General features: G+C 33.8%; 4 protein-coding genes and 1 long non-coding RNA gene across 6 annotated transcripts; 2 read left to right on the top strand and 3 right to left on the bottom strand.

Annotated features, from left to right (window-relative positions):
- Positions 1 to 23,612: 23,612 nt before the first annotated feature.
- On the bottom strand, positions 23,613 to 24,127 carry LOC110714180 (probable serine/threonine-protein kinase PBL18). Its single transcript, XM_021892664.1, has 2 exons — positions 23,840 to 24,127; positions 23,613 to 23,762 (listed from the first exon to the last, which is right to left on the bottom strand). Exons 1-2 carry the CDS (start codon positions 24,125 to 24,127, stop codon positions 23,613 to 23,615), a joined length of 438 nt encoding a protein of 145 aa, XP_021748356.1.
- Positions 24,128 to 25,675: 1,548 nt separating this feature from the next.
- LOC110712158 (UDP-galactose/UDP-glucose transporter 3) lies at positions 25,676 to 30,370 on the top strand. Its single transcript, XM_021890602.1, has 7 exons — positions 25,676 to 25,908; positions 26,085 to 26,182; positions 26,294 to 26,424; positions 27,706 to 27,736; positions 28,804 to 28,907; positions 29,060 to 29,181; positions 29,516 to 30,370. Exons 1-7 carry the CDS (start codon positions 25,805 to 25,807, stop codon positions 29,922 to 29,924), a joined length of 999 nt encoding a protein of 332 aa, XP_021746294.1. The 5' UTR covers positions 25,676 to 25,804; the 3' UTR covers positions 29,925 to 30,370.
- Positions 30,371 to 30,772: 402 nt separating this feature from the next.
- On the top strand, positions 30,773 to 34,530 carry LOC110712178. Its single transcript, XR_002509516.1, has 3 exons — positions 30,773 to 31,088; positions 33,275 to 33,514; positions 34,429 to 34,530. It is a non-coding gene; the product is annotated as an uncharacterized LOC110712178 (long non-coding RNA).
- Positions 31,268 to 37,863, bottom strand: LOC110712167 (transcription factor MYB124-like). Of its 2 annotated transcripts, XM_021890620.1 has the most exons (13): positions 37,436 to 37,863; positions 36,929 to 37,139; positions 36,708 to 36,754; positions 36,477 to 36,533; positions 36,214 to 36,286; positions 35,894 to 35,949; positions 35,627 to 35,809; positions 35,366 to 35,535; positions 35,056 to 35,198; positions 34,827 to 34,969; positions 34,417 to 34,628; positions 34,156 to 34,235; positions 31,268 to 32,066 (listed from the first exon to the last, which is right to left on the bottom strand). In XM_021890620.1, exons 2-13 carry the CDS (start codon positions 37,037 to 37,039, stop codon positions 31,956 to 31,958), a joined length of 1,386 nt encoding a protein of 461 aa, XP_021746312.1. In that variant the 5' UTR covers positions 37,040 to 37,139; positions 37,436 to 37,863; the 3' UTR covers positions 31,268 to 31,955. The 2 variants fall into 2 exon arrangements, with proteins under 2 accessions (XP_021746312.1, XP_021746303.1); XM_021890611.1 differs by having other exon boundaries at positions 36,929 to 37,863.
- Positions 37,864 to 64,789: 26,926 nt separating this feature from the next.
- On the bottom strand, positions 64,790 to 65,802 carry LOC110712183. Its single transcript, XM_021890640.1, has one exon. It carries the CDS (start codon positions 65,516 to 65,518, stop codon positions 64,943 to 64,945), a length of 576 nt encoding a protein of 191 aa, XP_021746332.1. The 5' UTR covers positions 65,519 to 65,802; the 3' UTR covers positions 64,790 to 64,942.
- Between the last annotated feature and the right edge of the window lie 6,287 nt (positions 65,803 to 72,089).

A 72,089-nucleotide genomic window follows, 5' to 3' on the forward strand; every position in this document is an offset into this window, starting at 1 on the left:
GATGGCCGCCACATAGCAGCCAAAACAGCCGTCACCATAGCTGGTACCAGCCGGCCAGACGACAGTATCTTCTGGATCCGGCACAAACAGTAAATACTCCGGGCCCATTTTGTGGTTAGCAATAAAGCTCGCCACGTTGTCTCGCATGGTTGCGATCCGGCCCCGGGGCACCCTGCAGTAGTAGGGGGTGTTTTCCTCTCTGTAAGAGGCGGACGGCTCTGCCCAATTATCCCCCTTCTCCACTGCATGGGAACTTCTCGCCTCTTGTAGGCGGTTATGTTTTTCTTCTGAGTCAGAAGAACTATGCTCAGAAGAGCTGGAATCGGACTCGTCCCCTGACGAGTCCGAAGAGGACGACTCCTCCCCTCTCCTAGAGGGGCCCGCCTCCTCTCCCTTAGAAGGAGCAGAAGGTAAATTAGACATGTCCACGGTTAGATGAGAAGGGAACACCTTGGTCCCTCTCTCAGAACTGTCAGCTTGACAGTCGCCTCGTTCCACATCTGGCGCCTGGTCAGATGTTTCGCTAAGGAGTACCCTTTGGGAGGAGCCGTCTGAGTTTGATATTCTAGCAGTCTTTTTTGTTCTGGCCATCACGTTCTGCATAGACACAGATTCAGTCGGACTTTGTATAAAGGGCAAAGATGGGTCCAGAAAAGGGCAGGCGGCACTCCTAGTCCTAGATTCAGCCGTCCCCGGTGACCGGCTGATCACTAACTTAGGGCGTGTCGTGTGCTTCCATGGTGCCATTTCAAAAAATAAAAAGAAAATTAAGAGTAAGGGAACTGAGTTACCTGAACGGATGACAGTTGATGAAGTCCTGAAAGTTCGGGTCAGTCGGCTTGTCAGAACAGGCGGTAGGCAGAAAAAGTCCGAAAATGTCAGAGCAAGTTCAGGGGTCCGAATGTTCTCGCAAAAATTCTCAAATGTGAAAATGACCGAAGTCAGCACTTCCTTTTATAGGCAAAATGAGAAGGCGAAGGGTCGCTTCCGAATTCAAATTTGGGCGGGAGAGTCTCCCGGCCGTCTGCAAGGTGACGCCTGTAACGGGCCGTCGCCTGTCACCGTGCGACACCTGTCACAGGCGACACGTGACCAGTCGCGTGCCACCTGTGAGGGGCAAATGATTAGGGGATTTTTATCCACCAAGCGCCGTTTGACAAGTGGACCAACCAGGTTCCGCCACGCGTCCTCCACGGACCACTTAAGACACGCCACGTGTCCACCCATGCCAAATGGGACAACCGGCCATCAAGGCCCATTTCAGTCTAGAAGCCCGATCGGCCCTAGGTTTACCTTAAACCTAGAGAGTTGCACGCTTCCCAAGGCTATAAATACTCGATTAATCCTCATTAATCAGGGGACCGAATAATTTACAGAACACACTAATAACCGGCTGATCTCGCTAGCAAAGCAGATTACCTACATTAAATACTCTCACCTAGAGAGACCTTATTACTTTAATTTCTGTATTAATTACTCCTTAATCAGGTACTAACTTGACCGTTGGAGGCGGAGCTCTCAGGAGTCTCCGTTATTTTGCAGGTACAGGCGTCCGGTTCCAGTCTCGGAATTGTAACTCTCCCGCAGGACATCAGAAAACCCCGAAACAGTACTTGTAAGTATTAAACAAAGACTAGTTAAGAAAAACCGAAAGCTTGTGCTGATTGCTTTTTTTGGGTAGATGTTAACTGCCGATTATTCCCTTCATCTTATCTTGTTTGCCTCATTGAAAATTTAAGGGACAAATTTAAAAAGTAATAATAACAAAATTAAATTTTTATTAAATAATTTTTACTTGCGAAATAGGAATTGGGTATGGGAAACCCGAGAAAGTATAATATTTAAAGCTAACAAGTTACTTTTAAAAAATGTAATCATGTTAGACGAGTGAGAAATATGGTTAGTTGCTGTTGAAACATGCCTTGAATTGGGTTTAGGAGCAGCGAACTATAGCTCGTGAGGTAGCTCAATAGTTTCGAAAACATTTGAAGTTGCGACGAATTTGGAGCTATAACTCCTATGCGAGTGAGATATAGCTCACGAAGATAGTTTTGTTCGACTAGGCCGAGCGATAGCTCGCTTGGTAGCTCGCGAAGGTCGAAGGTACGCTAGGGGCCGAGCGATAGCTCGCTCGATCATGAGCGATAGCTCGGCTGGGGTCCGAGCGAGAGCTCGCTCGATTGTGAGCAAGAGCTCTCTATTTTCGCGCAGTGGAGCTCACACAACCCCTTAGGGTTGCGTGAGTCTTTTTTATGCGTTTATCTATCTTGTTTAGGGTAGCTATATATAAACCTAGTTAGGGTTTACTCATAGTTTAAGTCTGGTGATAATTGACATTATCAAATCTGTAATCTGGAATTCCTCAAGATCAATAAAGCTTTTTTCTCGCCTGCCCGTGGATGTAGCCAACACACTGTTTGTGAAGCACGTAAATCTGTGTGTTATTTATTAGTTTTGCATTCGTCAATTTGTTCTTTCTCACATCCGTTACAACAAATTAGTATCAAGAGCTTAGGTTAAGTCTGAGTGGGAAAGATGTTTGGGATGAATGTGAAAATTGATAAATTCACCGGGAAGAATAGTTTTAGTTCGTGGTAGATCAAGATGCGGGTGTTGCTGAAACAACAAGGGTTATGGGCACCATTGGCAAAGAAGTCATCGGTTTCGGATACCGTTGAGATGGCCATTCTGGAGGAGAAGGCACATTCAACGATCATGTTGTGTCTTGCAGACGATATCATTACCGAGGTCGCGGAGGAGGATATCGCATCGGGTCTGTGGTTGAAATTGGAGAGTTTGTACATGACGAAGTCTCTAACCAACAAGTTGCTATTGAAGCAACGTTTGTTTAGTCTGCGAATGAATGAAGGTACACCTCTTATAGATCACCTAGATCAATTAAATACGATTTTGCTAGAATTGTGTAATATTAATGTCAAGGTTGATGATGAGGATGCTGCTTTACTTTTGTTAGTTTCTTTGCCTCTGTCATATGAAAATTTTATGCAATCTTTCATTGTTGGTAAAGATATTGTGTCCCTAGAATAGGTTAGGTCATCTCTTCATACTAGGAAATTGCGCCATAAGGCATCTGGTAGTATAGGTACAGACAATCAAGCCTCTGGATTAATGGCCAGTGGTGGTAAGCTGGATATGGAATTCCGGGAAGAAGAAGGCTAAGAAGCCCGGAAATTCCACAGGGGATCCTAAGCAAACTGATGTGTGTAATTACTGTAAGGAGAATGGGCATTGGAAGAGAGAATGTCCCAAGAAGAAACAACATGATAAATCTGTTACTGCCGCTTTAGCAGAAAAGGATTCGAATTCTGAGTATGACATTGCTTTAGTTGCGGGTGAACATACATATCAAAATGATGTGTGGGTTCTTGATTCTAGGGCATCGTATCACATATATCCACATAGGGAGTGGTTTACTAACTATGAGCGGGTAGATGGAGGAAATATTTCAATAGCTAACAGTGCAGTGTACAAGGCAATTGGGATTGGCTCTATCAAGATCCAGACTTGAGTAGACAAATGAGCTAATAACTTCGCGTTATAATCCTGTTAGTATGAGAAGAGATATCATAAAACTGCACATTAAATATAGGAAATTTTGTCAAAAACCTCCTTATTAAAGCACTTTAAAAAAAAAAGAAAAAAAAACCTCCTGATAAATTTTTATTTTTTTTTTCGAAATCATACCTTAATCAATTTACCTTTATGCCAGAAAATGGGGTTTGACCCTATTTTCTGGCGTTGACTACCTCAATCCACCCACAAAACCGCTCCCCTCCCTAACCCCACCCACAAAACCACCCTTTCACGTCGTTGACCACCCTAAACCCTCTTCTACAGCCCTAGCCACCCCTCTCCCCTCGTACTGTCGGTGCCGGCACCCACAGCCGTGCCCCCCAAACTTTAAATTCACATTTAAACCACCCTAAAAATGGGGTTATTTTCTGGTATATATAAGGTATGACTGTGCAAAAAAAAAATTAAGGTATGACTTCACACAAAAAAAAAAAAAAAAAAAACCATCATAAGGTTTTTTTCCAAAAAAAAGTGTTGTTATAAGGAGGTTTTTGACAAATTTTCCTTAAATATATTTGGCTTGAATGAACATAGTAATATTTTGAAGTCGTCGATGAAAAAGTGTACATACCGCATCTAGCAAGATACTTGATGCATCCAAGTAACGATAAATGACTTGTGGTTGAGCATCATGAAGGAAACAGAGTCCTTTGGCAACACCTATAACCACCTTCCCATGACATCGACAGAGTGCCCTCAACTGATTTGAAGTATTTTCTAGTAAGCATATGTATATAATTTACGCGTACTTTTGTACAATGAAGTAAGTATAAATGTATAATGATCACTAGAATTAGGCTACTTACAACCGTACAAGTGATTTTCTAGGCATCCCTTGGGCAAATACTCGTATACCAAATACCTAAGTTGAGATTGTTCATCTTCAAGGCGATAGCTAATTAATTTCACCAGATTAGGATGATGTAGTTGGCCAACACGGTTTATTTTTGCCTGCATCGATCCAATAAGCAATAAGGAAACAGGCCATCAGCTAAGAATTCATCCGAATTAACAAGTTCAAGCTTCTTGGCAACGAATTGAAATGTACATTCCAATTGAAATTTTCTTTGTGGAGGCTGATGTGCCAAGCATGGTACATCCGGATTTTTGATAAAATGCGGATGAACATATAGTTGTTTTGTAAAGAACATATAGTTGTTTTTGTAAAGAAACTGTTTTACAAAGAACGTTAAGCTTTACGCGCGTTCTTTTTGTATATCTAAGAACATCTATAATATTAATAAAGAACATGATAATATTATGTAATGAACATTATTTATATTCACCCACCATAATCTAAAGACAAAATTTAAAGAACATTTCATAGTAAACAATGAATATTATGTCACAAATAAAAATACATTACACTAACAATCAAATAACACGGAGATAAAGAATATTATTTAACAGTGTATTCTTTATAAATTAAAATAATGTCATGTTCATTGTTATTAATAGCTTTATGTTCTTTTTTTATATCTCTTATGTTCTTTTATCACGTTCATTACATTTTAACAATATGTTTTTTTTTTCACTTTAGATATATGTTCTTTACAATTCTATACCGTGTTCTTTTCACTTTAACTATATGTTCTTTACATTTCTATACAATGTTCTTTCCGCTTCTTTTTTTTTTGAACGGATGTACCATGCACATGGTACATCCGCCTCCATGAATCACTGATTGCGTACCAACCACTTGTTATAAAGACTAGTCGGGACATCGAGTTCAAACTTCTTGACACCAACAACCATCCTAGATTCAGGTGTTGACGGAGAAAGTGTTTTCTCACTTATCCATCCCTTATAAGTTAAATAAGGACCACTGATAAAAAGGATGTTGTCACGATGAAATTTTCTGGTGGCAGTCTCAATGTCCTTCAAGGAGAAGGCCTTCAAACCTTTAGTAGGAAACGGTTGTTTTCTCTGCTCAACTCTTGTTCCTAACAAATATAGACTATTTATGAACAATTTCTACAACATAAGCTTCAAAGTTATTGTTTTATTTTTTTGTATTAGTATATTGTTAGATTTCAGGAAAACTCCTCAATCGGGAGTGTATACCATTGATCAATATATATAGAGTTTTACAAGACTAGTCCCAATCACGTTGGGAAACCTCGTATGATAAGGATACAAAACATATACAAATATTATCCTAATCTACGACAAATATTATCATAACTACAAGATTTATCATACCCCCGTAGTCAAAGCGGGAGGGAGGTCGTACGCTAAGACTGGATCTAAACTCCAAAATAAGTCTCGTGGAAAGCCTTTAGTGAAAATGTCAACGAACTGATATCTGGAAGGAACATGTAAAACCCGAACGTGACCCAATGCAATCTTTTCTCGAACAAAATGAATATCCATCTGCACATGTTTGGTGCGTTGTTGTTCTACCGGGTTGCTAGAAAGGTTGATAGCACTGACATTTTCACAATAAACAACAGTAGTCTGATGAAGAGGACAATGTAGCTCCAATAAAAGATTACGCAGTCAACAAGCCTCATAGACAACGTTTGCGACGCCTCAATATTCTGCTTCTGCACTCGATTTAGATAATGTAGGTTGATGCTTTGATGACCAGAAAACGAGGTTGTCCCCTAGAAAACAACAATAGCCCGACGTCGAATGACGATAGTCAGCGTCTATATAAGTGATCAATCGAGTAGGAGCAGACGGATATAAATATAAATCCATGATCAATGGTACCCTGAATATAATGCAGAATGCGTTTCAATGCATCATAATGCGACTCCCTGGGATCATGCATGAAAAGACATACTTGCTGTATCGCATAGGAAATATCAGGTCTAGTAAAATTAAGATACTGGAGAGCACCTGCTAAGCTGCGGTATAGAGTAGGATCCCGGAATTTTGGTCTCAAGTCTGCACTAAGTTTAGACTTAGTATCGACAAGAGTTGCTGCAGGTTTACAAGAGGCCATACTTGCACGCTCTAATATCTCCTGAGCATATTTCTGCTGAGACAGAATTAAAAATGACGGTGTGCGAGCCACTACAATACCCAAAAAATAGCTCAAAGGCCCTAAATCTGACATAGGAAATTCAGTCTGTAACTGGGAGATAATTCCTGAATGCAACCTGTCATTAGAAGTGGCTAATATAATATCATCAACATAAAGAAGTAAATATGCCATATTGTCACCCTGTCAAAAAGTGAAAAGGGAATTATCACTTCCTTCATCTATTTCCTCCTGCAAACCATCATCGAAACCGACCACCATCTCTGTCTTCCTCCTGCAAACCACCACCGAATCCGACCACCACCACCATCTTCTTCCTTCATATCTTTCCTCCTCCAATCCACAACAGAAAATTGACCACCATCTTCAGTCAATCCCACCCACCTTCAGTTTCTTCCTTCTTACACCTACATTAACAGCGACTTTATTTGCCGCCAAATTAAACAAAATTCCTACCAAAAAAATGGAGAAATTCAAGCATGGTTAAGTACGTCCAAAAGGCAAGGTAAGTGATTTATTTCCCTCCTCCATTGATTTCTCCATTAAAGATAATTTTTCCCATGTATGTGAGCTTTTGATATCCATTAATGGTTAATAGGTTGTCGACACCTGTCAAAAATAATTTCCTTACAAAACTAACTAATAATGTAGTAGGGTAAGTAGAGTTGAAACCACAACGAGTTGGCTATTCAATTAACTTTAATTTTAAGGTTTTGGAGAAAGTAAACTATGTCAAGAAAATGGGATCAAAATCTCAAACTAATAATAAGCAGGACCGGCTATTGGGCTGTGCAAACAGTCCAACAACACAGGGCCTCACAGTTGTTGGGGCCCCAAATTAATTTTGATATTCATAAAAAGTATATAAGTGTTTTGATGAACTGGTGTTTTGAAAAGGCAACTTGGTTGAGATGGTAACTTTGATTTCTAAATGCCAAGCATTTGTATAGGCTTGTTGTTCAATTCTCGTCCCTCACATATTTGACTTAGTTTGTTTTGTTTTTATTTTGCTTTTTCACGTTTGATAAGTTAATTTTTTCCACAGTCCTCACATTTTGACTGACTTTGTTTAGTTTTTTTTTCTTTTTCACGTTTGATTAGTTATTTACTTTTTATCGTTATTAATTAACGTTTATTTTTTCTTTTATACCCTTTGATAAGGTTTTTACCATTTAATATTATATCATTCGATAATATTAACCTTTTGATCTGTATTATTATAAATTTTAGTTACATCTACTATTTATTTATAATTAAAAAATGGAAAGTTTTTGAGACAAAGGAGTAGAACTTCATATTTTTATGGCATAGGGCCCCTAAAGGATTCATGGCACAAGGCCCCTAATAGGTTTAAGACAGCCCTGATAATAAGAATTGGAAAATCAAATAACAAGGTCTAGGGTTGTGGTTCACCATATTTATAGTTCTAAATCTATGAGAATACCATTACAAATAAAGCCAACTAGTCAATAATCTAAAGCAAGTGTTAAGTCTATGGTCGATTCTTGATGCTCTCAATTCCACTTTGCAGTACGGTGACTAACATAATCAGAATTGTTAATGGTAGGTAAGCCTCTACCAGTATGATTTTTATTTTGATTCAAACTCTTATTAACATGAATTATTTAGACAGTTGATCATGTTGTAAGGTTAATAACAAAACACTATCAATTAGAGAAAGTAATAATCAAATAAAATATATGTTAAAGGACCAACTCAACCAAAAGCTTAAGTTGATGGTTGAAGCCTAGAAATATGTTCTATAATCTATTACGCCCCCTCACACGAGAGCCCATTGAGCTTGAAGTGTGGATGCAACATGACCCTCCTCATACCCAGTGCTAAATATTCTACTTTGAAGTGGGGGTGGATGAGATTTGAACCCGTGACCTTTGTGTCACGCTGGCTCCGATACCATGTTAAAGGACCATCTTAATCAAAAGCTTAAGCTGATGGAATATGTTTTATAATTTATCAATAAATATCAATCAAGATTCATAATATAAATATGGATTCCCAAATCCTAGACATAGTATAAAGTACTCAAACATGCATGAAAGATACAATTAAAAATAAATCTAAGAAACGAAACATAAATAATTGAAAACAATGAATAAAAATACCTCTAAGAATTTAAATTAATAAATAAACTCAAGAACAATCCTGGAAAAATCCATGAAGTTGCCCAAGAGAAAATAGGATTAGAGAGAAAATTAAAATGAACATATGAAAATAATAAAAGGCATGATGGAAAATAATAATCCCTTTGAGCATTTATATTATTCCTAATCCTAGCTAAAGTTAAATATATACTTCCTCCGTTTTTTTAGGTGCATCAGTTTGCAAATTGGGACTCCTAGACATTTTTTGGAGATGGGAGAGATAACTAAAAAGATGGATGACTCACACTACACGAAACCAGCAAATTGGCAACGGTTCAAACCCCCCCAAAGGCAACGGTTTTGAACCGTTGAATATTTGAGGGTTGCCAAATCCCAAAAAAATTGGCAACGGTTCAAAACCGTTGCCAAAGCCAATGGCGCGCCTTTTTTTTTTTTAAACATTGGCAACGGTTAACCGTTGCCAATGACCTGTATTGTTTTTTTTTTTTTTGGCTGCACTAATATTCACCTGTTTTTTGTTTTTTTTTTTTGGCTGCACTAATATTGACCTGTTTTTTTTTTTTTGGCTGCAATACTATTATTAATAATAATAATAATAATAATTATTATTATATTAATAATAATAATAATTATTATTATTATATTAATAATAATAATAATTATTATTATTATATTAATAATAATAATAATAATTATTAATATTATAATAGTAATAATAATAATAATAATAATTATTATTATTATTATATATGATAATAGTAACAGTAATTAGTAACATTAATAACAAAACATAAATAATTAATAATAACAATCGCAAGAGATGATATAAATTAGAAAAATGTTTCATGTATAGTACATAATTAATAAGCTAAGCCTAGGATTGATGAAGAGATGATATACTACAAAAATGTATGACGATATGTACAAATTAAATGTGATGTAGGTCGCCAACATCTCCCGAATTACATGGAGTTCCTCGCTCGTGTATGGAAGTCCTGTTTGCCCCTTGCAAAACTTAGAATACACAAAACGTGAGTTAGTAGAAGTGAAATAATAATAATTGGGGTTAGTTATAGGTGACTAATGCTTGAGATTACAAGAAAAGATCAAGTAAGAGGTTTTGGGACGCAATTTCAACCAAAATGGCTCAAGTAAGGCCATTTTGGCTACTAGGATGCCTATTTTCTATATTTCTTGTCTATTGAACTCATAACTAGTTAAAACATGTCATTATCACTTAGTTATAGGTGAATAATGCTTGAGATTACTAGAAAAGAGCAAGTAAGAGGTTTTGGGACGCAATTTCAAAAAATGGCTCAAGTAAGGCCATTTTGGCTACTAGGATGCCTATTTTCTATATTTCTTGTCTATTGAACTCATAACTAGTTAAAACATGTTATTATAACTTAGTTATAGGTGACTAATGCTTGAGATTACAAGAAAAGAGCAAGTAAGTGGTTTTGGGACGCAATTTCAACCAAAATGGCTCAAGTAAGGCCATTTTGGCTACTAGGATGCCTATTTTCTATATTTCTTGTCTATTGAACTCATAACTAGTTAAAACATGTAATTATCACTTAGTTATAGGTGACTAATGCTTGAGATTATAAGAAAAGAGCAAGTAAGAGGTTTTGGGACGCAATTTCAACCAAAATGGCTCAAGTAATGCCATTTTGGCTACTAGGATGCCTATTTTCTATATTTCTTGTCTATTGAACTCATAACTAGTTAAAACATGTCATTATCACTTATTTATAGGTGACTAATGCTTGAGATTACAAGAAAAGAGCAAGTAAGAGGTTTTGGGACGCAATTTCAACCAAAATGGCTCAAGTAATGCCATTTTGGCTACTAGGATGCCTATTTTCTATATTTCTTGTCTATTGAACTCATAACTAGTTAAAACATGTCATTATCACTTAGTTATATGTGACTAATGCTTGAGATTACAAGAAAAGATCAAGTAAGTGGTTTTGGGACGCAATTTCAACCAAAATGGCTCAAGTAAGGCCATTTTGGCTACTAGGATGCCTATTTTCTACAATTCATGTCTATTGAACTCATAACTAGTTAAAACATATCATTATCACTTAGTTATAGGTGACTAATGCTTAAGATTACAAGAAAAGAGCAAGTAAGTGGTTTTGGGACGCAATTTCAACCAAAATGGCTCAAGTAAAGCCATTTTGGCTACTAGGATGCCTATTTTCTACAATTCATGTCTATTGAACTCATAACTAGTTAAAAAATGTCATTATCACTTAGTTATAGTTGACTAATGCTTGAGATTACAAGAAAAGAGAAAGTAAGTGGTTTTGGGACGCAATTTCAACCAAAATGGCTCAAGTAAGGCCATTTTGGCTATTAGGATGCCTATTTTCTACAATTCATGTCTATTGAACTCATAACTAGTTAAAACATGTCATTATCACTTAGTTATAGGTGACTAATGCTTGAGATTACAAGAAAAGAGCAAATAAGAGGTTTTGGGACGCAATTTCAACCAAAATGGCATACCTCTTCAAGCTGACGTGTGTCTGTACAATGACTCATCACTATGTCATACATGAATCTCATCACGTATAGGCCACAGTCAACTCCGTTTTCTTGTTGTGCGCACTAGCATGAGGAACAAAGCACATGAATCAAAATGCATAGCAAATAAGCAACATCTTAAGCATTGTAAAGTAAGAAAATCACAACATCATGGGTGAATTACCTTGGGTGCTTTCCATGTAGGACCTCGAGGAGATCGAGGATTTATCTTCTTCATGGTACTACAAAAAATCAAAGTAATAAGTTCAAATTTGACGTTTATAATCAATACATATGAGTTCAGATATGAAAATGAATAACAAGAAGTGAAACAAACTAGATCCTTACTTTTGCAGTATGGACCTCACGAGGCGCTTTCTTACTTGAGGTAATCGAGCAGAATCAAAGTAGAAGATTGTGTTACTAGAAACACAAATCACAAGTAGGGTCCAATGATAACTATACACGAGACAAACAAAACAATAGTTAGCCTGTTACAACAAATAAACTGGGAAAACAAATGAACTTGACTAGCATAATCAGACGTACTCCTCATAGTATGGGACGAATATAAACTTGTCTCCTGCACTCACTAATTGCCTGATACCCCGTTCAGCATAGTACAACACGTAAGCTGAGTTGCCTAAGATTCTAGCAGTGGACATCTGCTCAGGGCACAACCACCCAACTTGACAAGGAGATTCAAGCTCCCATATTTGCTCCTGGAGTGCTCTGCATGCATGATAACACAATGTTAATCGAAAACCAAACGAAAAACACCACTGAACTGAATAACATAAATTGAGTACCAGTTGAATTACCTCATGGATATTTGAATGAGGGAAATGTTAAGCATTGCACCACTTAGAAATTCCTTCACATCTTCTTTGAATAGCCATGATGTTGCATCATCATCGTAGTGGAACATTTCCTTAGGAAGTTGAATTTGGATGGGGCTGTCATTAGGCAACACGCAAACACGGTTGTGCAAATAAGCTAACTCCTGAGATAACGATTGAAGCACCGTGTCTTCAACTAATGGAGTAGCTTGCGTAGCTGAGCCTCGTGAAGGGCTCTTCAACGACGCCTTTCCACTCACCGAGCCATGTTCACTTCTGTTCTTTGGCCCCTCCACCCTCTTCTTTGGCGTTTGGCTTTTCATGGATGGCTAATAAGTATGATCACACACATGGTTAGAAAATATTTCCATCCAACTCTTAGGAAGAAAGGATTAAAGCGTGAAATCTAAATCTTAATTACCTGGTTCATCAACCGTATCCAAGCAGATGGCCATTGCACAAAACTACCTTTTGCTGCCCAGAGTGTAGTGAACTCATCCTCCTCCACGGGCACAGGTATTAAGAGGTCCTCGGACCCGGGAACCACAGAATGGATCCCGACAGAATAATGCTCAGGCAGAAGAGGTTGAAGATGGACCGTACCTTGTTCGGCCGGTTGTGCACTACCATAGGCAACAACATGCAAAGGTCCATCATATGATTCGCCCGGGTGAAGAAGTTCACAACGGGTCTCTTCCTGCACCAATTACGAAGATACTTCATTTACATATTCATAACTAAGTATCTTAGGTGTAATATAGGAGTAAAATCACGGAAAATGGGCAAGTTAGAACTCATTTAGGCCATTTCGAGCCGTACATACTGTAAATGAACCTCAAACTTGTGAAATTGCTTTTTTAAGGTCGTTTCAAGCCATAAATATTCATAACTAAGTAGCTTAGGTGTAATATAGGAGTAAAATCACGGAAAATGGGCAAGTTAGAACTCATTTAGGCCATTTCGAGCCGTAAATATTGTAAATGAACCTCAAACTTGTGAAATTGCTTTTTTAAGGTCGTTTCAAGCCATAAATATTCATAACTAAGTATCTAGGTGTAATATAGGAGTAAAATCACGGAAAATGGGCAAGTTAGAACTCATTTAGGCCATTTCGAGCCGTAAATACTGTAAATGAACCTCACACTTGTGAAATTGCTTTTTTAAGGTCGTTTCAAGCCATAAATATTCATAACTAAGTATCTTAGGTGTAATATAGGACTTAAATCAAGAATTGAGCTAAAATCACGGAAAATGGGCAAGTTAGAACTCATTTAGGCCATTTCGAGCCGTAAATACTGTAAATGAACCTCACACTTGTGAAATTGCTTTTTTAAGGTTGTTTCAAGCATTACATATTCATCACTAAGTATCTTAGGTGCTAGTTAAAAAAAAGAAAAAAAAAAACAAAACGAGTGCAAAAAAAAAAAAAAAAACCCGAGCGCGAAGGGCAGCAGCTGCAGGCTGCACAGCTGCTGCAGCCTCTCCGGCAGCCTCTCCTACCTTCTCCGCTTCCCAATGAGAAAGAGAAGGAGAAGAAGAAGGAGAAGGAGAAGGAAAAAGAGAAGGAGAAGAAAGAGAAGGAGGAGGAGGAGAAGGAGAAGGAGAAAGAGAAGGAGAAGAATGAGGAGGAGGAGGAGGAGGAGAAGGAGAAGGAGAAGGAGAAAGAGAAAGAAAAGGAGGAGGAGAAGGAGGAGAATGAGGAGAAGGAGAAGGAAGAGGAGAATGAGAAGGAAGAGCAAACAACAACAACACATGACATCAACAAAGCATACTGACAACACAACACAGCGAACTTGACCATTTCACAGCCAACTTAACCATTTCACAACACAATCCAAAAACAAATATCATTATCCAAACAAGTAAGCACAAAATCACCTGTAGAATAGGAAAGTGATGAGGTGTCGGAGTATCAAGCCCCCTTGAGTTCACATGTGAAGGAGTATCAATCTGCAATAGTGTATTGATAGTGAAACATTAATTAGAACCGTACCCACGTAACTCAACATATCAAAACTTATAGAGTTGAATTCTAATCATTTACCTCCTGTTCTCCTTCTCTTCGTGGATGGCTACTTGCGTCGGCCGGTGTTGTCGAGGAAAAGGGCAAGGTCGGCAAATTCATTTGCTTCGCCCATGCATTGAACTCTTCGCGCATCTCATTGCGCACTTGTTCTTTAATTGATGCCACTGTGGCATCGAAGTTCTGTGGCGAGTTCACACTTGCTCGGGATCTTCCAGATTTGGTATATTCGGGACCCATTACCTTCTCCCATCCTAGCAAGCTCCCCCCAGCACCTAATACCCGTCCCGGATGGTAGGGCTTTCCCATAGCCAAGGTGAAGGGGTCCTTCTCTACCGTCGGGACGAGCTTGACTTCAACAAGCTCTCCAGTGTACTCAAGCTGTAGCAAAAACAAAATGGCAACATGAAGTCAGTGTTTATATAAAGTGATATACATGCAAATGAATAAGCTAGTTCACTAGTTCATAGTTGCTTACTAGCTTATCTGTCATTTCTTTGGTTTCCGGAGCCTTGATGGACCATTTTCCGGTCTTCTTGTCCCGCGAATGCATAGAGCAAAAGAAATCCCCAGCACGACTCACCAAAGTAATGGTCGTGGAGTCAGACGACGTTGTGGAGGACCCTAGAAGCGCAGTGGGGTATACTCCTTTACTCACCTACGTATCCCTCCATTCATCATACGTCATTGCTCCCATATGATGGTGGTATTGCTTTTGCAATGCATTCCTGGAATTCTGCTCCCTCATTTCCTACATAAAAAGATATATATGTTAGTTTCATTACTAATAAAAAAGACGATAAATTACAACACAATTTTCATCAGAGTTCTTTAAACTTGCAATTTCTTCTTTTTTACATTTTTGATGAACGAAAGCCTCCCAATCATCCTTCGATATGCTAGGCCATATTTGCCAAGGGAGTTTCTCCTCATCGATGACATCATCATCACTGCCACCTCCTTTCTTGTTCTTTGGTTTCCTCACAAGTTTCTTTGTGATAAACCGACGAACTAAGTTACACTTGAAGCTTCTGAATCTTGCCGCAAGTAAGGATTCAAACACCCTTCGCTTGGCGTACTCATTTAGAATGTTAAATAGACTCTGCAAGCACAAATAACAAACATTATTGGTTTGCCCATAACATAACAATAAATTGAAATTGTTTATAAATAATCACATCAAATCAAACTTACCCTGGTATCATTCCAAAACGTGTCAATCAAGCCTGTAGGTACGTCGCTCATACGAAGCGTAATGGGGATTTTGCGCGCACAAATCCAAACTTGACCAGCATACTGACGATGCCATTTACCTGAGGGTTGCCCTACCCTGTCATACTCCAACACCATAGGACCGACAGGTTTCTTGAAAGCTGTCGTCGGACCCCTCTGCTTCTTCTTCGCTGGTGCCTGCACCCCCGCTCCACTTTGATCCTCACGAAATGGCTCCACAATGGCATTATCGATTGGAGGCGCTTGCTCAGCTGCAATTTCAAAGTCATCTATCATTCTCTCCAATACATCTTGCGCCTGATCTTCTGGCTCACCCAAATCAGTTTCCTTGTTCACATCATACGGCTGGTCCCCATCATTAGATGAATCATCTGAGTTAGATTCAACATCCTCAACTCGAACACTGAATCGATCGTCCGACATTAGATGTTAAAACCTGTCATTACAAACATAACACGTTATTAGCTGCTGAATTGTAAGGTAAACTTATAATCATATATAAATTGCTGAATTATAATACAAATAAACTCTGAAAATGGTGATGCATGTTACTTTATTCATTTAAAAGAATATAAGAAAAATGGGCAAGTAATTCAACAATTTCATTCATTTTCACCTAAAATGTGATTTTTTTATTCTTTCTACGCCTGCAATTCAAACTAACAGAAAATATACAGTACCTCAATCTAATATTCCTTCATCGTGGTCGGATCTCATGTAATTGGCTTGGTCGTCTATCTCATTTGGCACAGCAGGTCTAGGAACGGTGAAAGGTGTCGAGTCATCAAAGGCATCATATTCTTCCTCATCCTCGACATCTCCAACGCCAAGGATTCTTCTTTTGCCGGCTAGCACAATAGACCATTTTGAGTCGGCAGGGTCAGATACGTAAAACACCTTCTTAGCTTGAGATGCAAGGATGAATGGTTCCGCACTATCATTCAGGTTGCCAAGATCTACAAGAGTAAAGTCATCAAATTTGACGTTACGCCTGATATTATCAACCCACTTACACCGGAAAAGAGCAATCGTGAAGTCACAATAATCAAGCTCCCATATTTCTTGAATTCGACCGTAGTATGACAACTCTGCATCAACGGGTGATTTATCCTTAGCACTTGCAAACTCCCTTGACGATGCCACAACCGTTACACCACTGTTTTGGGTCGAGGACGATTTCAAATCTTGACGCTCAGTCCAAAATGTGTACCCATTTATGTCATATCCCTCAAATGAGCGAACATCATCCCTAGGACCATAAGCAAGCCACCTTACTGTAGCTGTGACACTCTCATCCATTCCACCCATCACTCGATCACGAAACCAACTCACAAACTTTTTATTGTGCAACTGCATCAGTGCCCTTTCACCTTTCGACGGAAACTCATCACGCAAACTAGCCATGTGCTCGTCTAAATATGGGTGAACATCTGCAACATGGTGCAACACATATAGGTGTGCTTGTAAGAACTTCTCTCGATCAGGTAACATTCGTTTCGACCCGATTGTGCCATGACCATCAAGTCTCCCTTCATGTCGAGAAGTAGGAATACCAATAGGTTCAGCAACGGCTGCATAGTCGGCCACAAAATTACCAATCTCCTCGGCCACGGTCCCTTGAATCATACTTCCTTCCGGGTGAGCCCGATTCCTAACTTTATCTTGCAATGTACCCATGTGTCTTTCAAAAGGATAGCACCACCTCAAGAACACTGGACCGCACAACTTAATCTCACGCACCAAATGAAGAATCAAATGCACCATTATGTCGAAAAACGAGGGCGGGAAGTACATCTCAAATTTGCACAAAGTAACAACCACATCCGCCTGTAAAGCATCAAGGGTACAAGGATCAAGCACTTTGCTACATATTGTATTGAAAAACGAACAGAGGCTTGTAATAGCTTCCCTTACGTGCTTTGGAAAAATACCACGTATTGCAATTGGTAGAAAAACTTGCATCAGAACATGACAATCATGGGATTTCATACTTGTCAGCTTCAATTCTCCATTTAAGGATACAAATCTTTTCATGTTAGATGCGTACCCTGATGGAACCTTAATGCCATACAGACATTCACAAAACCTCCGTTTTTCTACCCTTGACAATGTGTAGCAAGCCGGAGGTAAATAAGCCTTCCCCTCTTTGGCTTTTCCCTCATTTTTCTTCTTCGACGCATCCGCGGCCTTTCCCTTTCCCTTGCTCTTTCCCTTTCCCTTTTTCGAACCCATTTCTTTTTCCTTTTCCTGTTCCTTTCCCTTACTAACCCTTTGCTGAACCCACAATTCTGGACGCACCCCCATCTTTACCAAATCTAAACGTGCACCCTTTCCGTCCTTTGTCTTGTTTTGAATATTCATCAGCGTTCCCACAAGAGCGTCACACACATTCTTCTCTATATGCATTACATCAAGACAGTACCTAACGTCATGTTCTTTCCAGTACGGGAGCAACCAAAAGATTGATTCTTTTTTAAAGAGAGCAACTGATTCCACCGCCATTTCAAATTTCCCAAATATTGTTCGTACACCCTTGATCCGAGCGTAAACCTCCTCACCAATCAGTGGCCTAGGAGCAGTCCCCTCCTCCACCGTCCCATCGAAAGCCTTTTTCTGCCGACGGTACGGGTGATCGCGCCTGAGCAACCTTCTTGTCCTCAAATACACCTGTTTGAAAGAATGATCAAGGCGTCTGCTTGGCGTATCATCAATACAAATGGGACATGCCTTTTTCCCTTTATTCTTAAACCCAGAAAAGTTTCCATATGCAGGAAAATTATTAACGGTCCACATAAGAGCTGCACGCAATGTGAACATCTCATTCTTATGAGCATCAAACACGGAAACCCCTTCGTCCCACATCTTTCTCAAGTCATCAACCAATGGCGCAAAATACACATCAATGTCGTTTCCAGGTTTCCTTGGCCCCGATATCAAGAGTGAAAGCATTACATATTTCCGTTTCATGCACAACCAAGGAGGCAAATTGTAGATCACTAAAAGTACCGGCCATGTGCTGTGCTGGGTACTAAGAGTGCCAAATGGATTCATCTCGTCCGTGCACAAACCAAGCCTTAAATTTCTGACTTCATCACCAAATTCCCCAAACTTCATATCAAGGTTCTTCCATTGCGGGGAGTCGGCTGGGTGCTTCAGCATTCTGTTTTTCTTTCTTCCCTCTGCATGCCACCTCAAGTTTTTAGCGTCTTTTGGTAAAGAGAACAAACGCTTAAACCTAGGAATTATGGGAAGATACCACAACACCTTAGCAGGAGGTCCCTTCGTACCAGCATTGCAACTCTTGCGCTTGTAGCGCGACTTCTTGCATCTTGGACACTCCTCCAATTTTTCATATTCATTTCGGTAAAGAATACAATCATTAGGACATGCATGTATCTTCTTATACTCCAAACCAAATGGACACATGAGCTTCTTAGCGTAATAGTAAGACTTAGGAATTTCATTCCCATCTGGAAACATCTCACTTAACACGCTCAACAAGGAAGTAAAACTACTGTCCGTCCACCCATGCTTCGACTTAATGTTAAAAAGAGTTAGCACGGCTGATAGTTTGGAGTATTTTTTGCACCCAGGATACAAAGGCTTTTTAGAAGCCTCCAATAATGACTCAAACACGTCACCTTCAAAACCACGCATCCACTCATCCACACCTTCATCCTCAACCTCATCCACATGATCATCCTCAAATCCCTCCTCAGCACCATCATCATCAATATGTTCATCATTCTTGTATTCCTCGTCCACACGGATATCATTGCTTCTATCATCATGCACATCATACCCAATAACATCCCCACTGTACTCTCCTTCTTCACCATGCCAAATCCACACATGATATTTAACCCTAAACCCACGACAAACTACATGATCTCTAATGATATCAACACTATTGACCACCTTCACATTATTACAATCAACACAAGGACAATAGAGGCACTCGAAACCCATTCTGCGCTGATAAGATGAAGCCGTCTCGCAGAACTCTTGAACCCCATTAAAGAATTCTAATGTATCACGTCTACCATACATCAATCCACGATCCCTCTCCATTAAGTAAATTGTCTCTAAACATGGTAACATATTACGAATAATGTATAATTGCTACATCTATTATATATACAAATCAAATTCAAACACACAACATGCATATAACATTCATATAGATACAAAAATGCATATATGCTTCCAAAGGGTCCTTATCACTCCAACCTAACCCATCCTTGAACATTTACTCTCACTAGTGAATGTATATCAGATTTCCAATTTTAAGGAAAATCCGGCAGCATTTCCCCCCAGTTCTCCAAGTACACGACGTAGGTAATTACTTACCCACATATGTACCCAGAGAACATGGTGATCCATGAAATGCTAAGCCAAGATGTTCCTTAAAATCGAAAAAACTGACATACATTCACCACCTAAGTGAGAGTAAACGTTCAAGAACAGTCCCAACCGGGGACTATTCAAGACTTTATCCTAATGAGAAAGCCTTGAACGGGTATCTAGGCATATGATGATACATGCAATCAATTAAAAACCAATGGTTTAATCACACATCATGATAGAAGATGCACCAAAGTTATATCACACACCATCTCCACAAAATTGTGCAACCAAGAACTTATTTAAAGCACATAAAGTTATATATATATATATATATATACCTGAGTACCTATAAAGGCTCAACACTCTCAAATAGAAGGTCAATGCCAAGGTCTATGCTTCGCCCAAAAATTCCTGATAATCTTTTTCAGTGTAACCTATATAGAACACAAATAGAAAACCAGATTAAGGGAAAAGATAAGAATGATATTAGTGAGCAATGCAAGAACAAGGACAGTCAGAGTAAGATACCATACCAGGATGTTTTCCGCCCACTCTCCAAACTGATGATCTTACCCTAGAAGCCCTTGACACCCATTTCTTAGCCTGAAACACGCATATATATAGTGAGAAGCAACTCATAAAGAAAAGTATATTCAAACCCTAAACCCTAAACCCTAAACCCTTAACCCTAAACCCTAAACCCTAAACTCTAAACCCTAAACCCTAAACCCTTAACCCTTAACCCTTAACCCTAAACCCTAAACCCTAAACTCTCAACCCTAAACCCTAAACTCTATACCCTAAACTCTCAACCCTAAACCCTAAACCCTAAACCCTAAACTCTCAACTTTGTTCTCTTAAATAAAAAGGACTAAATTATCCTATAACCAAAATAAAATTCTCAACTTTATTAGTGATGATAAATAAAGTTCTCATAACAATTTAGAAATATAGGTAAATGTAGCTTGTACTAAATACAATAACAACTGTTTTCTATCCATGTCTTTGGCTGAAATTCAGCAATGAAAGCAACAACAAGGTTGAGGGCAGTTGGTGCATTGCTAAAATTTCATTCAATTCATTCGAAGCCAGTTTGACAGACACGGTATCATCACAAACATCTGTCAAATTATAGTAATAAGATACAAGGGTATATCATCTTTTCAATACCAAGGAACTTCTAACTATAAATAACTCTATTCAAGTTCCAACATCACAGACCCAATTCATGCTAACACAAAAGACCAATTCTTGACAAACCCTAGCAATTACAAGCAACTTGCATTGTCAATATTAACTAATTTAAAGATCAATTCTTCAAAAACCATAACAATGGAGGAGCGCTATTACGACTTACCTAGAAATGAGAAGCGCTATAACAATGGAGGAGCTGCTACATACTTCAATAATGGAGGAGCTGCTATATATGGAGGGAGGCAGAAGAGAAGAGCTGAGTGCGTGCGTGCTTGAGGGGTGAAAGCAGAAGAACAGGGGAGTGCGTGCTTGAGGGAGGCAAAAGAACAGGGGAGTGCGTGCTTGAGGGAGGCAGAAGAACAAAACCCTTCAATGGAAGCTTCAATTCAATGGAGGAATGGTTTGGGGAGAGGAAGGCGCGCGTTTTTGGAGGTGAAAGAAGAACGTTTGCACATCTTGCTGTTTGTATTCAAAAACCCGAATTTTTTTTTTAAAATTGGCAACGGTTAACCGTTGCCAATCTACCCCTTTTAATTTTTTTTTTTAATTTTATCAATTGGCAACGGTTAACCGTTACCAAATAAAACCAAATTTTTTTTTTAAAAAAATGGCGCTCACAACAAGTTGGCAACGGTTTTCATGAACCGTTGCCATAGGGGGGTTGCCTAATTCTTTTTTTCTACTAGTGTCATATGATAAGAGAGAGATAGAAAGAGTTTATTAACTAAAAAGTAAAGTGATGCAACTAATTTGAAACTTTCATTTTAGGAAATGATCCAACTAAAAAGAAACGGAGGAGGTAAATAAAATAGAAAAAACAAATAAAAATAACAAAACTCATCCAATGATTGGTCAATTAAAGTTGTAGTTTTTGATGAAAGATTGCTATGATGATGCCCACTCCCAACCCATTGGGCGATGGCTGACGCAAAAGCTAACGACAATGTTGCACGTTATTGATCAGCGCTCGCTAGGTATCTAATGCCATAGGCAAAAGCTCCAAGCTTGCGGGATGTTGCGTGTTGTGGGCACAACTAGTTGGATAACCAGATTATGGGTCTCAACCATTAGCTTAACCTTTTGGTTTAGTTGATGATCCTTTAACATACTTGTTAGCCTCTTGTATTGTTCTTTGAGTTATTAGCTTAGAGACTTTGATACAAAGATATTAGATCAATTTTCGAGTGACATAAGGATATCATCTTTTAGTTTAAATATAATTGTCATGTTGTCCAACTCTATTGCTATATTAAGATTAAAAAAATTTAAATACTACCAGGTGTAAAATGTACATAATAATATTTGTTCATTTAATATTTTTTTGCTCATTTAATTTTAAAATGAGAGTACAAAAAAAAATGTTTAATCTTAAAAAAAAAAAAAATTTTTTTTTGCTCATTTAATCTTAAAAATGTTTTTTTTAAAAAAAAAGTAAAAAAAACTAGTTTTAGGTGCACCTATCTTCATGTACAATCGAGTGTATATAAAAGGTGTTCATGCACTTTTGTATACTATAAAGTACATCTATTATCGAGATACATGTATTGAAATGTAAACCTAGTAGTGTTTCACAAAAAAGAAATGTAAACCTAGTAAAGACAACAATAGAATAGAAATAATACACTAAACATTCAAATAGGGAGTATAAAATATCAAGTACAATAAAACTTCCACTACTAATAAGATAAGATAAAAATAAAAAAAATAAAATAAAAAATATAGATAAGATAAACCATGGAATCGAAATCTGTATGATCAATAAACACAAGGATATTGTCAATGTGATAACGAGGAGATGGAGTGGTGTTTGCTTCAAGTTAAACCCTTGAGGTGACGAAGGTGTGTTCAGTGTTGTTGTAACCTGCATTGGAACCTTTTATATTCGTTTTGGAGGTCTTAAAGCTTCGTTAAGTTTCTGTAAGACCTCGGACATATTAGGCCTAGAAAAAGAAGGCGAGAGTGTACACTGAATAGCTAGTGTAGCAACTTTAAAAGCAGTTTTTTGTGGATATTGGTCTTTAAGCTTGTCATCCATGAATTGGATTAACTGTCTCCGCGACTTCATACCTGACGCCGAGCGCACTATTTCAATCTCTCCAATCATTTTCTTCTCGAATGCAGGCCGTCCAGATAATAGTACAAGTAACACAACCCCATAACTGTAGTCTGTAGACGTCGCTCGCCGCTGTAAAGCTACCTGGTCCATACTCTAAACAATCCAACTCATTAGTATGTGCATACCTTTCCAATCAATATTGAAAATTTCTGTATGTGATACAAATTCTTAAAAACCTCTCAAAGATTGATATTATATATAACCTTTATACTATGTCCTAATAACAACTAACATAGCACTGCTTTACATGTATATTGCTAGCTTTAGGTACACTCGGATGTATAATTTATTTTTTATAGAGATTATATAGACATTAGTGTATTTAGCTAGCTTTAGGTATACTCAGATGTATAATTGATTTTTTTGTGTAGAGATTATATAGGCATTTTTCGTACTTTTTTCTATAGACTCTGGTGCTGTGTAACCCAGTCTTGCATCACTGTAAAACATATTTCTGAGTCTCAACCATAAGTTTAACCAATTGATTGATTGGTGCTTTAACATGGTATCGGAGCCATGACACAAAGGTCACGGGTTTAAATCTCATCCACCCCTCACTTTAAGCCTTTGATTAATCAAGTTGGTCCTTTAACAGGTAAAAACACGAAGATTACTAAAGTTACTTACTTCCACCATACAAGTGAAATTCCAGGTTATTCTTGGGCAAAAACTCAGTCACCACATACCGATGAAGTTCATCTTCAAGATTGTATCCAATCAGTTTCATCAGATTAGGATGATGCAGCTGGCCAAGATAGTTTAATTTCGTCTGCATCAATCAATAAGGTGTAAAGAATTATACTGCTGGCTAAGAGATCCCAAGTATGAGAACTGATAGAAACATACTAGCCACTCATCGCGTCCCGGAAAACCTTCAAGTTTGAGCCTTTTGACAGCAACAGGCATTCTAGTTTCAGATAGAGTCTGCCCATCAATCCAACCTTTGTAGACATTAGGGAAACGTTCGTATCCGATTAAATGATTGTGCCGGTAATGTTCGGTGATTGTCATAAGCTCATCCGAGGAGAAAGCCATCAAGCCTGTAGTAGGAAGATTTAGACTGCTGCACTCATCAACTGTTAGTCCAGAAAATATAGAGTGAATTAAACAATCTTGATGCATACCATGAGCCATGCAAGAGCTCAAGGCACAAGGATTTTCTACATACAAATATACAATTAATTAGACCTGGTAAAATTTCCTTCTACCCAATTACCTGACCCGAGGTCCGATTTGGACCCGAAAGAACAACCCAAACTTGACTTAGAAACCTGAAATGGACCCAACCCAAAACCTTGCCCAAAGTGGAGCTGACCCACCTTTGATGACCCGATACCTAAAGTAACCCAACCCAACCCGACTTTATCAGAACCAAAGTTGACCTGATATCTAAAGTAATCTGACCCGATTTCAACCCGAACTAATTAATCCGAACATACCCAATCCCTATAATATCTTGTTTCCTTATTTTGGTTTTTTGTTTTAAAAAAAAAAAACTAAAAATAAAAAACAATGTCAAACAAGCTCTTTTACTAGTTTTTGCTAATGTGTACATAGATAGTTCCCATATTTTGAGTATTCATTTTCTTCCACTATAATATGAGTGGTTATTCAACAAAAAAAAAATCCAAAGTTGAGATTAATTGTCTGAAATTTGAATTATTTTAAAAAAAAATCGGTCAAAGTTGAGATTATTAACTAATTTTTTCACACCATATCACAAGTAAGACAAATTGTTTAGTGGCGTAAACTAAACATAACAAAAAGAAATTAAAAAAATATATGCTCAAACAGGCAAGGACAAAAAATAATATATATACGGGGTATTGTATAGTGTCATAAACTAAACATTGAAAAATATAAGACATACCGATGGTGGGAGAGTAAAGAACAGAACAACCCAAACAATTGCCCATTTGAGTTATTCTTTTAGCTTGAAATTTCACTCAAACAACCCCAATAACAACAGCAAAAGGTAGGGAGACAGATCCGATATTACAGAGTACAACTATAAAATATACTTCTCCCTCTACGTTGACTAGAAAATTATGTAGTATTTGTGGAAATTGACGAATAAATAGAAATAGAAAGATTAAGTCTATGATGGTGGGTGCCATGAGGATAGTTTTCCCTCTCTTCTCTTTGAGGCAGTCTTTTTTGACCTCTTTTGGTCTAACTTTCTGGGTTTTAGCAGTATAAATTGGCTTTTTAAGTTAGTTGTTTGATCCAGTTATTTATAAAAGTGTTTGGTAAAATTATTTATGGTTGTTAGCTGGTTAATAATGATAAATTGGGCCAACAAGGCAAAAGCCAATAGAAAAAGCTACTCCTATTAGCTTTTGGCTTTTGACGGAAAAAGTCACTTAAAAGCCAACAAAAAAGCCAACAACTAAACATATTTTTTTACTGTTTGACCAAACAAAAAAGCTAAAAGCTAAAAGACAAAAGCAACCAATCTTAATGAAATACATTGAGCTCAAGAACATACAAGTAAAAAAGAAGCAAGATCTCACTTCCATAAACAACCCGGTCCCATAATCCATGACCCATCCACCCGCTTCTCGGACTTTCTTCTTAAACCTCCGCGTTCAACTAACCAATAGAAATCCACCATTCCGTTTTTTTCTCCAATCAAATCCCGCCACGTCAGACTTTCTACGTCATGGTAAAAAAATATCACCTCTTTTCTTCCATCCAACTCAATACAATAAACAATACCAACCAAACTCAGTTCAAAAATACCAGATTTAACTTTAAACAATTTAAAGCGTCGGTAAAAAAATTAACCGGCGAAGTAAAAGTCGCCGGAAAATGGAAGCTCATGCGTCGGGATTAGGCCGTGTGTTACTTCTCTGCTTTTGCGTCGCCGGAATCTGGACTGCTTACATTTCTCAAGGCGTTCTTCAGGAACATTTGTAATTTCTCTTTTCTCTCCCATCAATTTGAAGATCAATTTTGATTTTAGGGTTTTTTTTGAACAATTGTGTAGTATTAAATTTATAGTGTGATTTTTCGTAAATATGAATGTTGAATTTGTGAAATTTTGTAAATTATTGTTGTTTTATTTAATGAATGTTGGATAAATTTGCAGATCGACGAAGAGATTTGGGCCAGACGAGAAGAGATTTGAGCACTTAGCGTTTTTGAATTTGGCACAAAATGTTGTCTGTTTCATTTGGTCTTTTATCAGTGAGTATTTTTTGTTAAATTTATCAACAGAATTAATGCTTATTTTTTAGTTTAATTTGGAAAAATTAATGGGGAGATTTTAATGTATTTGTTTTAATGTGGGGAAAACAGTGATTAGTCTTTGGTCGAGAGGAAGTAAGGGAGGAGCGCCATGGTGGAGTTATTGGAGTGCGGGTATTACTAACACTATTGGTCCAGCAATGGGTATTGAAGCTTTGAAGTATATTAGCTATCCTGCTCAGGTTTTGCTTCGATCTCTCCTTGCGTGTTTCGTTGTTTCGGGTTTTGTTTATGTGGATTTTGCAATGAAAATGTTGGGTTTGATATAGAAGTAATTCTCTTGATTCAGAATGGTAGTCATGTTAATGTATGCGTTTTTGAGATGTATCATTTTTGTGTGTGGTATATTGGTGAAATGTAGTGATCGTTTAAGTATAATGAGTTGGAATAATGTGACGATTATTTGGTTTGAAGAGGAAGTAGTGTGCTTAGTGGTTGTTTGGTTGTAATGACTAAAGGTGGTGGAATTGTTGGTTGGTAAAAAATGGGGAAAGTTTATGGGATGTCATAGGTAATGCTGAAAGCTATACACAATGTTGTATTGGTGGAACTTGAAAGAAAAAAGATGTTGATGAAAGTTTGGTTGGTTTTCAAATGTGGTAAACGGCTGGGTGGTAATGTTTGTGGTTATCCTTTCTCGGCTAGTTTATAGTGATAAGAAATAACAATGTAAAGAAAATCTTATTCCAAAGTCCACGATAATGCAACACCAAGATCTCCAACCCTAAAATATACATTATGTTTCCATATATTTTTATTGCCACACAAATACGCAATTATATCTTCTACTATATTAACTCTTGATGATGGGAACCTATAATGAATTTTACATATTTGTGTGGGATTATCAGGATTATCATCATTTTAGAGATTCACTACATGGTGTTCAGCTATCCCTGTAGAAGTACAACACATGACCACCAATTAATACCACCTACCGAACAAGCCATTATAGACTGTAGCTAATCTTTGTTATTGATCTTATGGTATTTTGGTGGGAACCTGTTTGGATGAAAGTTTCTTTTTCACTTGAAGATCCATTCTATATGTATTTCTTATTGACCTTTAAGAACTTAGTAGCCCTTATTCTTAGTTAATTAAAAACTTGTAATAAAGAACTTGTATCTTGAAACTTTTGTGTTTTAGGTGAAAAGAATAATTCCTAGGTGCTTAAGTTCTTGATGTTCATAATGCATATGTAGATTCATTATATTAGTAATGTAATCTATTGCTTTTCCCAACATTTGTTGTATTACTTATAATGTCCCCGACACAAAAATTATTTAACTTTTTTTTCTTTTATTGATATATAGGGGTATAGGCTACATAAGTACATATTACCAACTAGCTATAGCGATACAGTTTTGCTTGTTTAAGGATTTTGAATGACTTCATTTCCATGTATCCAACTAATGGCTTTTTTTAGTGTTGATTTGTTGTTCTAATGGAGTATTTTTTTGCAGGTCCTTGTGAAATCGTCAAAGATGATTCCAGGTAGGATTGACAACTGTATCCTGCCTTGCTATCTTGCAAGCTAATTTTCAAGATATCAATGAACTGAAATGGAAAGATATTAGTAATGGAAAAGTATCAGTTTTCCATATCGGCTCTGTGGAATGCAAAAGGCTTGATCTGTTAACGTCTTTTCCCCACTTCTTGCTATTTATTGAAGTAATAGTCATCTTAAGGAGCTTTAGTGGATAAGATAAATTTTGTAACTAATTCCTGCCTTGCTTGATGCTTGAGAATCAGCTGTCTGTATTCTTTTAACATGTTTATCAAGTTGCGGGGAAATTTGTTGCTTATTTTTTTGTAGTTGTCACACATGGTCATGATGTAGTTGGAAGGGAGAAGGATTGAAGTTGTGAATATGATAATGAGCAGCTGCGTGTTCCTGTTGTAGTCTTTCCTACTAACTAGGGCAATGTCAATGTGGAGTATCTGAGTTTGGAATATTCCATGTTGACATTGCCCTAATTAGTAGGAAAGAACAAATAATGACATTGCCCTGACTCCTAACTCAAATATTCCATGTTGGCTGTTTCACGAACAAATTCGTCCAAGTTTGTGAAACATCCAACATGGAATATTTGAGTTAGGAATCAGGGCAATATCATTATTCAGGCATAGGATACCTGACTGCATCATGTACTGGAACTCCTTGTCTTTTTTATTAGATGCGATTTTGAAAATTTATACATTGTTTCATTAAAAATTCATTTTGAAAGTATCAAAAAGATATCATGGCTTGAAGGGAAATGTGTATTAGCAGCAAAGTGAGTAGTGGCTATTGGTCATAAGCTGCAGAGGGCAGGACATTTATTTGTAGTGCTGCACAAATTATTTCTTTCTTGGAGTTGTAGATTATATTACAGGTTGAGCATGAATACAGGATGACAGACCTAGTTGATGGAATAGTAAACCCACTTTTAATGATGTGATTGATTTCATATTGCCATGTTTTTTCTAGTTTTTAGAAAGAATCGATATATTGAATTATGTCAATATTGCTTAATTCTCATAGTAATTGTTTTCCATTTTGGTATGTATACTTTCTGCAGTGATGGTTATGGGCGCTCTGGTTTATGGCATCAAATACTCGTATTCGGAGTATATTTGCTCATTTCTTGTGGCAGGAGGTGTGTCACTTTTTGCACTCTCTAAGGTGAGATGTACACCGAACTTCTAATGCTAGCAATCTCTTTTTTGGCCTTTTGTTTACTTGGCATTTCTATGAGGGTGCTGCTGCTATTGTGGATATATTTGATGATATGTATTAGAATATACCTGAATCTTATACTTTCTGTTGCTCCACAGACCAGTGCAAAGACCATTAGTAAGCTGGCACATCCTAATGCACCTCTTGGATATGGGCTCTGTGTCCTGAACCTTGCTTTTGATGGATTTACAAATGCCACACAGGATTCTATAACAGCAAGGTATTATAGTATTTTCTTCTTCCTTTAGTATTACTTGTGGCCTATCTGGTTCAATATGACATACTTGTGAAAATGAAAATGTGAAGATGCCTCAGAGTTTGTTTACCTTGGTTTTAGGATACTTCACCTGTATGTGTGCGTGTGGGGTGAGGGATTTAGGGAAAACTAGCTAAATTATTCTATGATGTGAGTACACAAAACCTTTTCTGCATTCCTCACTTTGAACAAATGGCAGCTCTTGCCCAGAGTTGTTCCATTGTAAATTTGATGATCTTTTGAATTTTTCTTTTCTTCTTATTACTCGTCTATCTAAATCATTGTCAACACCTTTCAGGTATCCGAAAACAAGTGCCTGGGATATCATGCTTGGAATGAATCTCTGGGGCACCATATACAATGTGGTCTACATGTTTGGTTGGCCCCAAGCCAGTGGTTATGAAGCCATTCGTTTCTGCAAGCAGCATCCTGAAGCAGGATGGGACATCCTCTTTTACTGTTTATGTGGTGCAGTTGGCCAAAATTTCATCTTCCTAACCATCAGCCGATTTGGTTCTCTTGCTAACACAACTATTACTACCACCCGCAAGTTTGTTAGCATTGTTGTCTCTTCTCTTTTGAGCGGCAATCCTCTCTCCACAAGTCAATGGAGCAGTGTTGTCATGGTCTTCTCTGGGTTGTCCTACCAGATTTACCTTAAATGGCAGAAGCTACAAAGATTGCAAAAGAAGCGGAAAACCACTTGAAAGAAGGTATACACAGTTTTATCTGGGTTATCCTTCCAGATTGACTACAAATGGCTGACGCTGCAAAGATTGCAAAAGAAGTGAAAAGCCACTCGAAAGAAGCTATACATAGTTAAGATTCTTTAACAAGGTCCTTTTTTGTGCCTCCCTACAAGTAATCTAAAAATGTACCTTTGTTATGCTAGTTTCGGTTTAGATTTCAGGAGATAAGATCAGGGAGAATATAGAAGAATGTAACTAGAATACTAGTAGATTTGAAGAACAATCAATGAAGTTTTGTCATGATTTATGCATATGCGTGTAAAGTGCTGCAATTTAAAGCTTAATCCTTCTCCCTTCAAGAAGAAAAGCTTTAGACTACAGTACATTAAATCATTCAGTTAATCCTGATCCTGTTGAACTTCCAAAACAATGTTACCATTATATTATGGGGGCTCACTCGGTCACACCTACTGTTCTTGAGCTCAATTGCACTTAAGTATACCTATAGTATCTTAATCAAATTGATTTTACAAACCACACAACATCAAAGTTGATACTTCACCCCTAAATAAAATACCCTAATGGCCTAATATTAAAGTTGATACTTCTTTGAAATTGCTTAAAACTAGGTAAAGAAGTTACCTTTAATTTTTCATTAGGTTATATTCCTCGTGAACCTTTGTAATTTAGTTCATTTTTTATCTTTCATAATTGGGTCCCATACACAAGCATTTGACGTGCATGCAACAACAATTAGCACAGGAACCAGCAATCCAAATTACTATTTTGCCCTCTTAAATGAACAAATGTATAGTTTAGTGGGTATGTGTTAACAAAATCAAAGGTCAAAACATGTAAATTTTCATATAAGTATAATTATTAACTTTTAAATTATAGTTGGATTGGAGGGAGAAAAGTCGCATTCAAAGAGTACACTTTAATTTGTATAGTGTTCCCTCCACCTTTTTATTTTACCTCCCTTAAACTTTTATGGATTAGTTATCATCACTTTTGTCCTCCATTATCTTCATATTTCAATCTTCTTAACTTAAACAAATCTTCACCTTCTTCTTCTTCTTCTTCTCCTTTTTCTAGCAAGTACACACACAGAGTACTAACTGAACTTTTCGTCAGCTCGAGTTTGCTGTATGCTGGACTTAGCTTAACTGAAACTGTAACTCTGTAAGTACAATCTTCTTACTTCATCTTTGTTATGTACTCAAAACTATGATTTTCCATTTCGCTTTAAGTGGGTATTTGAGCTGTTTCTTATGTTTTTGTTCAATGATATGACATGTACATATGTTCTTCATGAAGTTGCATGTATCTTTTTCTGCAAAGGTTAGGAAGAAATACAAATCTGCACACAAATCAGACTTTTTTTTTTTTTCTTTTCCAACTCAAATCATCTTGAGTTTACAGTACATTACATCCAGCGAGGAAGATCGAAAACCTCGAACAAAAAGCTTATTCTATACAATCTTCACACCAAGATAGAAAAGAAAAACAAAAAGGATTACCATTCCATTGGTAGATCCTCCATAACTCTTTCTTCCTGTTACTTATATCTATTTGGGATCGATGAGATACCCAAGTATAAATGATTATACACTCTACCGATAAACTAAGGTTATGTGTTGCAGGGTTGCTGTACAAAAGATGAATAAATGCCAAATACTGGCTGAGGGATCGAATTACCCTTAACTCGAAACCCCATAAAAACAAAAGAATGACACACACATCATAGACAATTAATTCACACCAGGATAAGCTTTAGGCACCCTGAGGGCGAATCAGTAAACAAAGAATGAAGGGGATGCAGACCGCGCATAGTTTGATCTGATGGAGAAAGAATGTCGCCTTGTTTGACATTCTGGAATGTGGATCTTGGATGCAGATCTTAGAAAGCCTCTCAAAAAAAATTCGGGCCTATGTGGCTGCAATGCTGAAAAAAACCGCTAAGATTGACAATAATCCTCGACTTTATAAATGCAACAGTATATGAGATAGTTGTTATCTGTAAGATGGGATCAGGAAAATTTTTGTTGTTCAAAGGCCTTGCAGAAGCGCCTTTCTGCAAGGTGGTGGTTGCATAGGATTGGTGATCGTGCTCTGAGTAGGAGATTCGATTCCCAGTGTTCTGAGTAGAAAGTGCCTCTCCTGCAATAACATAGAGATTAAAGTGGTCAGTCTGTATTGCTTTCAAAATATTAAGGTATATTAACTAAATAAGTTATAATAAGGGTCGATAAATTTAGATAAGTTCAGATCGGTTCAAGGGCTACCAAAGTTTTAACTAAAATAACTAAATAAGCTCTGCTACCTAGCTACAGTTCATATAAGGTGTAGAATTTCAACTTTCATGTGTTTATGACTATATTAGAGCTTTAGCTGATATTGGTCCTTGAGTAAAACTCCGCCTGCTAAGGCAGACTTAAAGAATGTTGTTGCCTCTGACCAAAATTTAGCAACAATGTCAAAGCAGTCAAAGAAAAAACCGTCCAATTAAGGAGTCCTGTTATAATGCCTACAATCATCTCAAACATAATCTAGCACAAGAGATCAAAGCACAGGAAACGATTCTAGCAAACAAAACAAAATAAATAGAGATAGCTTATAAGTTATAACATTTTGTTACATCCTAATTTTTAGTCTTCTTCAGATCTTCACCCTGATACTTGTTAATTAACTGAATCAGTTGCATGGAACATGAGCAAATTGTTTACCTGGCTTTTATGATGTCAATGTTATATAGGGTAATTCTGGTCTGCAACTTGCAGTAACACTTCGTAACTATGAAAGGTTCACAAAACACCCTATTTGTTGATTCTTCATCCCCATAAAATTATGATTTGTTTATCATATTGATGCCCATAGTAACATATTAGTGCATTTCCCCTACTTATATTTGCATAAAAAATTTAATGTTCTTCAGAGCATACTGTACCACTTCTGCATTGGTAGCATATGCTAATAAACTATAGTTTTTAGATTACAAAAAAAAAACACACAAATTTCCACTGTGGTTCACATGTTTTGACTGGTATTATGTGAACATAGGAACTAGGAAGTCTGTATCTGCTGGTATTATCAAAGGGCCTTGACAATTGACTCAACACATGAAGTTAGAAACATCCCTCCCTACCCCCACCCCGTGCACTAGTGGATAAAAATGAAGGAATAAAGGGGCTGAATGCCCAAATTATGTACTTCTGATGAGTCGATACATCTGTCAACAGTTCAAGTGTTTTAGATTTTTTTGATGAATTAATATTAAAGATTTTTTTTGGGGGAGGGGGGGGGGGAACAACGCCCAACATATGTTTTTCCGTAGCTCACATTCATGTTGCTAAGAATGTTTAGTGCAGGTAAGCAGTATTGCTGGGCTGCTGGCTATTCATGCCGTGTTTCCATCTTGGTTGATGAGTTGTGATGGAAGAATATAGAAAACATTCCACTGAGTTTCCTACCATTACCAGATTGACATTGCTAAGATCATTAGCAAGGCTCTCATGGTCTGAACTCTGTAAAAGGGACTTGAAAATGTCCTTGGGAGCCAAAGGCACCAGAGAGAGGAGTAGAAGGGAGATGATGATGATCTATTCAAGGTTGCTTCCCAAATTTCAACTCTCCTTTCCGTTCTTCAACCTCCTCGATCAATACCCCCCCCCCCCCCCCCCAAAAAAAAAAAAAAAAAAAAAAAATTGTAAGTTCAGAATGTGACTCTCAATTCTTCAGCTAAACCGAGACTTTAATTCCTTTTGCTCGAGCCTGAAGTAGGAGGTAAGATCAAATACCTAACAGTAATGCATATATAGCACTTAGGATCTCTTATTTCATGGACTAGCTAAAAGGAGGAAGTGACTAGGAGGAAGTATCACTAAGTGAAAGCATTACTTGCTAGTTGCTACCGAGTAGTCCATTGAGTATTGACAGTGCAAATTGTGGATATGCGGTGCAACTTTGAATTTAATTCAACATAGCGAGAATGCAAATTGTAGATAAGGACACAAAGTTTTTTTGCTTCAGACAGGCCCCCTAGTTAACTCAATCTTCAATATATTACTGTAAATCTGGGGCTGTAGATCCTTGAACTGTGTTTAGCAACTCAAGTTGGTTACAGCAGATTGACAATCAGAGCCTTGAATACCGAAAATTCCTTGTAATATATCAATTGAGCACCCGAGAAAAGGAACAAAACCTAAAGTGAAACATGTATTTAATATGAGATAAAGAAGAGATAGCTTACACTTTCTGAAAATTGTGGGCTCGGTATTGTAGATGCTAGAGTTCTGAACAGAGGAGTTACTTGAATTGGTGAATTAAACTCTGCAGAAAAACAAGCCAAAAAACAATCTGAGTTTTCAATTTCAGCAAGGATTATTAATGTGAATAATAGCGAATACTCGTTGAATAAGAAAATTATTCCATCTTCATGCATTTTGACTACATGTATCATAACCATACTACATATGAACATTTGCTGCCATCTTGAACAAATTTTAATCACCTTGATCTGCAGTTGCACAGGACAGGAACTTGTTATGTGGCATGTCAACACAACCGTCATCTGCTATTTGTAGTGACTGCGAAGTTGCTACGATATCCTCATGCATTGTGGATATCTCACCTTGAGAGTGTTCCCCTTGATCACAAGCAGACAAGTTTGTTGATCCTGTACTGTACTCGGAGCTGCTTGGTGACTCGTACACCTCATGCTGACTGCAAATTTCAGGATTTCATCAGATAATTTCTAAAAGTTATTCAATGTCACTCAGGCTCCAATACTCATGGCATGTGTATGTATCCAAGTGTCGACCTTGTCTATTTTTAAAATTCTCGTGTTTTTAGTTCAAATTTAGGTATTGAGCATCGATAACCATGTCGAAGCTTTGAATTCAAGTTCAGCTCTATAGTTACCTCTGAGATAGTGGAATGCCATCATTGCTACTTCTCAAACTCTCCACCAAGGCTTTGAAATCATCAAGCTGCAGGTCTGATTCCTCTATTTTGTGTCCAAGCTCCTCATTCTCTTTGCTTCTACCAAAGAAATTTTGGAGCACCTGCATAATGCTTACTTCATTAATATCATCATATTGTTAAAATAACACAAACTTAGAGCATCTTCAGTTAGGAAGAGAGTTCTCACCTTCCAAGCATTCTCAAGATTTTGCTCGGTGCTATCCATGTTTACTTTTACCGCAAGAGAGCTAAGTAGCTCGGCTTGTTGCATTAATGCAGCTACCTTAGGATCATCCTTTCGGAGAAATGTTCCATCAAATTTTTTGTCACCTGTAATTAAAGCATTTCATTGATTAGTGTCACAAATTCAAAGAAGTATATTCATAAAGCAATAGTATTAGATAAGGCCTCCATGCTCGTAAAGTCAAGATCAGTTTCAAAAGTAAACAGCAAAATTTTGACAAATGGTTTTCAAATGCAGCTGTCAATGTCATTACCATTGATCAAAGCATCCTTAGTTGTGGAAACTAGTGATTTATCAACATTGCGGACGTTTTGAGCCAATACTGCAAATGGAGGTCTCGGATGCTGCCTTGTTAATCCATATTCCTTAAGCAACATGTTTCCAGAGTTGAAATTAACTGCCTGATTTGGAATATGTTCCCTCCTGTAACAACAGCAGCAGTCTTAGTATTATCAAGAAAAACCCTTCAAGTGGAAACAAAATCAGATAGCCATTTGTAATATTTGTAATGTACCTAAATTTTTTAAGAGGTGATGCAATACCATCCACTGCTTGCAAACGAAACCCATTACTATCAATCAAAATCCTCTTGTTGTTCACATTGATAGCTGCATTGCTGTTCTCCTTAGCCAAGGCTTCACGTTTCGCTTTCTTCTTGCACAAGGTGGAGAATCTGTTCTTCACAGCATTATCGGTTCTGCATTTACGATTCACAAACACGAAATAAGCATCATTCCAATACAAATGCAATTAGAACAAATGCCAACAGAACACAACATACCTCCCTGAGACCACCTTGGCTATTTCAGTCCATCTATTGCCAAATATCTTTTGAGCCTGCATAAAAGCTACTGTTATTGTTACAACTTCATTTCAAGTTTTCAACCTAAATCACTTAAAATCCACACTAAGCTTTTTAAATCAAGACTTTAAAATCAAATCACATTTATAAATTCAATATTCAAGCAGCAAATACTGTCAAATTTTCAGAACTCCTGCATTATTATCTAACAGTAACATTCGAAGATTAATACACACTTCTTCCGTACTGATAAAAACGTTGCAACTAGTAAGATACGGAAGGACGTATAAATCAATTACCTCGCATAACAACATATCTTCTTCTGGTGACCAACCCCCTTTTTTGAAATCAGAATTCAGATATGTATACCATCTGCAAAATTGTACAAAATTTATACATAAAAAAGGGTTTTTTGGGTAAATAATCAGAAACAGCATATCAGAAAAAATTCCTGATAGTTTAAATCTAACAGTAAAAAGAAATTGAGGGGACCAATAAAAAAATAAAAAATAAAAAATTTTAGCAAATGAACAAATCATCAATATTAACTTTTATCACTAACCTTCTTCTACACTGTCTCGTCGTTTTATCCTTAAATTTGGATGCAATAATCGTCCAACTGCCAACCAAAAAAAACCCAGAAAATTCAAACCTTTTTATTAATTTCAACAAACCCATAAAAAATAATTAATACCCTATTCACCTGACAAATTATTTCATAAATTAAATCAGTCAACATAAAATCATATGAATATGAATATATGATATGAAATATATTGAAATTAATTCATACTTTTCAGTCCCATGTATGCTTATTTGCTCCCTTAATATATCATCCTCCTGCAAATCCAATCCAATCCAATCCAATACAACCCGTTAATTCAATATCATGATAAGGAGATTTAAATACAAACAAAATTCATTTAATCGGGCCGATTTAATAAGTCGTGTTACTAGTTCAAATTACACTATCAACGTGACTATTAATACCCAACTCGGAAATAAGAACAATACCTCTTGTGTCCAAGTGACAATACGGCGTTCTTTAGGCTTAGAAGAAGTATTTGAAATACTATTATTATCTTCATGAATTTGCTGCTTCTTCTGCAACGTTGAAGTTGTCATTTTTGTTGCATGCTCAAACCCACCAAAGATTATAACTTTCCTTTGATTTTATTTACAAAAATCCCAATAAACTTCAATTTATTACACAATCAACCAACCTCTGTTTCAATCCAAAATAAGAAAAATACAAACCCTGAATATTAGGTAAAAACAAAAAATCAATTTGAATAAAAAAAAAAAGGAAGAACAAAAAAAAAACAGAGAGAAAATTATGAAGGTGAGATGGGTAAGTTAAGGGATTGATTGATGATCAATTTATTCATATGCAATGTTCATCGATATTAGCAAAAGTGGGGTTTATAATTACTGGAAAAAAAAAAAGTAAAAAAAATGACAAGAAAATAAAAAATTAATAAAAATTGATAGATCTAAGATATACAGAGTATTGAAGCTTACAGAGTATTTGGGTATTTAGAAAGAGAGAGAATTGAACAAAAAAAAAAAAAAAGAAGAGAAGATGGTGAAAAATGAGTGAAATGGGTAGTTTTTGTTGGTTTATATATGAAGTAATTTTGTGTCATTTTTTTTTTTTCAAAAAAACCAATAAAGAAAAAAAAAAAAAAAAAAAAAAAGAGGGAAATTTTAAAAATGTGAAGGTGAATTAAATGTAATAAAAAGAAAGAAAATTAAAAAAGAATGATTGAATTCTAAATTAGGAGTAGGATACAATTAATTGTAATTTTGTATGTATAAATAATTGTAGGAGTATAACGGATGCATTGGAGAGTGGGCGGGGGAGTTTGAATGGTAACGCTGAAATCCATGTTAGTCTTCTTGAGTTATAATGGGGGACGCTTGTGTCTCATGCACTTACTTACCCATCTCATATTCTCATGAGATGAGAGAGATTTTTCTACGTTTTTTAATAGTTCCCCCCACCACTTATTAACGGATTTTATGCTTTCTTTTTTGTAATCATGCTGTGTTTACATTCGGGTGTATTATGCACATTACACATTAGACTATTTTCATAATTGTCAAAAGTTAATTCGGTTTGAGATATTAATCTAAATTCGATCGTTCATGACCTAATTTGATCAATTGATGACTTCAACCCCATCCTAACGTGAACATTCGATTTGATCCTGCCAAATTGTAAAATTGACAGTTTTTATGTGTAAATCGGTGTAATTAGTGTTCTATCTAATTTAAATGCTATACATAGCCCTTTGGGCTATATATAAGGAGTTAAAAATGGAAAAAAACAATGAAAATATAACATTAATTACACTTATTTGCTCGTAATTTTGTCATGCATTCCTAAATTAATACCATATTAGAAAATATATTAAATGCTTATTCATAACCCTAAAGGCTACATATAACATTACCCAATTACTTTTACTACTTTTGGATTTTTATATCGTTCCCTTTTTGTTTTATATGGTGAATTGTAGTTTATAAGGTGTGTATGCATAACACACCTAACTGTATGATGAACATTCTCTTTGTGAATGAATGAAAAGTTACATTATGGAAGATTACAAGCTAAATATCATTCTTGATATTCTACTGTACGAAGTATTTCCTATATATATGATATAATTACAACTCTGTACTCTTGTTTGTGTAAAAACTAATAACATATGTATTAGGTATAGTTTGAAGTTAAATCAGAGATAGGTCATGTTGTTTTGATTCAATTATATCGTCTTGAAATTACTTTTACTGATTAAACCTCATTTTTATTGTAAACTTTTGGTTGAAAAAGCATCATTAACTAAGACATATTTTGCGCAAAACCTTAGAAAAACCTTAGAAATCACAATGACTACGTACTATTCTAAATCAGCAAGAAATTTGAATGATTTGAAGAATAACCAATCAAGTTACAATCTATATATCCTTGAGTTTATCCTATATACAAAGTATTATTATTCACAATTAAGATAACTTGTCTTATGTGGGGATTCATGCAAACAAAGATTGGAACGATCGAAGAATACATGATCGATGCTTCCCTCTCTTTCTCGAAAATTCAATTTTTGAGTTTGGTAGGTTGGTGAATGAAGACTCAAATTATTAATATAAAAAATGCATGATATAATTCGTGACCTTTAACACGCACCACCTAAGCATGTGTTTTTGTATGGGATAGTTTAAAATTGAATGCCCATATGTTTGTGGGTTGGTAGTATATCTCTTGTTCTTATATATATTGTCTTTAATTACAACACCATGATATGATTATACAATACAACAACAACTTGGACCATTCTAGCTAACTCGCTACTTGACTCAATACTTTCCTCACGCGTTGTTCTTATTGATATATATATAGGACTAAATTTTAATTTTCTTTTTCACTATTCCAAGTAAGGTGAGAATCTAAAACAAAATGATAATTTGTATTATGTTTTTATGTCTTGTAGCGATATCCATATAAAATAGAGATGATAATCAAGCAAGTTTAGTGGAGTTAGTAGAGAACTCACTTTGTTACTTTGAGGTCATAAATTCGAGCTCCACCAACTACATTTGCTTGGGAGTAGGGGAATCTTCTTACCTCCCCCCCCCCCTACTCTCAAGTGTTGACCTACTGGGATGGCTTAACCTGTTAGAGATACCGGTTCAGTAAAGATGATTCAAACCTTCACTGTTATTCTTTCTAATCTCATAATATTCTCGATTTCAAATACCTAAGTTAAAATTAAACCATCTATGTTTTGTGGTTTGTATACTTGAGGTGACAAAATTTCGGATTTGAAGCATCGCTCCTCCATCTCGACCCCCACCTACCCAAATTGATCTCCACCGTACCCAAGCTAACATCATGAAATTAATTTAAAAAGTAGTTATTGTCCTTTTCTATTTAACTTAATTTGACTTATTAATTTCAAAAAAAAATTAATTTAGATAAACAAGTGTAAACAAAGAAACACTCACTCAAAAATAAGTTCTGATAGTCTGATACAATGAAGATAAGTTCAGATAAATGAGATAATATATAAAAAAAAAAAAAAAAAAAAAAAAAAAAAAAAAAAGTGCGGTGAAAATTACTAAAATGTTATTGTTATTTATTTATCCTATATATTTTGATTTGTTTGTAAAGGGGTAATAATGTGGGGACTTGTAGTCCACGTGATGAAACGAAAGTGGTTGTGAAATGATTTAGAAGGTTGAAAGAAGTCATTTATGGAGGATACTGGATACCATTCATGCTATTGGCTCCTCTCTCATTTTCCTGTGTGGTGTGTCTGTGACTGTGTACAATATGTGCTTAAATTCCCTTTCACTTTGTGTTTTGGTGATGAACTACATACTACTTGTGATTGTAAGTTTGCGGATTCCTCTTTCAAATTTTTGAATAAAGTAATGCTTTTTTTGTGATTGGATGCTGTTATCTACACCTTACACCTTTCTTCTTGGAGCCATTGCAATTTCATTAGGATATTATTATTCACTATTTAAAAGTACAATGTGTAAATATTAAAATTAAACCTTGAATTATAGCAAAAATTAATAGGACTTATTCATTGTATGATTTCAATTAGGTTGGATTTTTATAATGACTAATGCCGTTTTAACTTAGATGTTTTTTTATCTTTTTAATTAAAGGTATGTACTTCACATTTGAATTATTAATAATGTATACTCTGGTACTTAAAAACATAATTTGATCCATGTGTCATGTGTGTAATCTTGTTATACTTGATTCAAATTGTATCTTATAAGTATATATCAAGATGGTAATGATAATTCAATCAACGAAGACAACTAGTCATTATCAAGGATATATATGACAAAAGAATTGCTTATTTTTTAATATTCCCAAATTCTTTAGATACAAATCATACAATTTGAGTCTTTACCAATCATACATAGTACTCCGTAATACTTAGACAAGACATTGATAACAATCGAGCATTAGAGGTTATTAATAAGCCAACATTATGGTTATTTTGAAACCAATTAAGACCTTGTTTTTATTCATTTTATTTCCACCTATTTCAAGAAAAAAATAAGCTTTATAAAAGGGTTAGATAATTTTAAATAAATTTAGAAACGATAAGTTTAGAAAGGGAAAAAAAATAATTTAATAAGGGTTTATAAATGTTACCTTAGTTCAATTTGCATTTTTAAGATCTGATCGGCTTAGATAAGTTCAATTCAAGTATGTTTATATAAGTAAAAGTCAAAAGAATGTTCTAAATATGTTTAATGTCACTGTATTATTTATATTTGTTTAGTAGCTACGATTAATACATACTCCTACCAAGCTAAAGTTTTGTCTAGTGTGGTAAGGATTGAACCTTCCAACTTTGAGGTTGAGGTTTCAATCCCACTAGAGACACTTTGAGGGTGGGGATGTCTTACTCTTCACCCCTCACTTTCAAGTGTATGACCCCAATACCGACAAAAAAAAATCCGTAAGAGTTGAGATACGGTTAGAGTCCTACACCTTACCTTAAAAAAAAATTATAAAAAAAAAACTTACTCCTACTTTACTTCTCCACCCAAAAAAAAAATCTATTGTACTACTGTAGTATTATCCATTTTTTTTCCCTATTCTATTTTTGTCATGTTACTAGACTGCTAATAGTGTTTCCATTAATTAATTAATACCAAGTCAAACATATAGTCTTAGTATTAATAGGCTGAAGTTTGATTCGGCCAGTAGTTCGCCAACTTACATAAAACTGCCCAATCTTGCAAGAATGGTACCTGCTTGGTCAACAAGGCATTACTTAAAAGCATTTAATATTTAGGATTAGAAGAGATTAATATTTTAAATAAGAGACATAATAATTAGCTTGTATACATCTCCGTATCAAACACTACACATACTATTATTTTTTAAGCGTTCCAATTATGTATCCAAAAGCATATATTTTAAATTACACTAGATTAGTCTCGTGTGATGCACGATTATGTCAAATAAAAAGTGTTATATTGTCACAATTGCGAAATTATTGGACTAAGTTTAATATTAATAAATTAAATTTTTCAAATTACAAAGAAAAAAAATAAAAATTTACGCAACATTTTTTTAAAAATAAATAAATAAATAAAATGAAATGAAAATTGGAGTGAAATAGCTTAAATTTTTTCGTAAAAAAGAAGTAGCTTAAATTTATCAAACAATAAAAATTAAAAAATTAAAAAAAAAAAATGATGACATCACATAAATTTTAGGAGGGAAAATCTTCTACCACAACTTAACATGTGTGTACTTAGGAGAAAGGATGATGTCAACGGTTGTTATTTTAGTAAAAATTATAGATATGGAGTATGTGTTTTATAAGCATATACCTAAACCAATTAACATAATAAAACATTATTCACAAATCACAATTACCTTATTAAAGAAGAAAAAATGAAGTATGTAAGAAAAATTTATCAGAAACCATCTAACAAAACACACATTTCATCACAAAATCACCTTTATATATTTTTTTGTTAACAGAGACATGATTTTTTTAACAAAAAAAAATTTGTCAAAAACGAACTTTACCCGGAATATGGTCATTGACCACTATTACATAAACCCCTACACAGCTACACCACCACCTTTATTTACTTATTATTATCGAAAGTTGATATAACAAGAATAGATAATATTTAGACTAATCGAACAATCATTTACATAACTAACTCGACTGGTTTGATATTATCGATATATGTATGGTCAAACTTATTGAGTAAATAGTTGAAAAATCTAATTGTTATTATTTTAAGGAAATGAAGGATGTATTTTGTAATTGAGTATGTATATGTTATTCTACCTCCATGTCACAATAGATGCAACATAACTACGAAGTATACATCTATTTGCTTTGACTATATTTTTTTTACATACATACAAGTATTAAAATTTATGTAAAATATTGTTGGATTGGTCTAAATATATATTTTGAAAAAATAATTTTAATTTTTTTTAAATGGATACAAAAATTAATGGTAAAAGAGGTGTATTGCAAAGTAAAAAGTTAAAACAGTACATCTATTGTGAAACATATGTATAATTGCATTAATGGTTGTGATCAAGGATATATAAATAAATATATATATATATATATAAAAGGAAATGTCACAATATAAAAGGAAGGTTTTTATAGTGAAAATTGTACTATTACCTTTATTTAAAGCTCATGGCCTACTTGATTAAACTCCTAACAACCTTTTAAGGGAAGATCGATGTTACAAGTCCATATTTGGATATATTTAAATTATTTGCTTAGTTGAGTTGACCTCCATTGGCTCATATCAAAGTTGAATTAATGAGGATTTGAGACTAATGTGACATGATATCAGAGTTAAGCCTACGACGACCAGAACCCTTAATTTCTTTTGCTTTTGTCAATAAAAAAATAAAAATGACTAGGACCCTAAATGAGTTTAATGTATTTTTGAGCCAAATTGAATGGGGTCGGGAGTGTGATAACACTTTGACCCCGTGATATATTATATGTGATGGAAATAAGGGGACTTCATGGGTTTGAGGGAGTGCGATTAAATTTTCATAGATTAATATTTTTTTTATTATTATTATTTGAAACTTATTAGTTAATTCAATTTACTTAAAGTTGTATTTTTCAATGAAATTAATTAATTTTATTGTTGACATCATTATTCCTCAACTAAAATTGACTTTCACTAATTAAAATAATAAAGGCTATTTTTAATAAAAGAAATCAATTTATATTTTCAAATATCGATTTTTTTTTATAAATATATAATTCGGTCATTAAACCGGAGACGGACGACCACGTTCCCGACCGCAAGCCTATCACCAAATCTCCACTGCGAAATCCTTTGTTGGCCCTTTATGAGAAAGAGAATTCAGAGGCGAAGGCTCAGATGTTTTAGTTCGCTAAGTTTGAAAAGTCCAAAGACCACAAACAACATGAGGCAAAAAAAGAATGTGGAATAACGCGACTTTCAAATAAACTCCGTGCACACTTCCCTTTATTTCGTAGGGCCTTCTCATCAGGTGGTGAATGGCATAACTACTTCTTTCTCTTTTTACGGGTAGAATTTAGTGTCGTCAATTTTCACATTTATAAATTGTCAAGTATGAAAGTCAAAGTGTAACAAGTATTTTGGACAAAAAGAACTTTACCAAGCCAAAGCCCACTTAATATCCTTAATTTTCACTAGTTAATACTATCTTCTATTGTCATATAATGGCTAGCTTGATCTATGTATAAACATCTCATCTCCGAATTTTTACATAATAACATAGATATTAGGATCATATTAACTTTATCATCGGAGATAGTTTCCTCGACTTACCCCCAATGGTAGCTCTTGTGTCTTGCCTATGTTAGTTCCCAATCATACCCTCATACCCAAACATATCAACATCTTACATTATAGGTGAATCATATTTCTTGGTACATCAATGATCGATGCTCAATTTGAATCAACTTAACCTAAACAAACTTAGAATGAGATAGATCGATGTGGTCCATTTTGCTTGTTAACTCCTTACATCATATCCTTAGATTCTAATGAATAGTACTTGTAAATTTGTAATTTGTAATTTGTGATGTATATATATAGGAAATTTCTCAAACGAAACCAACCAAAAAATAAGATTAAAAAACTAACGTATACCTAACAACGGCCCCCAATTTCTTTTTCTCTTTTAGCATTATTATAACTATCTGAAACTTCCATGTGGAAAGTGGGACATATTAAGCCGTATTATGATAAACTTTTTTAAAATTATTGAAAAAATGATAAAAGAATTTTTAAACGTATTTGATCATAGGATAACAGAACAGAACAAAAGCCAAATCCACAGTTCTAGGAGAACTGTTCCATTTAACGAATTTCTTCCCCAAAAACATGCCTGATTTTTACCCTCGCTTTTTAAATAATTATAATACTGTATAATATAGCTAAGGTTAAATATGAATTTAAATCCTCGAATTCCATTCATTATTCAAATAATGTTGGCTTTGTGATAATTAGTCTACTAAACCTATATGCTACCTAGTAGTAGAATTATAGACTTGTTAATGAATGTTTTAAAGTTGATTTAATCATGTAATAAAGTTTTTTCAAGGCTTCTTATCACATTTGTCAATGTTTTGATAAGTTGCTATTCATACTTTTGTGGAATCCAACTAAATTACAACATTATCTACTTCTATAAGTCTATACTCTAAAACTTGGTGGAGTAGTAGCTTTTATGAGTGAAAGTTATAGTGTTATATAATGCAAATTGGATAATTTTTAATCTAGCTACATAAAGTATGAGATAATCTAGCTACATAAAGTATGAGATATATTGTGGTTGTTAAATAATACCCCTCCAATAGCAACATTCAAATACTAATCCAAATATAGGTTGTTTTACATTTTTACATCACCTTTTCACAAAAATATACGATATTGTACGTGTTAAATGTAATTTCAAGCTAAGGTAACATTTTAGATTATACGTCAGTTATAATCCTACTTTAAACCACCCATGTAAATTGACATAGTGTGAAATTTATAAATATAATTAACATTGATCCACCAATAGATACTTTACAAAATAATTACATATTTACCCTTAATATTATGCTAATAGGTAAGCATTTAAGTTTTGGACCATGCAAAAATAAATCAATTTTACTTATCATGCTGAAGGGGACATTTAATCTATCATCAATAAATGTAAGTCGTCGTATGAAATTTCAATTCGATAATAACAACCTAATTAAGAAAAACTAAATTCGATTTTATCAACGTGTAACACCATACATATACACTATAATTTGGGTATGTAAAAATAGTATACCAGTTGGAAGATGACTTAAATGGTGGCCCTAGCACCCCCATTTATAGGTTCCTTTCATAATCTGTATGAACAAAATAGTGGAACCATGCCAAACACATACCATTTAACAAATTCATCGACTGTTGAAGTCCTCTATAGTCCCTTTCTTGATGGTGATATTTCCCGCAAAAAAAGGTGTACATATCCATATCCATTCAAGCATTACAAATATGTAGCCCTCTAATTTAATTATTAATAAGTCTTGTATAAGACGGGTGTACATTAACTTTATTATAAGACGGTCAGTTTGAGGGTAACTTTAACTATTTTTATGGTAACTTTAACACTTGGTAATTTTTAAATTATCGTTGGTTTGAATTTTATTTTAATGTGTAATTTCTTATACATTTATGATTACATACTATAAAGGCTAATATGATTAATCTAATTCATTATAAGCTTTTTGTACAATAAAATTTATTATTAGAAAAATAATAATTTTTGTAGTATAAAAGGTAACTTTAAATATTTTTATGATAACTTTAACCCGTCTTACAATAAATTAACGTACACCCGCCTTTTTGGAGAATTTGTGTTTAATTATATGTTTGATGTTGATTATATATATAAGTTGTCTAATTATGCCCATCAAAAAATTCATCGATAACCTAGTAAACTTTCTATAGACTATTATTGGTATGAAATATTGTTAGATCTATTTCAATGTTTAGTTTTAAATATCACATTTTTATAATTTTTGGAAAAATGGATATGGAGGTGTTTTAAGACATGATTTGGAATTGCGAAAAATCAAATGATACAATAGAATAAGAAACGGGATTTTTTTTTAATTATTTTTTTTATTTTGAGAGCTACAGGGTAATTAGTTCCAGGTCAAGATCACAAATGATATTTCACCCAAATTATTGATAGTTGGATTCTTTTCACCAAATGTATTAAGTAATAATCTTATTGCTTAATCTGTTGCGAAACTTAATTACTTATAATCATAACATCCACAAGTAGAAGATACAATTAGTTGGATGACCAGTTGAGTGGTCAGCATTGGCAATTTACAAAGGAAAATAATACATGAAGCCCTATGGGCTACATAAAAAGGAGCTAACAGTGAAGATACTACTCCGTAAATTATTAAACACTAGCTCATTGATATGTGATTTTGTTATGCGTGCCTAAATCAATATCGAGTTAGGAAATGTACGGAGTATTAAGTGTTTACTAGTAACCCTAAAAGCTACATATATCAATATCCAATAGCCGAGGAATGATTTTGCATTTCTTCTTAAGATGATGAAATTAGAAAACCCAAAAAAGAAAAGAAAATTAAACGAAAAATGTAATTGATGATGCCATTTTAACAAGGACTTCACTTCAGAGGTCGGTGCTATATTTGTCCCACAAGCAGCCACCAAAAGGTCCGGATGACCTGAGCAGCCAAAAAAAAATTGAAAAAATTGAAAATTAGAAGACTTTCTTGTATATATTGTACGATTTATTTTTTAATTTTAATTGGAACCCTATGCAAATTAAAATTATAAAGATTCTCTTTGCTAGAAATATTTTCCTACACAATACAATACCCACCTCTCCTTTTTTCAGAAAAAAAAAACGAAAAAGAAACAAATAACGCTTCTTTCTTTTCTCCACCTTCCATGAAACCTAAAATTTTGTCATGTATTTGATCATATGTCACTCTTCTTGCTGGCCATGCAAGTCTTCCTTTTAACTTTCTCTATCCGGTAATAATAATTTCGTATTATTGAACTATTTATAATAATGGATCAGACTGTGCTTAACTTTTCTTATAACATGAAGGGTACAATAGTAAAACTAAGTATAAATTATATGAGTACTTATTTAGATAACGTGGTGCTTATTTTGAACATCTTAAAATAGTACGTACTTGTATGTTGTAATTCGTACAAATGACTTATTTTTGTAAGGAAAGAGTAATTCTTTTGATCATCTTAAAAATTAATATAGTGTTGAGTAGCTCTCTCATTAAGTCTATCATCCAACTAATCATCTATCATAACTATAACTATATATCCTATTGTTAGTCTTGTAGGTTCTAAATGTACTATGCAATTGGTTGAATTTTTTTTTGCAATAAATCAAAGTTAATATTATTTGATTTTCTTCACATCAAATGACAATGACTTCTAATAAAATCCTATTGGGTCCATTTGATTAAGGATTTAAACAAAAAAGGACAAAATTCATCTTCTTTTTGATTAATTTCCATCTTTTTTCTTATAAACTTCATTCTGTATTCTCATTTATATAAAAAAATGTGGATGTTTTAGTGATGCCCGCGCCATATATAATGATGATCAACTTGAAGGTGTACACTTTTTGCAAGCACATTAAATACGACTATTTTACCAAATGCCACTTAGCACTTTAATAATTTACCAAATGCCATTAAGGTTTTCAAAATTCACCAAATGCCACCGGGTTTTTAAAAATCACCAAGTGTCATTAATGACTAACGGTCGTTAACTCCGTTAGTCATTAGGATTAAATCATGAACCAATTATATCATGACATGTGTCACAATTTAATCCTAATGACTACAAAGTTAACGACCGTTAGTCATTAATGACACTCAGTGAATTTTTTAAAAACTCGGTGGCATTTGGTGAATTTTGAAAACTTTGATGACATTTGGTGAATTATTAAAGTGCTCAGTGGTATTTGGTGAAATAGTCGTATTAAATATTTAATTTGTGTTACACTATAAATTATCATCATTATATCTCTTTGTTAATGATATTATTAATAGATGAACAAGAATCATTGTAGATGGCAGGGAAATTGGTGTGCTAAATGTTTGATTGCAACAATCTTAGTCATAAATCATGGTAAAATAATCTTTAATATTGGTATGAGTTTATTATATCTAATAATATTGTAGGGAACCTTATTAATCATCTTGTCACATTAAACATCGTCTCTTCCAAATATTAAAGCTAATCTTTATGATTAATGATAATGTAAGAAAATAATAATATAGCTAATCTTTACAATTTCAAACGAATGAAACCAGTAGTCCCAACTCCCAATCAAGTAGTTCATGCATGTTGATCAAGTTGAATGGGTTGAAGATGATCAAAATCCATCGATCAAATACGACACACAAAATCAAAATTCGTGGATGTTATTACTCCATATTAAATAAATATATGCGGAGTATTAAACATTAAATTGTAAGCTATTTCGGATAAAATTTACAAATGTTTCCTTTTTATTGAGAAAATGAAATAATATGAAGTATTGATTTATATGTTTTTTTTTTACATACATAAATTGAATTATGCTCTATTTATGGATCCAATACAAAAAGGGTACTTTCAATTTTTTAGTTTTAACATCTCAAACAATACAAATTCTTAAATGGACCTGTTTCACACTAAATTATTGTGAACCACTAACAGTAGAGAAAGTATGGTTGTTTTATTAACAAAAAAAAAGGTCACTATAATTTTAAAAAAATTCACTATGTTGAAATAAAAATCATTTTGGTAATATATAGGCCTAAGTGGTTATTTTTGTAATGAAATATTTTATATACTGATCAATATGAATAATAAAGGCCACTATGCTAAAATTAGGGTAATAGCGTCGTATTTCAAGTTCACAATATTATTAAACGTTGTAGTAGTTTTAATAAAGGTTACTATGTTAAAAATAAGGTTACTATGTTAAAAATAATGGTCACTATATTTAATATAATGTCAATTGCGGATGTATAGACCTCGGGTCCACAATAATATTATTGTGGACCAGGTCCACGCAAGTGTTTTTGCTCAAACAAATATTGGACTAAATAATTATGATCTATAATAATGTTCCTTTCATCTGGCCTCTAGACAAATTTACAGTCACGATCGATCAAGATCTCAAACAATTATTTGACTTAAGATTCAAAATCAAATTTAGTACGGTATCTATGTTTCGTTGAAATAATAGAAGTAGTATTTGACTAACATTGACTTGTGAGCTGAGCATCAATATTATAGAAAGATATATCATCTAAACAACTTCATTTGTACTGATAACTATCCTTGTCCGTACTTCCATAAATAGAAAATATATATATATATATATATATATATATATATATATATATATATATATATTATTTGCAACAAAGGGGTATTATTTATAAGAAATAGAAATTCCTTTGTTGCAAATAATAAGAAATAGAGATAGTATAATACGAAGTACTTATTTTAGTATGAGAAGGTTTTGCGTGATACCAGACTCACCGTGAGTCCAATATGTCTGACAATGATATTCTAATATCTGACAATAATAATCTAATACCAAACAATAATAATCTAATACCTGACATTATTTTCTTCTTCTTCCATGGCTACAATATTTTCTCTCTCCTCAACCCATAGATTTCACATCATCTCTAACAAGTCCTAACAATTCATCTCCATCCGACACCTTCCCCTTCAAACACACACTCAAAGCTCTCCTCGACTTAATCACCACAGTACGAGGCATGCATCCGAATAGTCCTTGATGTCGAAGCAGCAGCAGCAAACGCTGTAGAGGATGGAAGTGGGTTGGACGTGAAGGAGTGTGACGGAATCGGAGGGACAGAGGTAGTTTTGGACAACCCATTGAACAACGAAGGCACTCTCGTCGCTGAGATCGACGGGAATTGCAATTTTTCTGTGGGGTTCGTCGCCGGCGGCGAAAGTGGTGGTGGAGGAAGACGGTGGAAGTGGGCAACGAGGTGATGATGGTTGGATTTCGATGGCAATTGGACGGTCGAGATTTGGTTTTGATGATGAACTCATTTTAGCGAGGGTTGATGAATGAATGATGCTGTGAGTGTTGACGGCGGACTCACGATGAGTTCGTCTCACCCAAAACTTTATCTTTAAGTATTGATGAACTATTGCAAACTAAATAAACTATTGGCTCAACCCTAAACCATACTATATACACAAATAGTGTTACTAATAGTCAATTGACTGTTTACATCATACAACTTATTTTCAAATCAATTTGGTACATCTAATTAATGGATCAAGTATATTACAATTTAATTTCAAGCTAAAATAGTTGTAGGTCACTAGTCCATAACTATGTCATATTAAATGCTTATAAAACTTTATTTCATATTAGAATGATGTACTCGTGTATATCTCAAACTAACTTCACCATTTATTAAAAAAACATTAGTATATTTATATTGTGATAGGGATTGAAGGTTAATTAATGTCTTAGTATTACAGTATATATACGAGCCTTAATTAATTATATAACCACGAGCCTACGTCTTCAAATTAGGGAGAAAAATTGTAAGAACGGACAAAGTAGTTTAAACGGTAAATTAATGATAAAGCGAACTAGTTGAGCATGCAATAGAATGCAAAAAATGAAGCATAAAAGTTGCACTATTTTGCACCATAGGATATAAAATGATGACTATATAGTACAAATTGATGTAAAGATGTTGTATAATACATGTAGTGGATGAGTGGAGCTGGTAAGTGAGGTCCAATTTCCAAAAGAGATTGATAGATGGCAATTTGAAGCTATTATATTTGTGGGACTTATATTATTTACTATAAAGATTTATTATTATACTTTTTTAGACTAATATAGTTTTTATTTATATATAGTCATCAGCTAAAGCTCATTTTTTTCTTTTCAGAAGAGCTTTCATGATGTCAAGCTGCGCGGCCTTCCGTCCAATTAGAACTTGCCAACTGTACACTTACATGCGCTCCAATCCTTCCTTTTTACTTGTCAAAATTACATTTTTAGGGGTTATTATACACGTGGGCCTTTTTCATGGCTTATAGTGGGTTTTATAGCATGTTCAATTAGTCTAACTAATTAATTAGTACTAATATTTAATGAGTTTATCCTAAATTAATCATCTTTGTTTTGGTCTTAGTTTCCATTGTTGAACGTACGGTGGGCTCAATGCCAATTTTCCTTTTCTATTCGACTATTCAACTGTTTTAGGTAATGTTATATACAATTATACAAGTATATGAATCTGAGTAACTAATAATACATGCACTTATACGACTCCAAATATCATTATGTAGAGTAAGTTACCAAGATAAGTTATCGATTTAGCATTACATTATATATTTTAATCTTGGAAGTCAATATTGATTGAGCTATTAAATCGATTGTTAAAATATGTTGATCATTGATTAAAAAAAATGTGCGATTAAAAAAAATTGCTACCTAAGTCTCTGTGTGTCAAATTAATGTCTATTGTTTGTATTACACTAATTATTAGGGTGTGTTATATTCACCTGATTTTCACTAATCTGAACTAACTCATCTAAATTTAATTGAACTTATTAAAACCAGTTTAGTTGTAATTTGACTTATATAATCCATATCAAAACTTATTTTTCCTACACAAATTCTTACATGTGGTTGGCCACACCGTGTGGCCAGGTATAACTGGGGTTACTCGGTAAGTGTTATAGGGGTTACTTCGTTAGTGCTATAGGGGTTACTCGGTGAGTGTTATAGGGGTTATTTGGTCAGTGTTACATGAGTTATTTTGTTATTTTACAAGCGGCCACATGGTGTGGCCAGCCGCACATAGAACTGCATTGTTTTTTCTGAACTGAATTTATCTGAACTTATTAGACCTATAATAAGTGAAAATAAGGTGAACAGAACAAACCAATAAATTCTAATGATTTTAATTAAAATGTCTCAACATAACATAACGTGTATTAAAATAACTACATTATCATTATATCAAAATTAAACCTTAATGATGAATACTTATATACTTGTATATATGGATTGTCATATAGTCAATCGGCTACAAGATAGGTTAAGCTATATTATATGAATAAATTTAGGATGACCTTTACTCGTGGGAAAAGATTATTCCCCACTTTATAATAAACGTTGATCAATCACAGGGTCCATGAGAGCTATCTTTTGGACCTTATTTATACTTGAATGACAAAGGCTGGAGAAAGCCAAATTAAAGATAAAGAAGGCTGAAGAAAGATATAAATTTATAAAAGGCAATTAAAGAAGCATAACGAAGAAATTTTTTGATGGAAAAGTTTGTCTACAAACAGCTTACTAGCTTTGCGTTAATCCAAAAGATGTATGTACAATTTCTAGCTTTCATATTATAACAAACTTAAGACAGTAACAAGTACTTAATTTATATATATGTTGATCATTTAACCACTAAATAAAATAACGTACTCTATAACTCTGAAATTTATATCATTTCAAGCTAATTGATCGAATATTTCATAATTTAACTCAGAAATTTATCAACTAATCTTGAATATTTCATAGGTTTTTTTTTTCTCTTTCTAATATGCATGTAATTGATCGAATAATACTGATTAAATTAAAGTAGTGTAATCTAGGCGCACAAAATGCAAACATGATAAACCAAAGGAGTAACTTATACGAATTGAGCTATTGGCTTATATTTTACGAATAGATAATAGGGACTAGGGAGTGCTTATAAGAGGAGTGAGGTGAATTATAAACTAATTAAGAAAGGTTAATATATAGTAAAACAAATTATTTGCTAGAAATGAAGAACATACAAAGACAAAGAAATCAATGCATGCGTGCGTTTAATGAAGATTGAAAACACGTCGTAAAGTGTAAATGATCTTTGCTAATGTGTTACATGGCTAGATCACTTTAGTTTATTTTGTCCATCAATTAGCACCACCACATACTTTTTATACATATTCAACTCATTTAATCATTACCTAATCTAATGCAAATATGACAATATCTCGACAGCTTACTTCATTGTCGATTAAATGTTACTATATGTACCGATGTTTAATTTGCTCTCATAACCCAAAAAAAAAAATAAAAATAAAAAATAACCTACCATCTCTTAAAGGCTATAGCCAGTATTTAGGGTGTGTTGTATTCACCCGATTTTAACTTTTGAACTTATCTTATCTTATCTTATCTAAACTTATTAGATTTTATTATTAAAATTTATTTTAGTTGTAATTTGTATTTGGATACTCCTTATCAGAACTTATTTTTCTTGAAGTGAACTTATATAAACTTATTACACCTAAAATAAGTAAAAATAAGGTGAACAGAACATGCCCCTAGGTAGATAGATATATTATCGCTAATAAACCTTCTGCACTAATAACACCGTTTGTTGTGAGGTAATGATGAAGACTAAGGGTTCGTTCCATGCGTACAATTGATTTAATTTTCACACATACACCTGCATATATAAAACTTATCAGAACTTCTTAGAGCTCATTGTTTATTTATGAAAATACATTAACCTTAGCTTCTAATTTTAATTTAAGTTTTTTAAAATAAGTGGAAATAAGCTGAACAAAATCGAGCCTATACAAGATACTAGAATAGGGGACGAGGTAAGACTATTTATAGAAGGTTTTAACCCTATAACAAATCTTAGAAGTCAAACTTTTAAGCCAAAATACTCACCGGCCAATCGAGAAAAACAAAATTTTGTGAGATAATTGAGAGAGAAGGTCCCAGAGACATGAGAAATTGTTATATACACTCGGGTGCACAGTGCACCCATGAGTATTTTGTTCTCATTTTGATGATTATTTTTTTATTTAATCATCAAAATGAAGAGCAAAAACTAATCTTTACTTAGTTGGGTGCACAGTGCACTCGAATGTATATAAAAAATTTCAATGAGACATTGCTTGTATATTCTTTTTTTGTAAAATGCATTTATGTATTACAAAAGACTGGTAATACAAACCCCAAAAATGTACATAAAGCCAATTTTTTTTTCCGTCTTAATTGGGTAATTAACTTGATCTAACACCGTCTTTACAGGAAACTAACAAAAGAAACAACCTTCATTAAAACTAAAAACTTGCTTTTTCCCTGGTACAATGCATCAAATATGGTACACTAAATCTTTTTACTTAAGTGCACAGTAATTTTCTAGTTGTTTGTGCATAAATAAACCTTCTATAATTAATCAAGAACACATTGATAATTAGGAAGATTAATGCCCTACTTTGTGTTTTGTTGCCCTCCTTTTCTTTGCTAATAGGGCCCAATCAATGATGTAAATTGCGCTCCTAAATGCAAACTTTCCGTTAATTTGTTGAACTTGTAATCGAAATGTTTGACATACATACTAGTAGAATTAAAGATGATAGAATTTTGCCCTACAAATAAAGTTTAATTTATCGCAAAAAGAGTATGCATAATTTAATATTTTTGGAATAATAAAAGACAATGAGTACAAAACCACTTTCTTATATTGTCTACTCATTTTCATAAATAGTGAAATAGCTTTTTTAATTTAGGTTTTACATAAGTGTAGAAGGGGAAGAAAAAAAAATGTACAATTAAAATAATTATAAAAAAAAAAAAAAAGAAAGGTGATAGAATTTTTCCCTACAAATAAAGTTTGATGGAAAAAGGTGTACCCAAAATTCAATAATTGAGCAAGAAAAGACAATTTGAGCACAAATCACTTTCTAATATTGTCTACTCATCTTAATTTTATATTTTATAAGTATTATCGTAGTTTTATTTTGTATTAAGAGAACATATATAATACATCCACTTTATGGATCATTTATTTGTCAACTAAATTTCCGTTAGCTTAATTACTTGTAAATAAAGTTACACAATTCTTAAATTAAATTTCAATAATTCACTTAAATGAAGAGTGGTTATTACATATTAAAGTCATACTTTATTCAACTCATTTAATTTTTCCTTATTTCAGAAAAATACGCGTCAATCAGTTTAGATAACCTCATTTTGAGTTCGTTCAAACTAAAAGGAAAAATCAATAAAAACTACACATATTCAATTTATAGATAAGATAAATCTTTAGGCTCTTTATACAAATAATGCTCCACAAAATATATGTCAATGTCTCCATGCATTATGCAAGATAATGCTCTCTTTAAGCCTTTCATGTAATAATACAAAATTACATTCATGCTTTTAATTAATCAATTACGGAGTATGTAGAACTGTAGAAGGTACAACTATATATATATATATTTTTACATGGTAAGGTCAACTGGGCCCTAGCTGAAGGCTCCTATCACACGAATCCTAGCTGACAATGCCCTAGAGGGGTAGGGGTGGGATTTGTTGCTGATGAGAATCGAACCTTGCACCTCGAGGATGCGAGACGACCTCTTATGCCAATGCACGGCTGCACCCAGAGGTCTCTCTCTATAAGGGGAAATGATTTTGGCACACCATAAATTGATTTTGGCATACTTTACGTGAGAGCAGAGTTTTATTTATACTCTTTTCATATAAAAGTGTGTCAATATCACTTAAAGTTGTGCCAATATTAATTTCGCCCTACAATGTACAACTATATAATACGATGAAACTTCATCTCAAACACATCCAAATTGAAGTTCAACTGTCCAACTGTTTTACTGTAAATCAGTAAAAATATAACAGTTGTAGCAAGTACCAACGTGTACTAGAATAACATGGTTTGGTTTGAGTATTAATATACATACAGTTCACGAATTCAAGGAAATGTCAGAGTCAAAATCTTGTTAACCGATAAAGTTGGTCAAGTACATGTCTTTCTCTTTTTAGATGCTTCTAATTATTTAATATAGTATTACCCAATTTTTTTTTTTGTTAATTCTTTGCTTAGCTATATAGATAGCCACGGCCACGGGTGTCATCAAAGGACAAGAAAAAGCAAATTGAAAACATTATAATTATCACTAAAACACCAAATTAATAATATATTTAGATATTTTATTTTAATAATATTGGCTAGTTTAATATATAATTATGTAGATTTGGATTTAAGTTCATAATAAGAATTTGAATATACACCAACCATTGGCATTCATTGATGCGTCAGATGGCATGCACCTTATACTTGTTGATAGATAAATATATTAATATGAATTATGTATAAAAAATATTAAAAACATTAAAGGGAGACTAGAGCTGTTAAAAAATGACCCGACCCGAGAATCCGACCTGAACCGGCAATGATCTGAACCTGACCTGTACCCAAACAGGTGAAACTAGTGACATGTAATCCAACCTAAACCCAACCTGATGTTAACAGACAACCGATTTGATCTAATATTTTATGACCTGAACTTGAATCTGCACCCGACCTGATAGTAACCGTTAACCGATTTAATCCGACTCGACAACAATCCGAACCCGAATTGTACCCTACCCAATTAGAACCTGAAACCGGTTATAACCCAGCATAACCTGCTATTGACCTGAGTCATGGAAGGTTTAATAAAAAATTTATATACCTTTTGTTCAGCTTATATATTGGTACAATTTAGTAAATCCTCAATCCTAACAACATATTGATACAATTTGTTCATCTTATATACCATTTGTTCTCCATTACTTCGTATATAGGTTTAATAAAACCTTGATAATATTTGATCAAATTATGGAAGGCGTAATTATTTAGGTTAAACTTGACCACATCGATATTTATTCGAATTGAACTTGAACCAAAACAAAAAATTATCCAACATTAAGATCATCCGACCGAATATTATCTGACCCAACCCTAACCCGAACTCGAATGTATCATCTATTAACCCGCCCAAACCCGACTCAACATAATCCGAACTTGAAATTGAACCCGATCTAAATTTGACTTGAATCGAACCCGACCTACACCCGAAAGGGTGAACGACCCGAAATAACCTGAATCGAAATTGATCCGACCCGAACCCGAACCTGATCTGAGGCTAGATTGATCCGACATAACCTGATCTTGATTTGACCCGACCCAAACCCAATTTGAATACCCGAATTGACAGCTCTAAAGGAGACTGGAAGAGGATTATAAGGATTAGATATTGCTAAATATTTTATAAAATATGGAAATTGTAGACACCAATTTCAAATTCGAAATATTTTATTTTTAGATTATTTAACTGACGATGAGAGAATAATCTGGCTAGATGTACTACCAAATCAAACAAGAAGGATCATTTTTTAATCGTATGGTTTTCATTAAACTATTATGGAGACCATTTTTCCAATTGATCCACAATGTGTCCGAAAAAATTCATATCACAAGTTAAGAATGAAAGTTTAACAGCATGTAAAGAGTGTATGTATGCGTATAGGGTTATGTATTTGACATGTACATAGGAAGACAATCTGGAGTTCGGTGGTACATGTTTTCTCTCTTAATGATATAGTAGTATATTTTTGTGTACTATTATGCATGTATAATGTACCATTAAAGTATAAGTTGTCTGAATAGTACTTTTTTGTGTAGTATTATGCATGTAGTTGTACATTTTGCCATCATATTTTCCACCAATGCTTTTCTCAGGTTCTCATTATTTACAAAAATGCCATCCTATTTACATGCGAAACGCATAGGGCCTATGCGCCAATACTTCTCCTCGCATGTAAAAGTGTAAAACGGAATTGGAAAAGCAAAGATTCAACATAAATTAATACTTCGTATTTAGTTTTCTATTCAATCTATTTTGGCTTGTTTAAACAAATCTGATCTAATTTATCTTAAATTAAACTATATATTTTTTTTCCTTTAATTTTTTTGATTTTAATGACGTACAAAAATATAAGTCGGTTAACATACAATATATATATATATATATATATATATATATATATATATATATATATATATATATATATATATATATATATATATATATATATATATATATATATATATATATATATATATATATATATATATATATATATATATATATATATATATATATATATATATATGGACTTAAGCATATAGTAGACTTAAACATGCCAAAAAATAATTAAAATTTTAATTATTACAGTAGAATGCATCTTAAGGTCCCGTTCACTTCACCTTATTTTTTATGAACTTAAATTATTTTTACTGAACTGAAATTAATTTTACTGAACTGAACTTAATTTTACAGAACTGAAATTATTTTTGCTGAATTGAAATTATTTTTATTGATATTCAGTTATATTTCTTCTTTAAAGTTACTGATTCTAGTGAACTGAAATTATTTTTACTGAACTGAACTTCTTTTTGCCGAATTGAAATTATTTTTACTAAACTGAAATTATTTTTACTGAATATTATTTTTTAAAAGTGAAGTGAATACGGCCTATGTTGAACTTGGACAACTCTAATTTGAACTTACTTTCGAACTTATCTTATCCAATGAATTTATTAATTTTTAATTTAACTTATTTTTCCTAAAGTTTAAAAAAGGTGAATTAAAAAAGCCTAACTTGAAAAAAAAAAAATTGAATTCACAAATTGTCCTTTCTTTTGGACTTATTTTTCATAATTTCATTTCAATTAGCTATATTAAGTTTCATAATTTCATTTCAATTAGCTATATTAAGTTTCATAATTTCATTTCAATTAGCTATATTAAGTTTCATTATCCAGCTCAATTCATCTTAATTAAGTTCGGCCTAGTCATTTCAGTTTATCTATATATATGTTTAGTTTGTTTTAATTCAATTCACTTCAACTTCATTATATATAATTCAACTCCATTAAATTCAGTTTAACTCAGTTCTTTAGTTACCAAATTACAAAACCTAATTCAACTTATTTCAACATGTACCAATTAGATTCGTTCATATCCACGGGCAACTGGAAAAACACCAAAAGAAAATGGAATAAAAAAGGGCCACGTGTGGAAAAGAAAAATTGGATAGATTATGAAATTATGACATTCAATCTTTTACAATTAAGTGAAGTTATTATTCAATTTTATTTATTTTAATAAAAATGCTTTTAGTCATAAACTTTGCAAAACTTGGGATGCCTTTTTCTTTGCATTCCGTGTGGGCGCCTTACTATGTTAATTGAAATTCGGGCCAATTTCTGCAACTTAAGCCTACCATTACTTCTTCACTTCCTCTTTTCTTCTGCAAAGCACGCTCTCTTAAAAGAGAGTGAAAACAGCTAAATTTTACAACAATTTTCATTTTATTTATAATTAATAAATTTGGGAATCCTATGCTTTGTTTCATCTTTTCTCATGTCAATTTTTGATCCATCTTATCAAATAAAATTCAGTTAAAAAATCTAATTTTTATTGGTGAAAAAGTTTTGATTTGAGTTATGTTAGATTCCTACACCATCATCACTATCTAATGGTAACTGTTCCCTACTTTACCATCTTTTTGGTTTTTGTAATTTGGAGTTTACAACTTACAATGTAGATTATGCTCTCTACTAACCAACCAAACATACTAGGACACAATAGATTTCCAAATGTCATCAATCACCAAGTTTAAGATTGATCATTTTTAACATTTGCCTAAGTAAATTCATTTGATATTTGCATATTTCCATTGATGACATGAGTTATCTAATGTGGTGCCTTTTGAAAACTACTAAAATATAAAGTGATTAAAATGAAAGCAATAATATTGATAATCTTTTATCATATATTGATTTAAAATTAATCATCCTAGCTAATCAAATCATCTTTCGGATAAAAGCAATAATATAAAAGAGAAAATTCAAAGAATTATCACCCGAACATCAATAATCTAAGTGAGCCTTAATCTATCCACGTTTCATTCACCTAATCCTAATTCCAGTTAATACGAGACAAATATGTAAATAAACAAAAGGCAACAATTATTTTTTGCATTTCCAGGGTCCTATCATGAAAGCAAATAAAATGATGCAAGCTAAGTCTATAACATAGTAAAAATGGTAGACATACAGAAAGTAAAGAACAGATAACAAAAAGACTAAAAGCAATATACCAAATATAACTAAAATGGTCAGATTTCATTCAACACCTTTCAATAAAAATATCATGTGCTCTTACAAGAGCTCATACACTCCAAGGGCCCTGGTTTTGGGCATGCCTATGAATAGACTCCACTTTTTTTTTTTTTTTTTTTTTTTTTTTTTTTTTTTTTTTTTCTTTCTGTGTAATATCAGCAGCAGAAATATATATAATTAAATAAAAAAAAAAGTCAAGAAGAGGAATTTACAGAGCAGCTTGGTCAAAAGTTTCATAACAACAAACAACTAGGCCTAGCTTCTGAATCCTCCCAAACATAAAATAATACATTTGAGGAAGTAATTAGAGAAGATAAACGGATCACAAACTTAACCAAAATATTTAAGACCTACTTCGTACTCTTACGCATATTTCTTACATGTATTTAGTTTTGACAACAATTGTTTGTTTATATTATCTACGTAGTAATTGGTTTCTCAAAATTCGTGTCATGAGACAGTGTTAGAAAAATGAAAAAAAAAAAACGGAGAAAGTTACTCATACAAAATTAAGGGTCGGTCCATTTGTACAGTATATTTGTTATGTCTTTCCCTTTTCATCTTTGCCAATTTGCAAGAGAAGGGGGTAGCAATTGATGGACTATCCCAATTTATATGGGGCATGACCCTTATGCATAGAGGCCATACCCTTCTTAGCTTTTGAAGCACTGACAAAATTATAACTTAGGCCTTAAGGGGGGTTAAGGGTATCTATTTGAATATCTTTATAATATATGGTGCTACCATAATAAGGTCCCATATAAAAAAAAAATAGTTATCATTAACATAAAATACAAAAATAAGATGTGAATCATATAAAATATCTCTTAAAAGGACAAGAATAATACACTATGTACTAAATCTTATAGTATATGGTGTGATCAGTATTTAATTTAGGAGAATATATGTATATATGTGTGATTATTTGTAAAGATTATGCAATGTAATCACATGACATGATCAAGAAGGGAGCCCAAACTTGGCCATCCCCATAATCTAATCATTCTCTTTCTGAATGTATAATCTAGCATTATCCTCAAGCAGCATCCATCATGTCATGTTTGTGGAAGCAGGGCTCACAAAAGAGACGTTGAGAGGGATCACTTATCATTCATTTCGAAAACAGCGATTAGAAAAATACTTTCATAGGGTCTTTCTATTCAAATACAATGAAGGTGAACATATATTTGTAAAATCATGCCATATCCTTACATACAAAAAAAAAAAAAAAAAAAAAAGTAATAATTGTCATAACGTGACAGCTAATTGCGACCAAAAGGAGTAAAATATATATCGTTGCATGGCCATCTAGTATCAAAGGAGCATCCTATAAACTACAAATCATAAATTAGAATTGGGATGAGGGTGAGGCGCTTATGCATAATCAATTGAAGATCAAAAGTAAATGGAATACAAGGAATAATTTACCAGTATTCAAACCAAAACATGTTTTAATGATCAAGAAGGGTAAATAAAACAGCTTAACTAAAAATTAATCATATTTAGAGGCTCCTAGTTAAATGATTACCTTCCTTAATTGTAATACTTTGACTGAAATTTGAACAGCAAATTTGTCAATTTTAGGAAGTAAAAGATCCTTACATCATGACTAGTGTGTTTACCGTTTAAGGATAAAATTTGATTTTGATATAAACAATATTAAACATTTTTAACCAAACAGCTTTAACATCTGATAATGATTTTCTCCAAAGCTCCAAAACAGGACTTCTATGACAACGCTTGATGAAAGATGCTACTAATGAGTGTTTACTCTGTACTTATGAAATACAAAAGTAGCATATATAAACAGAAACTGCAGAATCACATTACAATCACTAGTTACAACAGCTGAATGGTGGAGCCACAAGGTTCAGCTGTAGTAACCAGTCTAAGAACTTGACCTGTCAAGGCGGTCGGCTAGATTGGATTCTCGTTGGTTAAATTTATGTTCGCTACAATTCCCTTTTTATCTATCTATACTCATATATTAAAATGTGTTCTCGAGTAAATTTAGTTGCCATGTGGTACCATTCCCTAATTCCGAATCATGCATCTACATTTAAAAAATTAGAAATATAATCATTATAGGTCCCGTACATGCAATTTCTAAGTTTGAATGAAAATAGTATAACTATTGGGTATGTAATCGTACGTTATCTCATTTCCAAATTAAATACTACAACTTCAATAATTGAAAGAAATAAATACATACATACATCAATGTCGGTCATAAGATCAGACAATTTGTCCATCCAATGACTTGGTATATCGTCCGAGATCAAAAGCTAGTTTAGGGTTAAAATTGTGTTCAAGAATTTAAATTTTCAGATGGGTTTCAGGTCTAGATAACACTTCATTATATGGGTTACATTTTGAAATTAGTTATAGATTGCCCGCCAACCTTTTGGGGGCCATAGTCATCAAGAATGACAAAATTCCCACAATTTTGATACCAGTTTGGCTAGCAATTATGGCCCAGCCCATTAGATTGAGTTCCAGTTGCAATCCTACCCCAACAAATCAAAAGTGTGTCAATTGGCCCATAGAATCTCATGGAACTTTAGGCCTTTGAAATACTAAAATTGTGTTGAATGTTTCTATAAAACCGACTGTTGTATCACTCAAGAACATCCTCTGCATTTCTTTGTTATTTGATGATAGTGAACTCAATCCATTCAGTGTTTCCCACAAGTTATGTTACTCGGACTTTAATTCATCTCAAGCATCTCATGCCGGATCAAAGATAGTCTGGCATGTATGATAGACTAAACCTAGCACTTGGGCACACACCTGTGTTCTAATAACATTATTCTAGCTTATGACGGAGAATGGATCTTCTCAAGCTATAGGCTACGTTAAAATTTCAGTCACGCAACAACCATTACTAGACAGTAGACACTACTAAGAAAATTTGACAACAAAAACGAATAATCACATGCTTCAGATGTTTAGGTTGGATCATGATGCTGCAAAATTCAGAGATGAGATACCATTTCATCTTTTCATTTGTAACCGAATGGTGTTTGCTGCTTATTATTGCGAGTGATTAGACTTGCAAACCTGCAGGACGATCAGTCCTCACACATGCTCCATGATCTATCCTCCATTGCACCAACAAGAGTTGATGCTAACTTCCCTTTTTCAACAAATTGCATCAGACTTCATACTGGCTGTCTTTGTATTCATTTTCCACAGTAGGAAGTTTTCGATTATTCTAAATACACTACAGCCAGAAACCCCAACGTACAATTCTCAGGTTAAGCTACATTCAACAATTTCCTTATCAAACATGCAATACAAAAATTCATCTTCCATATACACGGAGTAGAGAAAACTTTCCACTATTGACTTCTATATAAGCCAGAAACTCCCACTAACAATTCTTAAGATAAGCTACACTCAATGATTTCCAGTTTCTGCAAAGTCTCCAACAACCATGAAACACACGTACGTATGAATGTATGATCAATCATGTTATGGCTTGACGCTGCAAAGGTGCAAGCCTACAATAACATCATAGAATGACTAAGAATATCTTGTGCAAGGGTGGACTATACCTTGTGATATTCTAGTTTGCTAGTTTTAAATGATCTAGAGAAAGAATTCTAAACAGCAACACACTTTCATTAGTCCTGAAATCTACCAACTAAAAATTATTGGACAATCTAAAATTCTAAATCATGCTTAAAGCTTATTCCTTAATTCCCATACTTTGGGAAGACAAAGTCTAAAAGTAGAGATCCTAAATAAACTATTTCAATAGAGCAACTTCTTCAAAACATGATGTTTAAAATGCAAAGCCGATGGAAAATTTATTAATTCAAACCAAGTTCTGCCAAATTAACAATACAAAGTAACATATACGAATTGATTGGTAGCTGGTTGTATATTATGGTAATGGCCTAATGGGAATTAATGTCCATAATACTGCAATCTATTCCATAACTTGTGTATTTCTTCATAAATGTCTATTGCCACCACCAAGTACAACATCTTATAAATTTGGAGCGAAATAGCATTACCATGGCATTAGACATTAATTTTTCATAAAAATATATACTCTATACAAATAAATCCATTACCATTATCACACCATTTATTACCACTTACCAAACGGGGTAATGAGTTCAACCAAAGATACTCATAGTTCATCAAAGTACAACCCAAAAATAAAACCCATCATCCAAAATATCAAAATTGAAATTTGCACATTAAATTACATAATTAGACAAAATTGATGCATAAATACCAAAATCTATTCAAATTTCTTTCAATTCACAACAGAATTACAGTATATTGCTAACAATTAACCGGTAAAACATGATATAAAACCTCCAAAACCAAAAAATTTACATACCTCCTCATTTTCCTGAATTAGTCCAATGAATCAAAACCCTTTAGAACCAGTTTCTTTAAGAACAACAGGCTTCTGAGCCATAGAAAGACAATACTTAGCAATTTCCCTAAATTTAGGAACACTCCTTAAATCAACTTTAGTCCCATCTTTTAAGGTAATAATAATATCACCCCATTCCCCAATAAACCTAGGAACAACCTGAACATCCTTAATCACATTATAAGAGAAATCACTTCTATCATCTCCAGTTAACCCAGAAATTACAGTAACCCTTAAATTAGTAAACCTGTACCTCAGAAAAAATGCCCTTGAAACTGCTGCTACTGTTAAGGGAAGCCAAAACAGAGTAAAACCCAGAACAAGATTTGCGAGTAAGTCTCCGTAATGTGCACCTCCGTCAAAAAAGATGGTTTCTTGGGTGGTTTTTGAGGTGGGGTCAGTAATGGGTTTGTTGGTTGGAGAGGAGGAGACTTGGATTCGGGTTATGGGCCGGGTTATGGGCTGGGTTGAGAGGGAAGTGGGTTTTGAAGGGTGAGGGAGAAGGTGGTGGTGTTTGATGGTGGAGGGAGGAGAGAGAATGGCGGTAGTTGCGGCGGAGATTGACATGGTTATGGTGGGTTTTAGTGAAGGAAGGAAGTGGATGAGGTTGTGTTTTTTCAAGCATTTTTTTTGGTTTTTTGTGTTTTGTGGATTATGGAGTTTGAGGAATGAATTGACGTGGCTTATGATTAACCAATCAACATGAAGTTTTAAGGTTTGATTTTTTGACGTATTTTTCGAATAAGCCTCGGTTTATCTCCTTTGATAAGCGAAATATGCAAATTAAAAGGTAAATTTGTACTGTTTGTGATAAAACGGCAAACAGCATAAATTGTGCTATTAGTATCATTGTTAATTTTTTTTTTTTAAATAAGAAAAATAGGCAACATTAGGAAACCCTCCCCATAAGGGGGATTCTTAATGCGTCTGAAAAAAGGATAGGAATTAAAGAAGAGTTGTTAAATGGATTAATGTACATACTATCAATAACTAAATGACCCACATTAGCAAATCCGTCTGCCGCTCTATTTGCCTCTCGATAACTATGTCGGATGCTCCACTTGTCGAATTTGCTAAGGAGGTAGCGTAAGTCTGTAATGATATGCTCGAATCTGTCATGGAATTGACCAAGTACCTATAACGGAGTTGATGACTAGTAGATTATCACCTTTGGTGTGAATGTTCTTGATCCCTTTTTCGAGAGCTAGAAGAATGCCTTGGTGAAGTGAAGTAGCTTCTGCTATGAAAACCTTGGTATTGCCAAGATTGAAGGTGCACACTCCAGCAACTGTCCCAGTACTGTCTCTGATGATGATTCCCGCTTGGTAGGCGATCGCACACCTAACAAAAATAAGACCTAACCAGACCTCCTAATTATGTAGTAGGGTAAGTCAGGATCGATCCCACAAAGTGAAGGTTGTTTATTTGTTTAACAATCAACTGACAAAACTAGATAAGAGATAAAATAATAGATTAAAATAACTACGACTACTGAAATATCAAATATGAATCAAATAATAATAAAAACATCTAGAATTAAGCATCACCACTAGCATAATCAATACAAGACAAATTCCTACCCCAACCAATTAATTATATGTTCACTAGGAAAGGTACACCCTATAAAATACCAAAGATCTCTCCCGAGTTGTCAATGACTTCCCTAATTAACAATCAAACCTACTTCCGTGGAATCATGCAAATTAAAGACATTAAGTCCGGCACTCTAACTTCCTAATAATCCGCTCTACCTACTTCCATGGAGAATTTCATACCCTTAATTGATCTATTCAAATCCGTCAAAACCCAACTCCCGTTGCAATCAAGACAATGGAATAATAACAATACCAATCATCCCTAATCTAGTATTGGCATAAGCACAATCAATTAAGCATGAACAATATAAACAATTAATTGAGAATTTAAAAAAATAGATCAAGCATCAATCATGGCTAGGATTCAACCTAACCCTAGAATAATAATCTACACTAACATAATAAAAGAAATTAACATAAAGAAAGAGAAGAAGAAAATATAATACTTGAATTAATAAAATAAAACTAGAGAGAAAACTAGGATTCTAAGGTAATGGGTAATGAGGTTATGAAATAATAAGGCTAAGGAGTATCTATAATAAAGCTAGGAGTTTAGATAGAATTAGGAAACTATCCGGGCTAAATCGTATAGGAGTCTTCTAGGCACAACGTGCCTCCACAAGACACGGGCGTGCCTCGCTACTGCACGCGTAACTTGTCTTAAAACAGTCATAACTTGAGATTCAGAGCTTTGTTTGAGGCGTGTATTATATCATTGGAAAGCTCTTAAAGTCTACTTTCCAATTTGCTAAACACTGAACAACACTAATCTAGTACTCGTATAATGATGGGTTACAACTCATAACACTAATCTAGTACTCGTATAATGATGGGTTACAACTCACAACACTAATCTAGTACTCGTATAATGATGGATTACAACTTACAACACTAATCTAGTACTCGCATAATGATGGGTTACAACTTACAAGTCTTACAACATTATCATCTCTTTGACATGAGACCAAATAATCAAATGAAGTACAAAAAGTACTACTCTGTATGATACTCGTATCTTTAGAGTAGTGTCAAGTTCGGAAAAGAAGGTTGTAGCTTTGCTGAGCCAAGAAAATAGGGCATGTGAAATTGTAGATGGCAAGTAATTAGCCAAACAATTATTCTTATAAACAATAATTCAAAAGCCCAACACTAATTTTAATGCCAATATCAGACTGCACGTTTAATAAATGGCCCAATTATTTTATAAGCCAAGCCTAGCTAATGTTTATTTCAAGCCCAACTAATTACACAAAACCCAGACAAATTAGCTCTTACTAAACTTATTTATCAACAGGAAATGAACAATTTATAATTTTATAGTAGTCTTCCAACCTCATTAACTTACTTGTATCAGACATTTATTATCTTCTGCTTCTTCCTCCCCCCTCTTAGTGTGGTAAAAGAGGCTCGCAAAAGTAAGATAATTTAGATGACCCGATTACATGTCTTTCAACGACCTAACTTTGTATTTACCCAATTTTTAAAATCAATTTTTAAAATCTCGCAACACTTTCACTTTTACATTTACAAATAAACACATTAATTAAGTACATATAACTAATTTGGACTATTATGTAACCAACATTTCTATTGAACAACTCATTATGAAAGAGGAATCTCATACTTTGTAGTACATGGTGCATTTAAGGTTTTATAATTTGTTAATAAATCAAACCTTGATTATGTGTATATAAGTATAGTTAATTGCAACTCACTATAAACCAATGTGAAAAAAGGCAAAAGCTAACGATCATCTCGGGGGCGTTACTTTAACTTTTAGTCCTTTTAAAGTTTAGAGTGTTATTTTAACCGTATATATTATTTATTTTTGTTATATAAACCTTAATTTTTTTATTATTTTATAAAGATTAATAAGAACTTATTAAAAAAAAAGGCAAACGCTAACGATCGTCCCGGGGGCGTTACGTTTGATAAGATAATTAAAAGTAGAAATAATAACTTGAAATAAACATTAATTACATCGATCAACGCGTGATTTTGACATGCATTCTCAAATTAATACCATATTAGAAATATTTTAAAGGGTCATACAACAATTCGGAGACGTTTGTTAGCAAGATTCAGAGTATGTAGAGGGGCTCAAAGGAGTACTTAATTGATTTTTAGGTATCTTAAAGTGGGAGGTATTTAGTAGTTTTTCATAGATAAAAGTATATGTTTGGGTTACACTTAACCACCCCTGACGTAAATGATGGAAGTAATACTTTACAAGGGTTGAGTATGATATGTTCTAGAAACGAGAAGAAATAATCATATTCTTTTGGCTTTACTGCACCAAAGATTATCAGGGAGTAATCATTTGGTTAAAGTTATTGGCACAAATTTTTATAAATATGTTTATCTATACATACAAATTTAGATGACTTTGACTTCATTAGCGTAACACTTAATAAGAAAAAGGATTAATTAACATTTCAATTAATTAAACTGTTGACACAAACTTACCTGAGATATCAACTAACAACCATGATTGGCAGTAATTTTGCCCACCAATTATAATACAAGTAGTAAATCTACTGTAACAAAATATTTATGTGAAAGAAATAACAATAAATCCGGCCATAAGAATTGATCTAGCTTTTAGATCGATCTTGGATTCTTGGCCACTTTACATGTTAATATGTTTTGAAAATTGGTTGTATCCAGCATTCAAATTTCGATTGATTGTTTTTAAATATTTTGTCGTACGTGGAAAAACACATTGAATTTATACATCCACGATATATGTACGATTGACATAAAATATCATGTCGTTTTAATTAGCACTCAGATTCAACTTAAATCAAATATAATGGTAACAATCATACTTTTACAAGAGTTTGACAGACTAAACTTATTGCATATAATACACCCGTTGTATACTTAAAATTCGTGGATAAAAATCAAAACAATAAAGAAAAGGTAAGGAAAAAAAAAGAAAAAAAAAAACCTAGATATTACTTTGTGGAGCTTCCATGTTCTTGCAAGCCCAGGTGCCCACCACATGCAATTGTTGATTATAAAATTTCAATGATCCACCAACATGCCAGGATTTGTTTCCTAGAGCATTTGCAAAAATCTTCAATAAAATCCATAGTAATCTTCATTAGGTAATTAATTAATTCCAATTAAACCACTAACCACGTGGCCACTTATAGGGCATCTGGATTTATTTTGTAAAGATTTTTTTACTTAATCTTTCGCTACTTTATGTATGTCGATCGATTCAAAATTAATATTATACAATAAAAAAATTCACTATTAAGATCATGTTGTTTGACATCTAAATAAACACTCAAAATGCCAAAATTTCCATCCATCTTCCTGCTAATTAAGAAGTTAATCTTTGTACTTTTGCACATGATCCCATGTTTTATTCTTAATTAACTAATGCCCAAAAAACTTGGCCTATTATTAAGTAGATCACTTACTGGATTAATGTGCCCTTATATTTGGGGAATGATCTTACAATGGTTGTATTAATTAATAGATCATCTTCAATCTAGTTATCTGCCTAGGACAGGTAGTACTTCCAATTGCAAATCTTTATATAAAAATTATTCGGTTACCTCTCAATTGATTAAATTATGATACTCCATAATATGCTTTGGTCATTAGATGCAACTATTACTTTGTTATTTTTTAAACGGTGAAGATGAGTTCATATATAGTTAGGACCAATAAGTTCAGAAAAATAGCTAATGTGATTATGAAACAATAAATTCAAAATAAGATCAAGGGAAAAAAAAAAAAAAAAGATTTTATGAAGGGCTAATTAATGTTTTTGTTTGTTTTTTTTTTTTCATTTGATTGCAGATAGGGAGGATTCAAGTGAACGGTACATAACGAATTAAAGATATATATAGCTTTCTAACAAGTAGTGTTGTACTTAGTGTACAAGTTAGGGTTATGTAAAATGAGAGGAAATGATGGGCATGTCTTATCACTTTTAAAAAATTTGTTAATGTTAGGATACATTCTACTATAAATAAATTACTCCGTAGATGAATTGATATGATCGAGTAACTACACTAGCTATACATGTTTGAATTTTCGTGCACTAGCTAGTGGATTATGTAAGAGTTTGTAAGAACTACAAGCAATTGCTTACTAGATCATTTTTTATGGATTAAGATCGATGTATTATATTGTCGTTTCCTAACTATTATGCACAAAATTGTAATACAACAGTGTGGAGGTGGCTATAAACCTTCGATTAGGCTCTTAAATAAGAGAAGGTGAGAGCTCCCTTAAATTGTGTCATTTTGTCTAGAACTCCCTTAGCTAGAGGTCGTTCAATGCATGTGATATGTTAGGAATTGAATTGGTCCTTGATAATTAGTTGGAGATTCAATTTTTTTTAAATTATAAGAAATTTACCACAATATATCCATACATATGTGCAGGGTCAGCTAGTGGGCTATGCAAACAGCCCAACAACACAGTAGCTCATTTTATTTGGGGCCTTAAGATCTGAAATTTCAGATAGTGTATATATATATATATATATCTTAAGGAGGTTAAGTTGTTGAACAAGAAGTTGGCTTAGTTGGTAGTGCATTTAATCTGTTGGGTGTCCCCCATCCACCAAGTTATTGTTTGAATCCTTTCCCCTTCACTTTTTAGCTTAGTTTTGATAATTTTAATCTCTGACTTAGTTTTTTTTTCAATTTTTTTTTTGCTGTTTATACCCTTTGATAATTTTCACCTATTTAGCTGTATTATTTTAAATTTTAAGTTGATAAAAATGTAGCAATCAAAGTTTCATATTTTTTTTATAGCACAGGGCCTCCAAAAAGTTTAAGATGGCCCTGCATATTTGATGTCTCTGTAACTTAACAAAATTATAAGACTACTTTAATAAATAAATAAATAAATAAATAAAAAGGTAAATAATATAGCAATAAGCAATTTGTGTAGAATTTTATTCATAATTAACATAACACTACATATGTGGAAGATAGTTAACCTACTCACAGTTTGCAAATCATGCACATTAATCGCTTTAATGTAATTAGAACAATGTATCTATATGATCTTGATCACATCAATATAACATACAAAAACTTGTTTAAACAAATTCAATATGATTTAAGTTTTGAAATGTGTATTAACTTGACTTATATAGTTTATACAAAATTGAAACTAACTTAAATGAGTAGACTTGCAATCATAATCCCAAAAAATTCAATCAATATATATATATATATATATATATATATATATATATATATATCCAAATGGAGTATGGCCCATATGTTTATAAATGAAAGTTCATAACATGGCTTGATTTCCTCCACATCAAAGGGTTTATATTTGAGCCTTCATCTCTTGATCGATCTTGCAAGACTTTGTTGGATGACAAGATTCCTCTTCTTGAATATGGTGGATGACAGTAGGGCCATTTGATTAATATTTGACATCACCATACTCTAATGAACAGGAATTGCAACAAAGACTTCATCAGTAAAAATCATCCAAGTGCACCAAAATAATAATAATAACGTACCAATTCAAATTCCCATCAATTGTTATGACTTTTA

This window comes from Chenopodium quinoa, unplaced genomic scaffold, assembly GCF_001683475.1.
Source record: "Chenopodium quinoa cultivar QQ74 unplaced genomic scaffold, ASM168347v1, whole genome shotgun sequence".
NCBI classification, from domain to species: Eukaryota; Viridiplantae; Streptophyta; class Magnoliopsida; order Caryophyllales; family Amaranthaceae; genus Chenopodium; species Chenopodium quinoa.

Excerpts from the sequence above, each read along its gene's own strand:
- LOC110714180 (XM_021892664.1), bottom strand. The coding sequence starts at position 24,127 with ATGGCTCATGGTATGCATCAAGATTGTTTAATTCACTCTATATTTTCT. Across the intron at positions 23,763-23,839 it reads CGGGACGCGATGAGTGGCTA|ACGAAATTAAACTATCTTGG; the intron begins GTATGTTTCTAT and ends TGATTGATGCAG.
- LOC110712167 (XM_021890620.1), bottom strand. The coding sequence starts at position 37,039 with ATGACAACTTCAACGTTGCAGAAGAAGCAGCAAATTCATGAAGATAAT. Across the intron at positions 35,950-36,213 it reads AAGATATGTTGTTATGCGAG|GCTCAAAAGATATTTGGCAA; the intron begins GTAATTGATTTA and ends GCTTTTATGCAG. Across the intron at positions 32,067-34,155 it reads GCCCACAATTTTCAGAAAGT|GAGAGGCACTTTCTACTCAG; the intron begins GTAAGCTATCTC and ends ATGTTATTGCAG.
- LOC110712183 (XM_021890640.1), bottom strand. The coding sequence starts at position 65,518 with ATGTCAATCTCCGCCGCAACTACCGCCATTCTCTCTCCTCCCTCCACC.
- LOC110712158 (XM_021890602.1), top strand. The coding sequence starts at position 25,805 with ATGGAAGCTCATGCGTCGGGATTAGGCCGTGTGTTACTTCTCTGCTTT. Across the intron at positions 26,425-27,705 it reads ATATTAGCTATCCTGCTCAG|GTCCTTGTGAAATCGTCAAA; the intron begins GTTTTGCTTCGA and ends ATTTTTTTGCAG. Across the intron at positions 29,182-29,515 it reads CAGGATTCTATAACAGCAAG|GTATCCGAAAACAAGTGCCT; the intron begins GTATTATAGTAT and ends AACACCTTTCAG.